The sequence below is a fragment of the Falco peregrinus genome, chromosome 4 (assembly GCF_023634155.1).
Source record: "Falco peregrinus isolate bFalPer1 chromosome 4, bFalPer1.pri, whole genome shotgun sequence".
NCBI lineage: Eukaryota > Metazoa > Chordata > Aves > Falconiformes > Falconidae > Falco > Falco peregrinus.
This window is the reverse complement of record NC_073724.1, coordinates 3,796,143-3,868,231: the sequence shown is the minus strand read 5'-3', so window position 1 is coordinate 3,868,231 and position 72,089 is coordinate 3,796,143. Positions and strand designations below refer to the sequence as shown.

General features: G+C 42.1%; 1 protein-coding gene across 2 annotated transcripts; it reads left to right on the top strand.

The window, feature by feature from the left end:
• Positions 1–28,583: 28,583 nt before the first annotated feature.
• GUCA1C (guanylate cyclase activator 1C) lies at positions 28,584–64,554 on the top strand. 2 transcript variants are annotated; one of them, XM_027786832.2, is made up of 4 exons: positions 28,584–28,921; positions 56,280–56,429; positions 59,149–59,236; positions 63,000–64,554. In XM_027786832.2, exons 1-4 carry the CDS (start codon positions 28,718–28,720, stop codon positions 63,128–63,130), a joined length of 573 nt encoding a protein of 190 aa, XP_027642633.1. In that variant the 5' UTR covers positions 28,584–28,717; the 3' UTR covers positions 63,131–64,554. The 2 variants fall into 2 exon arrangements, with proteins under 2 accessions (XP_027642633.1, XP_005237515.1); XM_005237458.3 differs by lacking the exon at positions 28,584–28,921 and adding an exon at positions 34,583–34,851.
• Positions 64,555–72,089: the final 7,535 nt, after the last annotated feature.

The following is a 72,089-nucleotide window of genomic DNA, read 5'->3' as shown; positions in this document are numbered from 1 at the left end:
AGATGCTTGGACACATCTCAAGTCTTGCAAAAGCTGCCAGCCAGAAGTATGATCACACGAGGATGGTCAGTATTTATGTGGATTTTTTGAAATCTGTTTCTAACAGTAAAACTGAAATCACTTCAACTGCAGGAAAGTGCATTGCCCCCATCTCTTATGATGTTCTTTACAGGGTTGGTAATATTCTTTTTTTTTTTTTCCCTTCAGCTCATCTAGTATTTTTGATCCATTTTCCTTTCCTCTGTACAGATTTACAGACAAGTTCCTTAATATCAAACACCAAATTTTCTTTTCATATTTCTTTCTTTTCTAGAACAAACCATGCCTCTCTACATGGTTGATAAATTTACCAGAAATTACCACTAAACTAAGTTACAAGTCAAGGTCTTTGTGATTCAGCATTTCTCCTTTAGTCTGCCAAATGCACACCTCTTCTTTTCTCAGCAGTGTTGCCTTAAAAATTCTTCTGGCAATGTTTCTTCTCAGCATGTCAACCAACTGGATTATTCTTTTCTTCATCGGATTCTCTTTATTTTCTGAAGCTTGTCTGTTCCAGCATTGGTTATGCTTGTTTATCTTCTTTATCTTGGTATGGAATTGCCTGAAGGCATAATCCCTATGTTCTATTTAGCCCAGTGCTTGCAGTTCTTAATCCTGTGCGTTTATGCTAAATTTAGTTTTCCCAAAAGAAATATGAGACAAGGATTTAGTACAGTTACAAGTTTAGAACATATAGACAATATGAATTCATTTATGGGTCATAAATGGGGTAAATGAAGGTTTGGAGAGTCACCATGTGCAGGAGCAAAATCACAGTCTCAATGACATATCAATATGATCCTGAAGCCACTTTACTTAAATTTCTGCAAACTTATACATAAACTAATATTCATACACATGTCACAACTTAATTCTATTGGTTACATACACTGTTCACATGCTGCTATACAGATACTAATTGGTTAAAAGCATACAAGCGGTTAGTCCCATTATTAAAATTGTTGACATGCTTGCGGTCATCAGTTCCCAGCTCAGCTCCTGGTTTTCTGCCTGCTTAACTGCCAGAGATCCTGTTTTCTTCCTTCCAGGTGTCTTTCTCACACAACCATGCAGCCTTGCTGAGCAGATAAAACTTCATCACATCAAGCTGCTAAAGCAAAAGCGCCTTTTGATAGGCCAGGTGTCCCTTTTCTTCCAAATACATTGCCATAACCACGCACCAGCTATCGCAGAAATGCTAAAAATTTACTTTGGAATTAATTTGATACATTGTGTTACTGCCTTACTGGCTATTTGTTTCTTATAACATCTCTCATTTCTCTGAACCGTTAGGGTGTCACCTGTGGGCAATCTCTAAGCAGCTCCTAGAGCTGCCCCTCCAGAGGGCAGAAGGACTGCAGGCATCGGAGCCGTCTCTGCCAAACTGAAAAGCTTTCAGCTATGCAGCTTTTCCTTTTTGTTCTTCAGACAGCTTTTTTGTCCCATATTCTACTGCACCTTCTGTTTCTTTGATTGAAATCCCTTGCCAAATGCTTCTGAAAAATCTAAATATAACTACATCCTCTGAATTTGCCTTTATCTTGGTGGTAACACCTTCAGAGGACTCTGCAGGTAAGATAAATGTTCTTTCCACTGTCCAAATGAATATGGAATAACACTTCAGTTGTGCATGAATCCTATGGAATTTTGAAAAATGTACACATTTTATTGTGGCAGCTTTATAGCACCTCTTCATACTGCAGCCTTTTCAAGAAAAGCATCATTGCTGTCACTAGAGTCCATTTTTTCAAAATTTTCACTCAAACTACAGAATCTTTTGAGGATTTTCAGGTGAAGAGGGGTTAAGCTCTTTTCAGCTGCTTCTTGAACTTAAGTCACCTATCAAAGAATAATAAATGATTTCCTAAAATGTAGTGATAGCACAATGCAGAAAAGGGGTGCATAACATATGCTTTACAAAGTGCAGTACAAATCTTTATTCTTAAAAAAAAAGAAAGAAAGAATAGTCATTGTTACACATTGTTTAAATGATACTAACACATTTTCTGGGAAGGAAGTATAAATGCTCTCATATTTTTGAAAATTTATATTCTTTTTCATGCATAAACATAATTCAGGTATTTATAGAAAATGTAGGAAAATTTCATGTAAAAAAATTCAGCTGAACGTAGCTGAAAGCTGTTGCAGAAGTATCACATATGGCTTGCCCTGTTCCTGTTCTCCTTCAGCATTTTCTTCTAGCACTTCTGGGAACAGAATAGGTGCTGAGATGGGCCCTTGGGCTCCACCAGGTCACCGACTTATCTGGTGTATTTCGGCCTCACAGTTAAGAAATTGATAGGTCCATGTATTCCACCAAGGAGGTCCAAACGTAATTTTATGCTGACTGCTCTTAAAAAGCCTACATTCCTTGTGCAAAGAATTTTATGTAATTAATTTCTACACCTAACGTGTTTTATATGTGTTGAAAATGTATACAGAACAGCTCTTAAAGAATCACATAACTTAAAAGTTGAGCTAGTGTTGTCTATGATAATTTATCATGCAAACTGCCCATATTAAAACATACAACTATTCCCATTTTTATAATTAATTTATTTTCTAATAAATTTGATTTCTAGTCATCTTGCATTCTTCTGGAGAGTCAACACCCAACCTCAAGACCTTTGAGAAGCAGAAAATGAAGGCTCATATCCTATTCTCATTTCTTGAGTTTCTGAAACACAGAAAACACAGAGCTCGGGGGTTCGGCAATGCCTGTTGATGCTACCTTGAGTTGCCAACAGCTGGTAGGGATGATACGTGCGTAGTCCATGTGTTGCCCTGTGCAGGGGTGGGGGGAGCTGATATGATGTCACCTGAACGTGCCCAGGAGACATCATCTCAGAAAGAGCAGGCGTCTGTAGGTGAAGTGACCTTTTTGCTCCACAGGCTGGTAAGGGTAGTTAGAAGTCATTCTGAAAGGGGGGTGCAGCTGATTTCTGTAGTTCTTTCTTTGTGCCGCCACATCAGGGGGCACACAGAATCTGAGCGTTAACTTAAAATGTCATTGGCTAACCTTTCGAACAGTCATTCGGCCAGCCTTTACCATTTAATGACAGGCATATATAATTGCCTAAATTTCATGCACCTTTTCCCTAGAGGGCTTTTTCATTAAGGCCACAAACAGCTCTTGGTTCTGCAGGCAGCAGAGCCCCAGGAACAAATGCATTTCATTGTCTGGTTTCATGCTTTGTGACAAACACCTACAAAACACTGCTCGAATAAGAATAAAAATACCCCTTGTGCACAGTCAGCTTTTGGCTTTACATCACACAACACAGAAGCTTGCCCCCAGAAAAAAGTCACGTTTTGTCTTACAGAGACAGTCTACCTGATTGGAAACCCATTTAGCATTAGCAAGGAAGAAGAAAAGGTCAAACTTTACACTTATTCATGAGTTAGACTGTAAAATCAAACACAGACGACTTTTAAATGGACCAGCCGAAGCAGCAGGAGCAGTTTCAGCATAGCTGGCCTCTTCCTTTCTCTGAGGAACAAGCGAGTGCTCACAAAAGAGTGCACCAAAGCTGATTTTCCCTGAGGGATCAGTTCTGTCATTGCTGTGCCCAGGCACCTGCAGGAAAAAAAGGCCACATGCAAAAACCAGGCTCTGAAAGGTGCTGTCCTTCAGGCCAGACACTTCCCTCCTCAAGGAAAACTAGATCACCTTGATGGCAAACATACCCTCCCTTTTGAACTACCGGGAGCATCCCCAATTAAAAGACTGTGCAAAAAGTGCATCAAAAACTGCATCAAAAGTGATTTGCCGGATGATTTGGAGTAAAATAGCCCTGTTCCTTCTGCGTGATGACGAAGGCACCAATCCGGTGGGAGTGTGTGTGCAGGTGGGAATCGCACCCATGTCCCCCCAGCAGCCTCCTCCGCTGCCCTCTGAGTTGGGTTTTTAGGCAGGTGCCCGTGGGCTCCCTAGTGACCAGCTGCTGGGCCACCCTGGTAGCAACCTGCTCCTCACTAAAGCTCTGCAGATGTAAATACCGTGAGTTAGGGCAAGGCAGACCTCCAGGAGAGGTTTGCTGTGTAGCAGAGGCTGCTGTGAGGGGACACTGAGTTCTGAATCCGGCTGCTTTAGACACATTGCAGAGCAAGTTTCTTGAGGGAGGCATCGTTCTCAGTATTTTTAGAAGGGTTTTTGCCCCCAAAGATCTAGCCTTTGAAAGCTCTTGGGGCATGTAGTAAATTATTTTGTAAATGTTATTATTATTATTGTTGTTGTTATTATTATTAATATTATATCGTTATTACTACTACTATTGCTACTATTATTATTACTTAGTAGTAGTAGTATTAGTAGGATATTATTATTTCTTTTCCGACAACATGAGAAACCTTATTTTCAGGTTCTGAGGCACTTTTAAAGTAAGTAAGGAATCAAATATTTTTTCCCAGGAATTCTGCATTTGTGTGCAGAGTCCACAGTGTTATCAAAACACAAGGTTTCCCTTTGCCATTTGACAGCCAGAGCCACGCGAAAGTGGGGATACGGTTAAAAGAAAAAATCTGTTTGGTTAAATAACAAGGAAGGCTCAAAAAAGGAGATCATGCAATGAGCAGCCTCAGATGCAAGGCAGTTACAGAAACTTGCGTGCACCTTAAGTGACATTTGTACGGCTGTACAGGGAAAATGAACACATTCAAGGTTAAGCTGGTTTGCGTGGGGTTTAATGCAGAAAGGATAGCATTGTTTAGCGTTACGATGGGTAGTAGCTTCCCTGGAACAACCTCCAGGTACGTACGTACCCCTCTGCTGTTGTTACACACCTATTTTCATCCAACTCTCCATTTGTTTGATTCCCATTTACCGCACGCCGAAATACCACTATAAGGTAAGCTGTTGCTGGTGATTTTTTATGATGGTGGTGATTCAGGCAACCTTTAATATTTTTCTCCCAGGCATACAGAAGTCGGTGTATCTATTAAGAAGTTTCTCTCCTAAGATCTTTGCCCTGCGTGGTGTTTTTAAAATCGTAAATATGCTGATTAATTTTTACCATACTTGGCTTCTCGCCGAAAAGTTTCCTTGTAATTATAGACCCTGACTACATGTTTCATCATCTTCGTTTTGAAACCAGAGCAGCAGTTCAGAGCAAGGCGATGGGGTTTTTTATTGCCCTTGAGATTGGCTGTGTGAAATACCAGGTTCAGGAGCAGGCGCTTGGTATATACAGTGTAGTTAGCCAGCGCTTTGGAAAAGGATGTTTGTATGCTGAACCACAAATATTTCCACTCATCTTTTAGCTCATGAATGATGATGAAGCTCATCTTCTCTGCTGGTAATTTTATTACGGTGATTGGATCAACTCAGGATTAATGCTTCTTGGATTTGGCAATAGCCTCTTACACCGTGATATTGCAGGTCAAGCCTTTGACAAGAGAACTAATTACATTGCTCCTGTGAAGGTTTGTTTATTTAATTTTTTCTTCATTAGAATAGCTCCCAAGCCATTTTTCAGACAGTTAGCTCACAGTACTTTGCTACAATTTTTTATTCAGAACAAAAAAGTAAGTTTTTTTGCATTAGATTGTTCTCACATTCCCTCAAGAATCAAAAAGACAGAACCACTTTTATTTCAGACGCCTGAAAATTCCACACACACCCCTCCCCCCCATACATCCTCAGAGATTCAGGGAAGAGGGGGAAGTTAAATAAATGCTTTGCCTAGGACAGAGACCAGGCCTCTAGCACTACAGATTTCATTCCCAAAGGAAAGGGATCAGAATGTTAATGTATATACAATTGGGAAGATAACATTGTGGTGTTACAGCTCCTATAATTCAACTTGCCCAACATTTCTGTGTTGTGCTAGAAGAAACAGAATGTCAGAGAGCAGTAAATAAAGCTGTATGTTAATAAGAATCTAAATTATAAGGCACGGCATGAGTAATGCTTGTAGTTAAACTGGCTGGGATAAAAACTTATTGGCGCTGTCAGTCTTCATGCTTCAGGATATACATCGATCGCACAAAAAGGCCAGGAAAAAATTTATCCCCTCGTAGCCCATTTTTCCTCCTTTCACTGCAAATTTGTCGAGTACGAGCATGTTGGTTGTTTGCATCCTGGTTTATTTGCTTTTCCCTGTTGTTTACTCCAGGTGAAGATTACATGAAATATTGGTTTAACCTGATAAAATAATTCCTGGTCATATCTGCAGCAAGCAGTAGTGAGGAATTATGTGGCCACATGTGCAATGATTAGCATTTTATTTGTTTTCTGATTTCCTGAAAAAGAGGTGTGTCAGATCTCTGTCTTCCAAAGATTAACCTGTCATTAAACTAAGTGCTATCAACAAGATAAAGGGTTGTCAGCCCATAAGCTGTTAATTGAAAACCTGGGGTTTTTTCTATGACAGTCGATCAGAGAAAAGTAAAAGCATCCAGTTTTACCCACATTTTTCTACAAAAACAGCACGTGGGATGTTGCACAAGAAATTGATGCTTTAGAGGCTACTTTCTTGAAAATTTGACCCTAAAACCAGAACATGAACCGGGATGCTGTAGCATGGGGGCACGTTCCCCAGAAATGCTATTTAACAATGTATCTTATGTTCTCGTGACAGTGATGGCAGTGGTTTGTAAGACAATTTAATTATATCTTTCTAGGCAGATGACTCTTTGTGCTGCCAAGCAGGCATGAGGCAGCTCTCCTGCCCGCCATCCTGCTCCGCTGCGGCAGAGCTGCAGTACGCAGCCCAGAAAGGTCGGTGCAGCATCACCTCCATGCACCTTGGGTACAGGGTGTAAGTGCCATCTGGAACATCCCACAACAAACTCAGGACCTTTTTTTTAAAAAAAGAAACATATTCTGCAGTGTAGCACAAAAGGAGTTGTCCCAGGGAACGATTTCAGACTGTGAGGGCATTCGGCATACATGTTGTTAAGCTAAAAATACCCCCAGACTAGCTGTTTTGTATAGATTCGTATATAATTTTGCAGGTGCCCCTTCCCAATCTAAAGGAAAACACCTGTTTTGTGAACCATGGATGTTGTTACAATTGATGCGAATTTTATCTGTGTAAGGAATTTCTTTAAAGCACCAAAGCTGTTGTATGAGAACAAATTGTATCAAAATTGAACACAGGGGTGATCCTAAATATCCTGCTGCTTAAAAATCATTTCTAAAACTGGTGTCTTACAATATTGTACTATTATTGAGGATTGAAAGCAGTTGTAGATAAATGTGAATTTGCCAAGTTTCTTGTAAACCATGATGAGAGACCGTGCACAGCAGGAAAAGCAGCATAAAAGACCGTGCTGTGGCAGGAAAGGTAGCATGGATGAGCTCTAGCATGGATGGGCTTTCAGTGTCTTAGAGCCAGTAATACTCTTAACCTGGTGACTGAGCACTCTAAATCTCTGGGTTAATTTGCCTTAATTACTTGTGGATCATCTGTCTTAAAGTGCTGACTTGTTCTTGAAAACATAATGTTGGTGATGCAGTGAAAGTCAGCCTACAAACCTGTTAGAGAAGTTCAATTAATACTTCCTTTCAATTAGTTACGCAAATATAAGCAAGCTAGAATAATATCAAACACTCTACATAGCAGGTTTATCTTTCCCTCTCTCTCCCTGTCTCCCTCTCTGGGAGGGAAAAAAAACCCACAACCAACCACAGAAAGAAAGAAAGAAAGAAAGAAAGAAAAAGAAAGAAAGAAAGAAACCACACTGATACAGTATATATAGGAAGTGAAGATATCTATTACATATTAACTTTCAGAAATGGAAATGTGATAGCCAGAGGCTAATTTGCAAAATTATAAAGAAATACAGGAAACATAATTTTCTGAAGACAGTCTGAATTGGACACCTCAGAACCAAGAGGGTACACCGTAAGCAGAAGATAAATCAGGCAGAGCTCGGAAGGTATGAGCAGGTTGTTTTCATGAATTTGTTGTAGCACTTCACTGCAGCACAGAATGGGCTTTTAACAGTACAAAGGGTATAAAAAAAGTTCCTAACGACATTTTTAATTGAAGAAATCCACACCAATTTATGACACCTTTGATGGAGAAAGAGAGGGACTTTCAAATTAAGGAGCAGTTTCTTGGGTAGCAGTGTGGATGGATAGCAGGCTCGCATTAGGAATTAGCAGTCAAAGAGCAGAGTATTCCGGAGCTGATTGAAAGCAAAATCATTTCCATCCACTAAACTAATTGTCAGTAAAATTTTGAGTGCTTATAGCACACAACTCTTTCTCATAAGGGACACAGTGTCTGGCACTAAGCGAGGCGCTAAAGGTGTGTGTCATTTACTACCAGACCTTGGAATATGTCCATCCCGGGCTGGAAGCTGCTCAGGTTGTGGTCCTTTTGCTCAAGAGGAACCACAGTTGTGTCACTTTCAGCTACGCTGTGTTCCGTGGGTTTCCTGCAAATAAATACCTGTCTATGTGCAAATAAAGTCATTTTAAAGAGGTGGCATGTGTGGTAGAACTGGAATATAAGTTACTATCATCTGGCCTGAGTTTACAGGTCTCACCAAGTCAGGATATGCAGCTGGCATTGCCTGCTAGGTTTCCTCCCTGTAGCAGAGGGGCTGTGCTGCTCGTGTGCAAAGAGAAGTTGAGCCCATGCACTGCACTTAATGCTGCTAAGCCATTGCATCTAGTGAGGACATTTTTCTGTGTTACACTGAAAGTTTTATTGTATTGATCAAGAATTCACCATGATACAAGTTCTACCCATTCTGTAGCATTCCTGTATCATTTGATCCTAATCTGTCTTTAATTACTGCTTAGATACTATTCTGGTTGTCCTATAAATGGTGGATAGCTATAAACTCCCTACAAATAGTTATTCTTGAAACAATAACATTTCAAAATTGCTGCACAATTCTCCCCAGGTATGTCACCTGCTATGATGCTTCTCTTTTCTGATCCTTTATGAGCTTCTTTTAGCCCTTATGACACTGTCTCAATTTGCTTGGAATGTATATACATATGTCTTAGACTATGACTTGCCTAAGCCACAGCTGCATGATCACAGCTGACAATCTAGTCTCAGATTGTTGGTGAGCAATTAGGTCGGCTGATAATTACCTCATGTACCTTTGATTGCTGTTCGATTATGCTGTTCTGTGCTAGAAAATTAGCATAAGATTTTGTGCCTTGCCCTCCCTTAGCAGCTTCTGTTACCCTCACACTGGCAGTTTTCAACCTGCTTTTGTTCATCTTAACCCCACTCTCTTTGCTTAGCTATCTGCACGCAGGCTTTTGTGCATTTTTCTGTTTCAAGCCATGCCAACTTGGCATTTTGGCAGCATAAAAGAAGGTAGTAATTTTCATTAGTACTGGGCTCAGGCACTTTGTCAAAACTAGCCTGGGTCATCTTAAGGTGCTGGATATCTGGTGATTTGACATGCACTGAAGATCAGCCATTTGATCTGTCAGATGGAATAATGTAGGATAGGTTTGATGGATAGTTTGCAGAACAGGTATTATCCCCATTTCAGGGATAGCTGCAATGTCCAATAATCATACCTTATACCATGCTTTACCTCATTTTTATGTTCTCAGATAGGTAGTTCATTATTTTTAATGCTTCTCATCATGCCTGAATGGTGACAATAATAGTTTCAGTACCAGTTTCTATTTGTAGGAATGTGATGCTAAAGACTGGAGTAAGTTACATCTCTCTTGACCCTTTCTTTCCCTGAAAACCATGACATTGCTTCCTTTTCCACGTGTCTTTCATCATCTGATGGGCCGTGTCATTAGCTACACCAGCACACTTCAGGGAAATGGCACAGCTAAGGTTGGTCTAAACCAACCTGAGAACCCACTGTGGCCAAACCACATGAACAAGAGCACTCAGTGATGTTCCTCCTGCTGTCCATTAACAGCACCCTGCACTTCAGGAGCTCTCTCTTTTGTTACAGCTCTAATTCTTGGGGGGGGGGGGGGGGGGGGGGGTCCCCTTTAAGCTAGAAGCTTGCCTGTCTCCTTTTGTGAGCTTAATAATTCTTGACTTTCTATGACTTCTATACCAGACATCTAGACCTGTGATTAACTTTTTTGGCTGCTCTGATTTGATTGTAGGTGGTAATAAACTTGCTCTTACTGCAAAGAAAGTTGCAGTACTGTACATGAACGGACACTTCATAAAACCATCGTTCCAGGGCATCTGTACCGATAACTGACAGTGCGCACAGATGGAAGATAATCAATGCCAATTACCCTGGGAAAAAGCCTCTACTATTCTCAGACGGTAACTCTATCACCTCTATAACGAAGGCCTGCTACTAGCTCTGCTACAAATCCCTGCTCTTTCGAAATATATAACAGTTCTTAAAGTATATACTCTAAGGTAAGGCTTGGTATAATAAACCTAATATCCAAGAGCAAGTGGGAAATTACGTGCTGGCTTTTCAGCAGGCAGTAAACAGGGCTGTTGAAGCGGGTGTGGGCTATATATAATTGACGGGAATTGAAGGCTTGTACAGATCTACTCCTCTGGTCCAACAGCGGATTCGGTTTCTGTCTCCGACAGCCAGCCTGCACCCAGCTGAGTGCCTTCCCGGCCAAACCAGTCTGGCTTCTACTTCTTCCTTTGGGACCTGGCATGTAGCAGGGCAGAATGAGGTGAGAGGCTGACCTGCTGCTGCCTTGGGCTGTTTGGTTTAAGCTCTTTCACTCAGCTTTTCAACAGCCGTTCCTAACAGTGTTCTCCCACTAGCATCAGCTCAACCACTTCTCTTAAAGGTCTGCGTATCTGCTTACTACGTTCTTTAGTAACAGTCAGGATACAGACACATTTAAGATAATTAAATCAATCAAAGAGCCTGCGGAAAGCTTAAGCTTCTTCACCAACTGTAGCAAAACGCTTTGTGTCCACACACTTTTGTTTGTTCTATATTGTGTCCAGCAGCTGAGCACCCACCAGCCGCTCGCTCACACTCCCACCCACCTCCAGCCCCCAGGAGATGGGGGAGAGAATGGAAAGAGCAAAAGTGAGAAAAATTCGTGGTTCAAGATGAATCCAGTTTCATAATCCGTTTCATAATAATGATGAGCTGGCGTCTGAAAATGTGTTGGTTTGACATGGGAAACAACCAGCAGGGAAATATTTATAGCTCGTCTCTGCCAGTTTGAACCCATTAACATCGGTGGACATAATTCTGATGAAAACGAAAGCAAAGGTAAAGTAGGATGTGCTGCACCTGATGGAACAATAGCATCTGACTCTTGTTAGCTATACCCGTGCTTTGATCAAAGTTAGGTAGAGCAGCACATAGAAAAGCTGACTTTATTGTGACATTTATAAACTTTGCTTCAAGATTGAGGACTGACTTTATCATGAGGAAAGTTAAGAACAGGCTTTATGGAAGACAAGGAAAAAAATTGCTCTGAGCTTTAATTTGCATTTATGAGATTTTATTGCTTTTGAATAGTTTTAAACTAAACTATTTATGTATAACAGGACTAAAACCTTATTTTGCTAGTATGTCATGTGGAACTGCAGCTAACTAATCTGAATGCCATCTCTCTATTACAGATTATTTACCTGGAAGAAAAGCCACCCTGAGGAGCCTTTTGTTCTGCTTCCACTCAACACAGAGCAGTATGATTCTTCCGTGTACGCTCTTTGAAAACAATGATTGCTACGGTATTTTAACCAGTAAGCAGGTGCATCCTTACTAAGGGTAGACGTGTTAAGAAGTCGTTTAAAGATACCATTTTCAAATCATTTGACTGATGTTCAAGGCCAAGTCTGTAGGCTTACTTGAGAGCAGTGAGAAAGTGATGATGTGTAAACGTGTATTTGATGGGGAGGAAAAGGGAAGTAGCTTGCTGCCTCTAAACCAGACAGGTGAGAAGAGTAACCATGCCATCTGGAATAGCTGCAGCCAATGATACAAAGCATAATGCAAAGCATAACATAGACCATTCTATATAAAAGAGTGAGTTAAATACTGGGGCTAATGACTTGCTCAGGTTTCAGTGATGAGACCTTCCCTGGAGAATGATGTCTGGTGTCATGTATTTACGCTTTATTTTTGGTGACTGCATAGCCATTAAAACTATTTCATTGATTTTATACAGTGAAGCGACTGCTAAAAACATCCTGGTTTCAAGAAATGTTTCAGACTGGAGGCTGTTTTCAATCAACAGGTACACTGGGAGATTGGGACCGTGTTCAGTATGATATTTAATTTACAAAATATATGTATCAGAGTGTGAGTATTATCTGAGGATGACATGACCAGGAGCATCCTCCTGAGACAGCCTCCCACCTCCTCATCCCAGAGTCAACTGTGTCATATAACACTGCAGCAGCAGACCAGCAGCCTTGCCTTTACTAAAAGTAACAGAAAATGTTCTTTGCTAGCAACCTCTTCCTAGATTTGAGAGTGACTTTGAGTCTTATGTATGAAATTTTGCCTTCCATACCCATTGAAATTCTCCTTTATTCTTTTAAAGATTTAAATCATAATTCCAGTCATTTTTGAGGAATTAATTTTAATGCAACATTTTTCCGTAAATAAATGTCTCTAGATGTAAATTATAGCTATAGAATTCATGTTTATTTTTGTTCTTCCTCATTTCCTGGTACTTTATTCGATAAATATAGGGTTAATACAACAAATCTGACATTCTTGATGAAAACACAGCCTCAATTATTTTCAGAAAGACTTTAAAAGCAACGATAAAACACCTATTCCCTAAACTGCTCTAAGTTCCTAAATTCTCCAAATTCCTCTAGGAGGCGGCTGTTCACCCAGTGTATCACAGTCAAGGACTTGCCCAAGGTCTCAGATCCCTTAATCATGCTAGCTTAGCTTCAGCTGTACATTTTTAGCATGTAGTTAGACCAATATAATTACTACTTTATGCAGCTGTGAGAAAATATATGTACCATTGTAGCTGCTCATCTCCAGCGTGCCAAACAGAACACTGTTGCAAGGCTTGGAGCAACATCTGCTCTCATAAATTTGCTATAATAAGACTCCCTAGGCTGGAGCTGTTGGATGCCTGACCCTAGTCCTGTCAGGCTGGTTAAATGCAATGTAGCATTCAGACAACTGTCCTGGCTCTGTTGGATGAATGAGTTTAAAGACATGTAGAGTGCTGCCGCGCAGCAGTAAGATAAATGGAAAAGGTACTTCAGGAACACTAATGTAGGCATTAAAATAATGCTACAGCAGAATAAGGCAGTGTCTGGACAAATATGTTTTCTGTGGTACCTCGATCGTTTATATTTATGTGGTATCTTGGACTGTTGCTGTGTGCAGTATCCATTTCTGCACTTAACAGTATGTATCAAAACTGGGAATTGTTGCTTTGAATTTTCTCATGCACTTCTCTTAAAATGCAGTGAAAGGAAACCCACTGAATAAAGCTTTATTATTAGCAGAGTTCCCGAAGTAATTTAATGTTTGTGGAGAGGGTAACAGTCAGAATATTGGCTTGTCAGTACTAAAATACAAGATCATTTATTCATACAAAATATCCAACAGTTTTTAAAAAATCCTAAACACCTAACACTAGCTGTTTCTTAAGGGATTTAGTTTATTTCCCACCTTCTTTTTTTCTTCACAAAAGTGCATATTCACCTTTTACTTGTTTGGTTTTGCACGTGTAAGCTAATAAAGTTCTAAGGTTTCACTGCACCAACCACTTATTTGCTCTTTAGTAAAATTTACAACTCTAATTGACTTGTCTTCCTAGTACAAAAGTACCTGCCTTCTGTTGGATGAAAGAATAGGTTGAAGGCTGCCTTCTGTTCATCCCTGTCTGGTATTATTGAGCTCTAGCTGGCAAAACACTTACGTTTAGCAGTATTTCCCTGGCTTACACTTGTGCGTATCGCACTCCGGATGTCAGGGAGACCATGCTTTTCCAGGAAACATATACTCTTGTTCCCAAAGCAAAAGCAGATGTTTAATACCTGAGCTGCTTTCACTCCACTTCTTCCAAACTCTTCCTGAGAGGCATTAGTACTGTCACAATTTGGAAAGGCTCAGACCTACTTGACCTGCAAGGCTCTGCAAAGCTCTGGCATGCTCAAGAGCTTGTTTGAGATACCCTGACCAGTAAGAAAGGGCAAGGAAAGTATCGGGATGGTGACAGATGAGGAACACCCAAAACCAGCTCAACTTGACATCCCCCATCAGATTTTATGGGAAAGAGTTCTTTCTCCTTTTGGGTTGGACATCACTCTGCTGTGCCTTGGATGGACCTTCCACCCTCAGCACCAGGCTGAAACAGCAGAAAAAGAGCAACTAAGGCAGTGGGACATCTCCGTGGGCTAAGGAAAGCCACAGCTCATGTGGAAACCCCAAAGCTCTGCCACCCTGATGCTCTCTTACTCACCGGTGCTGCAGGCAGGTGGGGAAGGAAGACTGAAGAGGGGCCATCCAAAGCCCCAGGCAGTGTCCCATGGCCCCTCACCACGTGATGGGAGCTGCAGCTGTGAGCACCCCCAGTTTCAGCAGTGGTTCGGTGGTGCCTAGTCTGGGTCACCAGCCCCATATGCAAAGCAGATGCCACCCAGGCACTGCAAAGCACCTCATTAGCACCACATGCAAGCCCTTCTGCCAGCCCTTTCCTTCCACTTGGCTCTTACGACTCTAAATGCGCTTCTTCTGCTCCCTGACCAAAGAGGCTGGCGCAGGTGCCCCTGTCCTGGTTTCAGCTGGGACAGAGTTAATTTTCTCCCTAGTATCTGGTGCTGTGCTGTGGTTTGGATTTGGGGTGAGAACGACGCTGATAACACACTGATGGTTTTGGCTGTTGCTGGGTGATGTTTACACCAAGTCAAGGACTCTTGGGCCCTGCCAGCGAGAGAGCTGGGGGGAGCACAAGAAATTGGGAGAGGACACAGCCAGGACAGCTGACCTGAACTAGCCAGAGGGATGTTCCATAGCGTATGGCGTCATGCTGAGTATATAAGCTGGGGGAAGAAGGAGGAAGCAGGGGACGTTCAGCGTTACGGTGTTTGTCTTCCCAAGTAACTGCAACGTGTGCTGGAGCCCAGCTGTCCCGGGGATGGCTGAGCCCCTGCCTGCCCTTGGGGAGCAGCGAATGAATCCCTTGGTTTGCTTTGCTCACATGGACGGCTTTTACTTTACTTACAAATTGTTCTTATCTCAACCCACGAGTTTCCCATTCCTTTCCGACTCCCCTCCCCATCCCCCTGGGTGAGGGGCAGTGAGCTGCATGGGGCTCAGTTACTGGCCAGGGTTAAACCACGACAGCGCCTTACTCCCTGCTTTCAGGACCAAGTGCACTTTAGGGTTGTGTAGCTGGGCTGGAGAAAACTGGAGCTCCCAGTCTGCAGCCCTGGAGCCAGCACCTTCTGTCCAGTGGAGGTTTCACCCGCTTCCACACCTTGACTCAAAAATAAGGATGGTGTGGTCTCCCCGATTCCAGGTTTTAGTTTGACACTCCCCATGGCAGCGTGGTACCTCTGGCTTGCTTTGAGCTGACTCTGTTCTCTGCTTATTTAGCATGCTGAAGGAGTCTGCACTGTTAGGTGGGAAGCTGATGCAGTGACAGCATTCGTGGGATCTTCCCTGTGCGCGTGGAGGAGGACAGTGGAAATGCCACCCTCTCGTTTAAGGTAAGCTTTTCTACGGTGAACATCTGAGCAGTCCTGCTGTGCTCATCCTGTGGGCAGGCAGGTCAGAACCCAATTTAAGTCTGTGCTTCAGAGCCTTATGCAGAAATATAAAAGTTTGAGCACTGCGCAAAGTACCCAGAACATGATAAACATCTGATCGAGTTTTCACCGGTCTAGGATTTGTACCCTGACATTTTTACCCTAAGCAGAGAGTTTCAGGTGCACGTAGATCTCCTGGAGCGTGCTCTTGTCAGACTGTGCTTGGGTGAGAGTTACTACCTGGAGGACTTGGGTTCTGCGTGATTTTTGTTCACATTGGGGCAATGCTATTGAGCTGCGTGAGCCGTGATTTTAATAAGGAAGGGAACGGGGAGATTCCTCCCTTGGCAAGTTGAATTCCCATTGTACAACATTTATATAACTCTGATCCTGGTTTCAGCACTTCAGCAGGATGAAGGTGGCAGGTATTTGGCTCTTTTCCTGTCACATCACCAAGTGCAGCAGTGGATTTAGCAGGGTGAAATAAGGATTTTCCCTCTCTTACTACCTCTTATGTCTCCCTCTGAAGCCAGGAATAGCCCCACTCTCTGCGGGTGCTCAGGGCTGTTTTTCAGGGAGTGAAAGACTGTTCCTTCCTCTGGACAGTGAATTGAATTAAAAGTGAAGCTGCGAGTAGTTTGACCTTGGATGAGGGAGGAAATCTTTGGTTTAGTGCTGAACTCAGTGGTCAGGAAACAGCATAAGTTGAATACGTAAGTTTTTGGCAAATGTATTTCTATCAGACTTGGAGGAGGAATGGGGAGTTGGGAGTATAACTTTGAAATGCTGCTTTTAGAATTTAAATTAGTTGCATTGTGGCAGCAGTGCTATTGAAACTCTTTTTGCAACTCTTTAATTTTTTACTGCATTTTTAATTTGCCTCGTCGTGCACTATGTGTTTCACATAGGGAGTAAAACACCAAACCGAGTCACTTGCAGATTTGCCTTCTGAGACTGTCTGCTCTGTGGTAAAAAGCAACGTGTTATGTCAGGTTCTGAAGACTGAAGCAAAAAGAGTTTTAGATGTTTTCAGGCCATTTATCTCCTGAAACAAAATGGAGTGATGTGCCGAGCAAATGACAGAATTAGGGACATATTCCATGCTCCTCTTAACACTGGTCATTAAAAGCAAGACACTCTAGGTCAGGTATAAAGAGCATCTGGTCCCACAGTAGGCTTCTGCTCGCCAGGAGTCTCTTACATTAAACAGCCACTGGACAAAGCATATCTTAGCAGAGTCTTCTTAAAAGAAGAAAGAAAAAAATATAGGCAGGAACTAAGATTAAGCAGACTAAACTTAACCAGGCTTCTTATTTAAAGATTATCAACTTGTGCAGTGAAAAAGAGATATGAAGACGTTTGTTGGCAAAATGACGACATTTCTGTTCCAGTGAGTAGTTGCTGTGGCCAGCAACATCATGAAGAATGTTAATATAATTGCTCCAAGTCATTTTCTGAGAGGAGAAAAATAATTCCTAAATTAGAGGAAGTGTTGAAATCACTGCAAAACCTTTTTATAACTTTGACAGAGGAAAAACTGCTGTGTTTTGTTTGTTTATTCTTTGATGCGGCAGATGCAGTTTGCAAATGAGCAGGAGCACGCTGCGGCTGAACTGTCAGATCTCAGTTCATGCACTAAATGCTCTCTTCACGTGCGTCTTATAAGTGTGATACTGCAGCCTTATCATTATCATGGGCCTGAAACAGAGCAGCTGTCCAATAAAATTGCCAGAATTGCCAGCGGTTCCCTAAGGTGGCTTGTTTGCTGATAGGGAGAAATGCCTTAGACCCAGCCTGCCGACACCGTTCTATGGGAAAGCACGGCTGCCGTAAGGCCAGGAGCACCGGCACCTGAAATGCCGCCAGTGCCAGCCTTTACACTCAGACTTTTTGCAGGTAAAATTAAGCTTGTAAGAAGCCAGCCTCCCTTACTCTCTAAGTGCAGTGGCACGGTAGTTGAATGTGTAAGGTAGGGTCTGGCAGGAGCCTGCAGTAATTTCCAGGTGAGTTAGGCCTCTGTCTGTGACTGGGCTTGCCCTTCGTTTATTGAAATGGCGTCCGTGATGGATTTGCATCCATCTTCAGGCATTCAGTAATTCAGGCAGAGTTATTAGGCAATGCAGACTAGGCAACATGAATACTTTCTCTGAAAGACAACCGTCCTTCATCCTTTCTCTTCCTACTTCTACTGAACTCACAACCACCGCACGCAGTGACACAAGTAAATACACTGTACGGCACTCGATGGAAGCTGTCGCATCCCCGCAGCAGCAGACAGCCCTGGGGCATCCCTTCCAAGGACAAAGCGAGTGGAGCGGGAGGGGACTTCACCCCTCAGATGCCAAGTGACTAAGCCAGGTGTCAGGTCGGCACTGCTGACCCCGGCATGGTTTTGCTGCAGCTCTGAGACAAATCCCTCTCTGTGCTCAGCTTCCTAGCTGAAATACAAGGAAGTGGTTTGCAAAACATGGCCATTTTCCATCACTGATGTAAAATTAAAATAAATTAAAAAAAAAAAAAATCAAGCTCACTGTTCCGCTGCTGGCACTATGTGGATGACACATTGGTGGCATCGGATAGCACAGGCACGGAGTGAAGACACGTTGGATAGTATAAATGGTTGTCCTGCTGTCCAGTCCTTTAATTTTAAACACCAAATTACACACTATGGCTGCCAGATGGTTTAGTATCATCTTATACAGCTGGCTGAATAAACAGAATTAATCTTCATAAAACTGAGAAGTTTTCTGCTACTTAAAAGCGTACTAAATTGGAAACTGCCCACTACGTAAATTTTCTGCTAGTTCTTCTAGCAGAATGGTGTGCACTGAAGTCTTGTAAGCACATTTCTTGTGTATGATTTTAATCTTTCTGCATAAAAGCTCTGACCAAGCAACAAGAAATTAAAGCCTTGCTGTGTTTAAAAGCACAGTTTCATTTGTTACAGACAGTTTATTTGCCTCCACTGTACCGGGGGAGAGCTTCGCCTCCAGCCATGGTCCTTTGTAATAATGCCCCAAGTGACCAGGAGGTGACTTTCCTGGCCTTGGTGCTTTAGAAATCTTCATCACTGACATGTATTTGATTTGATTGTCATTGAACTTCTTGGAGTTCTGCTGTGGTTTCTTGCCAGATGTAAGCTATCAAGACAGCAGGTTACCTGCATGCCCATGGAGGATGTAAACATCTGCTTTTACAGTATGGGAACCTACAGCTGCCTGATTGCATTCACTTAGAATAAAAGTATCTTCCACCGGAAAAGGTCCATACAGGTGTAATTAAAAAAAAAAAACAAAAAAACAAACAGAAAAATCAACCCAACAAACAAAACAAAACAATAAAAAGATGCTTTCTAAATAGGGGGAAATATCCTGCTTTCTTAAGTGCTTCTGACATACAGATGCAGGTACCGTTCCCATTTCATTGGAAACCACAGTGACACCAACCAACACACAGAGACATGAAGACGTTACAGAACTGGTATCAAGGTGCGCATGGATGCAGTTTTCCCAATGAGCTTGGAAGGGAAGTGATTTCCCTCTCCTGTTTTTCAGTGCAGGCAGTGTCTGCTTTTGTCTCCATCTCGGCCACACTGAAGTTTCCTTGAAGCAGTGCAGGGGGTGCAGGTGTCGATGCGCTGGGGGCTCTGCGCAGCCTCTGTCACGGGCGGGTGGGCTGCCCCGTGCTGGACACAGCCAGTCCCAGCCGCCGGGCACAGCTGAGCCCCGCAGCCAAGATGATGGTGTCTTGGGAAAAGTGTCTGCAAGAAAGAACAAAATACTGCACAGTGAGGAGGGGAAGAGTGTGAGACACAGCCCTGCAGCCATCAAAGTCAGAGCAGGAGGAGGAGAGGAGGATGTTCTCCAGGTGTCTGAGCAGAGATTCCTCTGCAGCCCCTGGAGGAGACCACACTGGAGCAGCTGGACATGCCCTGAAGGAGCTGCGTCCAATGGAGAGCCCACGCTGGAGCAGGTTTATCCTGAAGAACTGCAGCCCGTGGGAAGGGGCCACCCTGAGAAGGGGAAAAGAATGTGGAGGAAGGAGAGGCAGGGAGGAGCTGCTGTGGACTGATGGCAGCCCCCATTCTCCATCCCCTTCGCTGCTCAGGGGGAGGAGGGAGGGGGTCAGGAATGAGAGGATGAAGTTGAGCATGGAAAAAAGAGGGGCTGTGGGGAATGTGGTGGCTTTATTTGCCTGTCTGTCTTTCTCAGCATGATACTCTATTTTAATTGGGAACTAACTGAATTCTAATTTAATTTAAATGAAGGTAATTTTCTCCAAGTCAAGTGTTTTGCTCATGACAGTAATTGGTAAGTGATCTCCCCATCTCTATCTCAACCTGAGTTTTTTCATCTTATTTTCTCCCCCATCCTGCTGAGGAGGCAGAATAAGAGAGCGGTCGGGTGGGCACCTGGCAGCCAGCCACGGTCAACCCACCATGGTCGTTTACAACAGACACTGGTATGCTTTAGGAGTCACTCTTGGTACGTACAGCTATTCAGGCTGATTATACACGTTACATGTGCTTAGTTGCTATGTTTTGTCTGTGGAAAAAGTGTCTCACACTTATTTCTAAAGCTTTGCAGCTGCACGGCACACTCGGAGGACGGGGCTACAGGGCTGTTCAGAGAAGCTGCAGCTCACCCTGCCCTGCTAAACAGCTGCTTTCCCCCAGCTTCTACATATTGCTATTCAATGTAGAAAGGGAAGAGCTTCCAGACACCTTTAAGGTGAAAGGCAAAGCAGGTATTTTCATGCAAAGGTTCAATCGCTTCCCCATCAAGGACCCAAGAGACACATCGATCTGTTTTCAGGTACCTTTTTGTATTTTGTCCTAAGCTGTTGTGCAGCTTCAGGAATGTTCATTACCTATGCATGTTTACTGGGGGCTTCTGTTACTGGAAGATGCCAGCAGCTGGGTGTCCAAAGTGCACATTCACATCCTCTGAGGTCTGTCACAGGAACAAACTCCAGGTTTTCAAACTTTCTCTGGAAATGATCTACAGAATTGAACAGCCTGCTATGGTTCTGCCGGTGAGCTTCATTTTAGATCAAAGGATTTGAAACCTATATCAGTATCACAGGGCAGGTTTATCGGTTGTCCTGGCCTTTATTATTTTTAGATACCCCAATGTCACCTTTAAGGCGTAGGAGGAGAACTCAGCTGTGAAAATGCTGTTATTCACCAGCTGACAGCAAAGAGTTTGCTCACCTAGGGCTTCCATACCCTCCTGAACTTCACTGGTGTCCTCTCCTTTCTCTATTTGCTTTCGTTAGTTGTTGTTCCTTTACAGACTTCTCTTGACTCCTTTTACACACACACATAATGCTCACCTCCAGAATGTAAATACTATTTTTACTTCTAAGTAAGAACAACCAGAGATTCCTCCTGAATAATTAAAGAAGTCAGAATCATGCTACACCCAGGTAAAAAAAAAATATTAATTAAATTCGTCTCTGTTCCAGGATGATGTGCCACTAGATAGGTGTAATTATTCTTTGTGGATGCTGCTTTCCAAGGAAAAGAGAATTTTTTTATTTGTATTTTTGAATTTATTAATTGAAGTACGTTTAATACTCTGGGGAACCGCCTTAAATTACGTGAGGTAGGTAAAAAGGTTAAGCCTAATTCAGAAAACCTGAGCAGAGCTTTAGCTTTCAGCTATTGTTGCAAAATACGGTGGCCATCAAGACTATCAAAAGATAAATGCAGAAAGAATTTAGTTCACTGAAATGTTTTTTTTTTTTGTGAAATTTTGGGGGCATTGTGAGTAGACTAATTTCTTTGATAACAGACTGGGAAATTGGTCTCAAACTCATTAGTGTAAAGCCAGGGTAGTTCTTAGAGTAAATCTTCAGAGTTAGAGGAATTGCTCTATGAGGTGTATCTTGTGTATTAGGCAAATCTCACCAACACGGTGGTTTTTAGGCACCGAGAGAGAAGCAATATTATTCTATTAAAGGTCAGCTTTCCAGGCTTGTGCAAACTGCACTTGCTGTCAAGAAGAGTTCACATGTTTCACTGCGATGTGCTTGTCAAGGATGAGGTCTGGTTTATTAAGTAAATGAACCTGGAGTACTTAAGAATATTTTTCGCTTTTTGTACCCATTATGGAAAAGAATTTGGCAAAAGCTTCATGCTCGCTGTTGCACGTTGAATGTGTGATTTTTAAGGAATGAGAATTTTTTTCTGTCAACCCATATCTTCCTGGGACCCTCTACCAGTTCAGTGGAGATTGTATTGTCTAGAAAAGGGAAGTCTGGAACAGGTCCGAGACTTTCTTAAAATGCCATCTCATGAGACTGGAAGATCGGTTGAGGTCTCAATATCCACCTAAGTGTAATGGCTGAGAGGAACCTACTTGTTTTCACAATCGGAATATGTGACCTCCACTTCTTAAGCTAGAGGGAATGCTTCTTTTCATGAAATCAAACCTTCAAATGGCTTTGGAACTTCGATCGCTTCTTTGTTTCTTTTCAAATTTTGCTGGCAAATCTGAATCCAATTTTTCAGCACTTAGAGTTCAAGCAGTTTACCCTTAACAGTGAATGCTGATGTGCTGGCCTATTGCATGACAATGAAAATACTTTAAAAATGAAAAAAAGAAATCTGTAATACATCAGCAAAACTGTCTGCAAACAGTGATCTGTACTTTCTAAACTCTACCAGATTTCCCGTGCCTTTATTTTAATTGCATGTGCTGATTAAGCACGTACATGCCTCTCCTAAAAGTCCCAAGGCTGTGCCGCCTTACTCAGAGTGCAGATTCTGTGTGGAGAGTAAAGTCTCCAGCACGTATTTTTGTCAGTTTTTCAGGCCGAAACGCAGAGGAATACTCTTTGTCAGTACTCAGGGGGAAAAAAAACCACCACTTGAATAAATGTTGTGCCTACTGATACTTTTTCATATCTTAAAATCTGTCAAGAGCTACAGCAGTCAGGAATGATCTTTGCGGTTGCCGTGGCAGTGTGAGACGACTTTGCAGCACAGTCAGTGCTGCATAGCACAGTGGTGATGAAAATCCTCTGGAGGAATATGAACTACAAAAGGTCAAAAGATTTTCCCACATCTTTTTTTTTTAATTTAATTCCATGCTGGTTTTATTTTTGTGTATTGCCTCTCAGCATGTAATACCAAATGCCGATAGTAGGATAAAAAGATATCACTTTCCTTTTTGTTTTCTTTGTCCTATTCCATTCGCAGATCTTGCTCTCAACTATTTGGGTCCTTTTGACAGAAGAATAGGAGGGAGAAAACACAAGTTTTTTTCAGTCTTACCTCAATAATGTAAAAACTGGCATTGCAGCCATCAAAGGTTTGGATAAAATGTTTTGGACACACTATAAAGTTATTTATATATATTCTTATATATACTTTTATATATATATTATATATATACACATATCACCTGAGTCCATACTGAGTCCATTGCTGTGCCCAGACATGAGCCACGGATGTACCTTACAGGCCACTGTTTGCACATCTTCTGTTATGGGTAATTAACCACGATGGTTTATTAACTAGTCGTTTTCTACATGCAGAGCAACGTGTACAGTAGTTATTATAAATATATTTTAAAGGGAGTGCAGGGCAGGGTTGCCTTTAGTCAGGACAGGAAACAAAACAGTCTCTTTAGATTTGAAAGACTATTTCATTCCATTAATAAATAAATAAATAGAGAGGAAAAATTCTGTCCCTCGCTTCTGCATCTGCAAAGCACTCTAGCAAACTGCAGCAAAGCTGCAAGCTGCAAACACAGGCGTCCAAGGAAAACTGAGCAGCCTGAGGGGGAGGATGGCAGAGTTACTGAAGTGCCTTCCCAGGGTACCTTACATTTAATTTCAAGTATTTCTAGTTATTGAACAAAAGAAGACAAGCATGGCCTGTCCTGGGCTTCCAGAGTTAGGTGCATGACCGGAGGTAAGCGGAGCTGCATCCAGATGGCTCAGGCGGCCGCCCAGGGATGGTGTGTGGGCAACGTGGGGAGCAGCTGGCCAGGGGTCCCGGACCTGCACCCCCTGCCCAGCCAGCCCCGCTGCCCCGCCGGCCCCTGCTGCTCCGGGCGCTGCCAGTCCCGGTGCCGTGCACGCTGCACCCACCCCGCCGCGCAGGTAATCCCAGGCTCTGCCCCAGCAGGGATTTACAGATTAGACGCGATTACTGCTATCAAACCAAAATATGACTGACTGAGATTTCTTTTCAAGGCTAGCGGTGCTAAGCATGTTCTGCATGTTCTTCAATTTAAGTTTGTGTAATCACTTGACAAGTATGAATTGCTAAATTGTCTCATTAGTATCTTTTGGTGAATTTTATGATCTTTACTATCCTGCTGAAGGAGGAATAACTTGTATTTATCCTATCTCTTTTTTCCAGTTAGGGTGGGAGGAAGGGGATGGTTGCCTTTTGTTTAGTTTTTCTTAAAGATAAAATAGTGTCTGGGTTGTGTAAGAGTCCCAGAAAGACAATGATGTCACTTTAATACTTTATAAAGGGCTTTAGAAGCATTAGAATATTACTTAAGTAACTTTACTAATAATTTAGAAACCACCCACAAATCTAATTTTAAAAGCTACCTAATAAAGTTTATGAGAACCACAGCAAATTAATTATTAATAATAAAAACAACAGAAGAGGAAGAATTACAGGTTAACTGCCACCTAGTCATCTCCTCCGTGTAGGGTATCACAACTCTGATTTTTGTTCTCTTATTAGCTTATATCAGTTTTGTCCCTGTGTGCATTATGATGGCAGAAGACAGATTTCTGCGTATGTATTGGTTCGTCACTTTAAAAAAAACAGCTATAGGACATAACACAATAATAAGCCACTGATTAGTGGGTATTCAGAGCTGCATATTTTTACATAGAAGCACACTGAGAAGATTACAGCCAAACTAAAGCCAAGAGTCCTAATAAGGAAGCACTAAGCCTGTGTGAAAAAAAAAAAAAAGATGGAAAGATGCAAATAGAAGCTGTACAGAAAAAACACTTTACATCAGCGCTTTTATGATCAATGCGCAAATTACAAGTAAATGGGGTTTACCTGCATTGGACCCAGTCATCCACCTAAGACAGGACCTTAGAAACAGCATCATTTTTTCAAAAATGATTGCACTTCATTCCGTCTGTCTGGCCACCAGCTGGATAAAGATAAGCCAATTAAACACTCTTTGGGTCATGCCTGGCATGTAAAAATAGCCAGGCTTCACTAGTCAGGTCACAAGCACCTGTGGTCCACTCGCCTGTCTCTGGCAAAAGCCAGGAGCACGTGCCCAGCGAGCGGGTACCCCTCCACCACCCTCTCCGCTTCCAGCAGCCTATGGCCACTCCATCAAGTAACAAGTTTAATAAGTGGGTTTGATGGGATTTTCCTCCATGAAATTGTCTAATTCCTTGTGGAACTCGCACTTACTTCTAGCCTCCATACCACCTTGTGGCAATCAGTTCCACAGTACAATTACACAAACACTCTTCTTTCTTTTTTAAAGAAATCGGAGTGATCCTTTCTCAAATTATTTTGCAGGAATATTTCAAAGACCTCCAGAAAGGCTCTCCTGAGGTTAAAGGAAAACAAGACTTTTCAGTTCTGCGACCTGCGATTTCTATGGCAGCAGTTAAGATCATTGCCTGTCACCGTAGCAAAGGGGTCAGATAAAAATTCTAAATGGTGTTGTCTTCCTGCATCCTTAAAGGCCAAGCATCTCATTCCCGTGGACTGCAGAGGCTGATGGTGCTCATATATAACGCTGAGAGAGATGCAGTGAGAACTCTGCTATGGGGAAAGAGCTGGGGTCAGAGTTTAGTCCCTTGAAGCTCCTCCATAAAACAGCTGTACATTTCTCTGCCCTGGTATCATTGTCCTCATTGTCTGTAACTTTTATGTTCCAAATGTTTCACCGCATTTCTCCCTATAATTCATAGCATCACGCACAGCAAGCTTGACATTTCCTAGACACAGTTTATTAGAGCCTCAGGGGCTTTTGTTTCATACCCTGTGTCAGTAGCCTGTAGTCATTGCCATCACACACGATGGTCTAAGCGCAGGTGCCATCTGCTGCAGTGCTGGGAGGCTCCAGGTGACCTGGTTGTTGTTTGGGGTTTGGTTTTTTCCCAATCACATCCAGAGGATACTAAGCACACGCTCTATGTTTGATACAGGCGCTACTCAGGCAATAGGTTTCTGTGTATAACTGTTGATACCAGATTTAAGTCTTTGGAATTAAAATCTGGGTTTCACTCTCAATGCGTAAACTCAGCTGCTTCTTTCCAGGCCTCACACTTCTTTTATGGCAGAATTATACCGCTTTTTTTTTCATCCTTTCTTGAAGTGCCTTACGTTCTCAAAGTCCTGCCAGGCTGTTCGCTATGTGCTTCTTCTCCTCGTTGAGCTGCTTCCCACCCCCTTGCTGCCACATTGCCTGCAGACCTACCACACAAGTTCTCCACTACTTCTGCATTCTCCCTTGTTCTACCTCTGGGCTTTGTAGGGTCACACACGCGCAGGGATATAATCCCAAGCTAACCTGCATGTTCAGATATGACAAGTCGGAGAAATTTGTCCTTTAACTAAAGAAGTACCTTTTCCTCAGAGTGAAAGTGAGGATAGTATTAAATTGCTAAAAAGAACAGTGTTGCGAGCACAGCCCTTCTAATCTGTGCGTGCTCCATTGCTATAATCCCCCAGGAAAGCTATCTTAACGGCAACATGGCCTGTACAAGAACTCCTTTAAAAGCAGTTAGCTCTCCCGCTTGCAATTAATTCTAGCTTCCACGTTTCCATTTTATTTTGGGCTATTGCTTCTTCAAGTCTTCTGGGTGTTCCCTCTTGGTTTTTAACTATGACCTTTGCTGATAAGCAAGTCGTGCTTCTTCATAGCCTTATTTTGTCAAATGCTGCAGTGTAAAAGTTAAGGGGCTTTTTTTCAGATTCATCAAATAGATAGTTTAGAACAGCTTGATGATTATCTTGAAGAGTTAAATAAAATGTGGATTTCTCTGGTGTTTTAACCTTGTCTTCCATAAGGACAAACACAACAGAGGGAGGAGATCCTTCCATGCCGTATGAAAGAAATATGCATATTTTCAAGGACTGAGATGCTTGGTCTTTGATACTCACACTTATGCTGTTCCTTTTTTCAGAAGGACATTTGAAAATGAAAATGTACAAAAAATGATTGCAGGCTCCTGTATTTGCAAAAAAACCTAATTGTCTGGCTTCCAAAACCTATGGTTGACATCCTTGATTTTTTTTTCCTTTGAATACTGCTGTTATTTCTGGGAAAAAATGGAAGTGTGAGTAACATTTGAATTTTAAAACACTTCCTCTTTTTTATTGAACAAGCAATTTGGTAGGTATGAACTTTGAAAATTCTGTGTCGGCATTTCCAATTACTAGCTATTGAAAATTTGGATTTGATGATGCATGATGAAAGACTGAAGATTGCTACTTCAAGCTACCTTTCTTTTGCTTGCTGTTCTTGGTTCTTTACAAATGCAGCATTCTTTGCCTGCTAGTGATATTTTGAAGTGGAGTACTTCCAAATACCACTTCACATGTTTCAGATTTATTCTTGCTTTATTCAGTATTTTACATAGGTAATCCCTGCTGCTCCCCGGTATCAAAGCCCCTGATCCTGTCACTGACAGCATGTTAGCAGACAGCTCATATTGCTCCGGGGAGACTGCTGAAAGCAGTGCGAGGGAAGACGAGAGATTAGAAAAATCATGTTTTAATGATAGCTACAGTCCACGTTGCTGTTGAAGTCCTCCAGGCACCCAGGTATGCTTTCTCCCCCTTCCCTCCCTCCTCAGCAGTGTTGCCCTGACGGGCTGCAGGCTCTGGTTTATGTAACGTAGTTATAAATAGGCACCGAAAGCCTGTTCCAGACGGCCCAGCTTGCTCTGTCCCTGCCACCTTTTGCAGCAAAGGCTTGTACCTACTTCTGAGAAATATTTCGCAACTCTGACCTTACATGATTAGTGCGTCCCAGCTCTTTATTTGTCCAAAGAATTAAAGAGAGGTCAAAATACTGGATGACTACCTGAACCCGTATGCTGTGACACAGAGCCTGCCCAAAGCCTTCTGCTGCAGGGGCAGCTGTCCCCGGTTTGGGTACACCGTCCTCCCCGGGCACACCCAAGAGGTGCACCACTGCATCCCTCCTGTCACCCAAAAACCAGGTTTCGTGACAAGCCCAACAGTAGCATCCCATTTCTTTGCGGTTTTGAGACCAAATTTGTCTCTCATGGCTATTGATACTGCTTCTGCGACTGAACCAGCCTGAACCCTGGCCCAGAGGACATTTTAGCTCGAGCAGCTGTTCTTACAGCTGCTCCCAAGTGCAACCACAAACACTCTGGCTGGCCCAAGGGAAGGGAAAGCATGGGATGGAATGAGCAGTGGCAGCAGGGGAGCAGGTTTTGGGATGACGTCGGCTTACGCAAGACTTAGATGCTTGTCAAAGTGCTGTCTAAAGACACTGGCAAGTTTTTTGTGCTTAGTGTATAGCTGCTTTAATTTTTTTTCAGGTTATCCAAGTCAAATCATGCTGCGGTTTTGGCCCGTAAGGTAAGATCTGGACCACAGTTTGTATAGAAGTGATAAAAATGAAAAGTCCACTGTTACAAGGCAGCTGCACAAAACGCGCCCAAGTATTAAAATGGGACTGAAGGTTTAGTTAAAACCTTGTGAATTATTAAAATAAATGCTTAGAAACTACTCTCAAAGTCCCGGTGTGTTGCTTATTCAATATTCATCCGGTTTGCACAGCTTTAGCACTGCAGACGCCGACACCAGACGAGAATCGGCATAATCGGTCCTTGTGCCCCTACTAAGGCTTTGCAGACATGATTGTGCATAAAGATGGTAATCAGCTGATAAAACCACGGCGCACTAAAACTGGGCACCAGTAATCTTGCTAGGGTGCTATATTTACTTAGTCTATATTGGTAGCAATCTGTAAGAGGTTTAAAGTGGCTCTCAAAGGCAGAGTTGGTGTTTGAATGTTCATTCTTGGGCAGGAAGAATTTGTATGAATAAATACTGAGAAAGGTTACTTGGTATGTTTGATGCTATGGGTGCTGCCGGCTCAGCAGATGACATAAATGCTATGGAAATTCACCACTGGTACACAAAATTTATGAAGGAGTGCCCATCTGGACAACTCTGTCTGCATGAATTTAAACATGTCCTGGATCTACATGGACTTACTCCAGAAGCTAACAACTACGTTGAACAAGTATTTCACACGTTTGACATGAATAAGGTAAGAATTCATCCTTACCTTCCCGGTTTTCTTACAGCTGTATTCCTTCAGCGCCATGTCTCAGAGGGCTGGCAGTGCTGAATGTTCAGAGGTGATGGAAGTTATTCACAGGTGATTCAACAGAAAACTATGGGCAAATAAAAATGAGTGGCAGGCAAACAATTCCGAATGCTCTGTTCCCGGTACATTTGCCATTTTGAAGACTGCATACAATCATTCTAATACATGTTGAAGGGTTTCTTGTCTTTGAAACCCAGATTTTTATTATTATTTACACTTTGTGTGAATATTTGGAAGTTTTATTTATATAAGTGTGCTTGGAAAACTATTTTTAAAGCAGTAAGTGTTCGGCTGGATTCATAGATACTAATGCTTTAAGACACAACATGATTCCTTCTGTTGTTGGATCCATTCCAAGCACCTTCTGTGGTTTAGTTTGGTATCAGTCAATCTCCCCTTTCCAAAGATGCATCTGTCCGGTTTTGATCCATCATCCCAATTTTAATGTCTAACATCCTAGGTCATCCCAAAGGCATCCAGCAGCTGCTAGTTGCGTTGCTGTCTTATGTTCCTCCAACTGGGTGTTTGTACAGGTTCCTTCTAGCCATGAGACCCATCCAAGAAGACTGTGCCTTGTTATTTTCCCCTTAGGACAAAATAACACTTTCTATCAAATGTTACAAAAGAAGCAGAGAGTCATTTGTAATTCCTACAAAAGTGTTTGTCCTTGACTGAAATAAGGTTTAGGCTGAACTGTCAATACTACACAAGCAAAGGCTGCTTCCAGCTAATAGAACAGATGGGCCCATCATGGTATAAAAACTTATTTTAAAAAAGAAAACAAAAACCACCATTAGTGTTCTCTACTCACACCATTGATCTCAATGAATTCAGGGATGTAATGACAAATGTCTTATTACATTACATGAATTACTTCTGTGGCGGGTTAAAACTGGTCCAAATTGTAGCCAGAACTACTCCAGACAGTTTCAATTTCCAGAAATGGCCTTTCTGTTCTTTATTATGAAATGAATTATATTTGTTTCGAAAAATGCTGAGAGTATAAGGTACCTTGTGTGGGTTTACATCCAATTTTTAATCTCCTGTATGGTGCCCAGTAGACTAAGAATTCCCAGAGTTGGTATCTTTTGTTACACCTTTTTCTTGCTATGTGTATTTCCAGCCCCACACCTGCTTCTGCTTGTGCTTTTGGTATCATGTAATTCTTTCTTACCTAATTGTCAGTTAAGATTTCCTATAAACCCAGGCTCATCGCATGCTCTTTTCTCCACACACACACACACACCCCCAATCAATTAGATGGTTAAATATACTGGAATTAGACCAAGTAGCATCAGCTAATTCAATAGATGTGATAATTACAGATGATGAGCAAACCTCTAGTCCATAAATATGGCACATGGCTGGCAGAAATTGTCAACTTACCGTGTTCTTTTCAATTAATAAATTGATGCACTATGTTCCCCGGTGAAGCCCTACTGGTGCTAATTTTGTTGGGTAACAGGCATGGACAGTGTCTGAGCTCATTTAAGAGCCTTTTCAGGTCAGCTTCAACGTGTACTGCAAAAAGCCCTTGACATTTCAGTGCTCTTGAAAAATATTTGGAAATATTTCCAAAATTTATTTTAGACAAATACTTTCAAAGCAGGTAGTGACTTGAGGACATTGCAGGAAGTTGAGCCTGCAGCTGCTTTTAGTTACTTTTCAAAAAAAAGGGGAACATGAAATAAATACATCCAGAAAATCAGGCTTCTGCCAAGACACTAGCATAGCAGTGCAGGACTGACCATGGGTGTGGGGAAACTGAATGTCATGACATAGCTGAGGGTGTGGAGAGGGAAGAAGAAAGTCCCCTTCAGATCACTTTGTGCCAACAGAAATGCTGAGGAGTACTCACCACTGCTGCTGAGCTTGGACTATATATTTGAAAATATCTCTTGCGCTCGGTAAATGGTGCATCCAGTACAGGCAGAGGGTACAAAATAAATTAGATACAAACTTTCAGGGTGCAGTTGTTCTTTACCACCTTACCCCATTCAGCTTTCTCTCCTATTTGTAGTCTTTGTAATACTGTCTGTAATCAAACCCACATTTTCTTCGCTTGTTTATATTGCTTATAGTATTGAGAATGTGCACATAGATGCTGCCCTTTGCTTTTTATATACTTCAACTATTGCAATCCAACGTGTTACAGCTGCGAAGAATACTTTCCTATAGCTAGATTATATAAAGTACTTTTCTGTGAGGGAAAAATAATTTGCACATGTAGCTAGTCACTCTGTATGAAGACAAGCCCTTGGTGAACCTGGAACCTGTCTAAACATGGGAAAAGCTCCAAACCAGAAAGGTGGGGAGTTGTTTAGTTGGGTTTTTTTTTTTTGTTGGGTTTTTTTTGTTTTTTTTTTTTTTTCGTTTTCAGAGGGTGTCTTTTGGTTTTTTACAAGTTACTAATTGCAGGAGCCCCCTCCCGGTACAAATAGCTTAGCAGCCAGGGAGAAGCTTGCTCAAGTTATCTGATGAATATTAAGACATACTCCTTAAACCTGTCAGGTTATTCCCACATCAGAGTTTGACTATTACTTGATCCTATCCATCAGTCTCTGCCCCCCTTCTCCTGTTTCCACGTGACTTTTTAATCAATCGTCATATTTCAACGAAATTTCAAAAAGCAGGCATTTCATCTCATTGGTTCCTAAAGTTTTCATAGAAATTGGCAGCTGGGTCACAGGGACACACGCCGAGTGGCAGCCCCGCTCATGCAGAATTCAGCTTTTTATTCCTTGTCAGGGCAGCAGCTGGCAGCTGGCAGAACACCCAGGCATGGGTTCCCTCCTGCCCCGTGAGGATGCTGGCTGGAGCTGGGGTACCAGGGGCCAGAGATTCAGGGGACAAAAGACAAAGCCTGTACAAATTTAGGCTTTCTGTTTTGCTGTTCCCAGAAGAGCTTGTTTAATTAATGTTCCATGTTAGAAAGGAAAAGATGTTTCAATGTTTCATCCGTTTGGAAGCCTTCCCCCCATTTTAATGAAATTAAGCAGCGATTTGGCCTTCAGGGCTTCATAAAATCCGCTATAAAACTGCTTATGCTAGGCTTATAACTTCATTATTTAATAATGAGCTCCTGCTAAAGATCTGATACTCATTTCCAGTTCTGCAAGATGTTGTAACAACCCTTCATCAGCTACTGTAATCTGAGGCGCAGATTTTACTGTATGTTTTCTTAATTGAGCTGTTGCAGCAATAGGCCCAGGGACAGTTATGTATGAGGCAGAACTGGAATGGCACATTTAGGGTAGTCGTATATGTGGGGCTGTACAGTCTGTACCCTTCTTCAGCTGGAAAGAATATGAAGAATATGGCAACTACTACCGGATAAAAGGCTGGCAAGTTTTTTTCATAGTCCAATCTATTTGTATCATGCAGTGTCTGGAAAGGCTTAAATGCTTAGAGAAATGGATCAAGTGAACCAGGATGTTTTACCTGAATGTTTTACTTTTTTTAATAAGGGGGGGGGGGGGGGGGGGGGGGGAATATCTATTTTTGATGAAATAGCAACAGCATAATTTTTAATGAAATGACAAGAGTATAAAACAGTATAACTACAAGATTCAGGCACGACACAGAGCATCTAGGTAAGCTGTAGCTCAGTTTTATTTTTCTCTTGCCTCGAAGTCTTGTCATGAGAGCCTCACTGAAAAGCCTGCGGCAAACCGGACCGGGACCTCTCAAGCCACAGGGCAGGACTTCAGAAGCTTCCCCTCTGGGATTCACACCACGCCTGCTTACTTTAATAGGATGCACATATTTATCTGTTGCAACTTATGTTTCCAGTGAGGCCATTCTATGGGCCCTCAGGCTGGCTCAGGGAGCCAGCTTACTTACAGGAGAAGAAGAAGGAGCTGTTGGCGTAGCAGCTGGCCAAGAGTAATGCTTTGGGGGGCTTTAGGGCTTGGCATCGGCTTCCTCAGCAACGTATCCTCATGCGGTTCTTGATCATTCTGACTGTATCAGCACTTCTCTAACAAGAGCATGACTTAGGCGTAGTACAGTCAAAATGCATTCGTCTTCTGGGTTCTGATCTCCATACAGAAATCCAGCTCGGGACTCCTTTCCATGCTTAGCAGAGCCAAAGGATCTTATTTCAAGATGAGTCAGCTCTTCACAAGTCAGATGAAACCCACTACACCACCCTCCCTTACACTTCAGTGGAATAACTGGTTTGGTCAGCAGAAACTATTTAACTCTTTCTTAACAGAATAAGCAGATGCTTTTTACTGGTTTCGAAAGAAACTACACATGATACAAGGTTCTGAAGTGCCATAACATTTAGACATGCAAGAAATCATTATCGTTCAGACTGTCCTGCCCTCTGCAGTGCAATTATATTTCAAAGTTGAAAATTGCAAAGTTAGTTGGGGGGGGAGGGTTGTTTGTTGTTTTTTTTCCCTGAGGTCTATATGTTATTTTTCTTCTGTTAGAGGGTAAGATTTTGTCTACTGTCATGATGGTTAAAATCACTGCCAGGTCTTTGACATGACTGGATGAGGAAAAGAATTTGGGATTTAATCTCTTGCAGCACATATTTGGCATTTAGGAAGTGAGATTCCAAGCAAACACCACACTTTGGTGTGCTGCGAGTGTCTCCCTCAACCTGAAATTGCTGAAGGTGCCTCTGCCAGCTTCCAGTTTCTGTGATACTGAAAGTGCCGGGCTTTAAATATTCAAATTTCTCCCACTGTATTATCTGAAAACCCATCACTAAGACTGTGTGAACAGCACGTGTGTTAAGTGGATTATGCAAATAATGCAATATGATTACTGCTTAGTGCCTCCCCACGCTCTTACTGTTTCAGAATTATATACATAAGGACATGTTCCTAGTTCTTTTTACCTTAAGATTAGACAAAAAGTATTTATCACATGCTTGGTTTAGATGGGATGTTAAGTCAAATTCAGAGTCTGCACTTTTAATTGGAGAGTCACAAAGAGTCTGCCTTCAGTTAAAAAGTCCCCTTCCTGATTTTCTGATTTATATGCTTTCTTCAAGTTCTGCTGTGTGAATTTCACCAGGTTTTGTATTTAAATAACCTGATGTTTCCTGTGAGAGGAAACATTTATCAGAACATTTTTTTTCAATGCTAACGTTATGATGCTGTCTGGTCTGTTTATGTATCTTCCTTCAGCTGGAAGAATGCACACCAGCATCACCATATGCGTCATTAGTATCTCGCAGGATTTACGATTCTCCTCGTTTCCCAAGGTGCTGAATGCAAAGCCCTCCAAACAAAGCACAGCAACACCATTTCATAGTTTGGGACGCACACAAAGTCACCTTAGCCAGTGCATTTTTAGTGCGAGGCACTGTAAGTTTAGGAAGAGTCCCAGGGCTGCGAACCTGACCAAGGATCTTGCCCAAAATGAGCACAAATGCCACGCTTTGTTTTCAAGTGAGCCATGGCAGAGGCATGTTGAGCCCTGGGAACACAACAAGGTTGCCCTGGCCAGGGGGAAGGATCCACCACCTATTGACAAGCCTGCTTGCGTTCAAATAGGTCACGAAGCACCATCCCATGGAGTTTCTATTTTCACCTAATCCAGATCCACATGGATCTTTAAGAGGTTTACAACAGTTTCATAGCTCCCAGTTTGTGGTTCACTTCTTGCTGGAGGTGAGCCAGGGAACGCGGGAGCACCAGAGAGCAAGGGTGGACGGTGCGATGGGAGCAGGGGAATCAGCTGATGATTTTGCTGCAACAGAAAACAGCCAGTGGTACAGGAAATTTATGGACCACTGTCCCTCCGGGCAACTTAGTCTCTACGAGTTTAAGACGATACTGGGTTTACATGGTATGAACCCTCAGGCAAACACGTATATTGAGCGGGTGTTTCACACCTTTGATAAGAATCAGGTAAGAAATTTTCTTCTATTTTCATCCTGAAATGTATCTGTTAGCATGGACAGTAGAGGACTTTGGCCTAGTGATATCACATAAGAAGCAGTAGGTAACTGGGAACTGGTTTTTTCCCCTCATTAATTTCCAGCAGCTTTACCTAAACTGAGAAAAACAGATTTACTGAGTCACTTACAATGTCATTTAGGTTGTTTAAGAGAAGGGCTCTTCAAAACCTACTAAACACGTTTGATTCTTTGTAGGTGGGCCTGGATAAGAGCCTTAAACCCCTTATATTCCTGCCTTTCACTACTGGAAGATTGTGTGAATATTTTTATCCTCGCTCTCTTTTTTAGAAATTAGTTTCCCCACCATTTCCAAAGCAAAGTCTGTTCAAATCTATTGAGCTGCATTTTTTTTATAGTTACAATGAATCTATTTTTTTTCTTTATTTTATTAATACAATTTTTATTCTTGTTTGGAAAGTTTGTAAAAGAGTAATATAGCTGTTTCACTTCCCTACCCACCTCTTAAAGAAAGCAACTTTTAAAGCTGAGCAGTAAAAGGAAGGTAGACTTGATTTATTGTATAGATCAGAAATCTGAAGACTGTTACTTCCAAAAGACAAATGGAAAGAATCAAGAAATGCAGCAGAAAAAGTACAGTCAAAACCCAGGAAGAGCCAGGAATAAGGTAAATTAGATATCAGCTTTCCAGAAGAGGGAAGAAGTAAGTGAAATATAAAAATGAAAAATAAAAAAAAATCCACCCAAATTTCAGCAAAAGTATAAAGGGTTGGAAAAAAAATGTTCAAAGAGTGGAAGGAGGAAATAGCGTTTCATCCCTTCTTGGTGCACTAATTGAAACCCTGGCGGAACTGAAATGCAAGCTGCGCAGGGACAAGCGTTGAAAAGGCAGCTAACATCTTAGCGAGAGATTCCTTCTCCATCCGAAATGGGGCCGATACTTGGACAAAACCAACATGCGGGAATAAGCGCGGTCACTTGCTCAGCTGCAGGAAGAGGGAGAAGAGGCTGGCCATGGTCCCTGCCAGATCCAGCCCCTCGCGGTGGCCCTCCGCAGGGGCTGCCTCTCTGCTGGCCCAGAGAAGCACCTGGACAGGGATCACCAGGTGTAAATATTGCCGTGCAATTCAGCAACTGCAACACACCCCTGCCTGGCCCGCCAGAGCCCTAGGAGATGCACATTGCTCAGTGTCTGCTGGCTTTGGGAAAGACTTCAGGCGCCAAGAAGGAGAACATCTCCAACCAAAATAGCGGTACCTAATTAGAGAAGGCAGCCTCCCCTTTTAATTAAATGTTTACTGCTGCCTCTCTCTATTGGCTTGGCTTTCCTCTCTCCAAAATGCTTTACTCAGTGGATTTTACTGCTGGGGTGGCGGGGAGGGGAAGGGAAGGATGCTTTCATATCCAAAGTTCTTCCAAATAGCTGCGCTGCGTAGGCAGATAAAAAGAGGAAGCTAGGATTTAGAGTTGTTTAAGGATCTATATGTAACATTATTAACTGGAAAAATCCAATTTGTTTAAGCTGAAATCCTTCATGAAAACAGCTTGTGGCATCAAAATGTCATTGGCGTGGGGGTTCATTCAGAGATGCTATCCTTAACACAAAACCTCTGGGGACTTTTGTAACAATTTATTAACTTAAATTATTTTCAATAAATCTAAACCCCCTTCCTCCCCAGACTACCAGCATGCAAAAGTTTAGGGATTTCTTTCCTTTTTATTTCTCCCCGTTGGAGCCAGGGTTATTTCAGTGGCCACTCAGATTTTCCCTGGGTGAGAGGACTCCTTCACTTCGTTTCTAATAAGACCACTTAAAAATAACACTTTAACAGTCCTTACGCTGCCTCTCCATCCTTACGCAGCTGTTGTTAGCCCCACTGCACTTCCCCGATGCCCACAAAGCAAGGAGCAGCCCCAGCGCTTGCCAGCCCCGAGTGCAGGAGAATCAGTGAGTTGTGCAATAGCTACAAAAAGGAAGGATTCCTGACTTCTTCTCCTGACAGGGGCTACATCTCTTTGGCAATAGAGACCTTGATGAAAATAACACCTTCCAGAGCGGGGCCTCATTGTGTTAAGTATTTAACCCAAAACAGAAACCATAAAGTATCTCAGAGCGCTTCCCACAATCGTTAAAATGAAAACAACCGCGCTACAAATGGCTCTGTGGGAAGGATAAGGCTTATTTCATTATGCACGGTCTGCTGGTTATTCACAGATACCGGTGCGCTGTAGCATGTGTGGCTAACAACACCCACAAAATCGCGTCTGTAAATGGTTGGTTTAATGACCAAAAAAAAAAAAATTAAAAAAAAAAAAACAAAAAGCCTAGGCTAGACTGTGCACAACTGCGATAAGCGCAATTGCTTATCTTGTCGCCAGGGCACGTATCACTCTGCTACACTCATAATCTCCATGTCAGGAATAATGAAGCAGTAGTACAAAAAGGAATGAACAAGACATAATGGGCCTCTATAGATGGATTTTGAAATGGTCACTGCCCTTCTGTTTTGGTTTTAAATCCACACGCAAACCCAAGGAGTTCATTGTTTGCAGAAATACAGCAGCAGGCATGCAAGGAATGTGACAGTGAACTAACAAAGTTGTGCCAGTGCTTGATCAATGTTTTCAATGACAGAATAATTAAGCAATCGTGTGCATATTCCCACACATTTTGCTGTCTATGCATGGTTAAAATGCCATGGAAAGTAGCGATAACCTCTCTTTTCCTCATCCCCATGACTGATTTAGCAAGAATTTGGTAAATCCTCTCCTCTCAGGCAAAGATTAGAGGTCGTTCCTACTAGAAACTTGCCTTATCGGGGCAAAAGCCTTCTGGTTAATGAAGGAGAGGGAAACAATCCTTAAAAGCAGGGTATATTCTGATAAAGATACAGGAGAAGGAAAGGCTAGTTTGGTCCTCCTCCTTGTGACATGCATAGGAAAGCAGCACTGAGCAGATGAACACTCTTCAAATATTTAGAAAAATGTAGGGTGGGCCGTAGGGAGAAGATGGTGACGCTTGGGACCTTGAAAAAAAATACAAAAAAAATAAAGACCTCATGAGGTAAATTTTCTGACCAGGATAGGCTGTTGCAGCTCTGCCTAGAGGTTAAGCTCCTCTTTCTACAATTGCGTAATTTGTCCAGATGACTCTCTCATTTGGGCAGCCTCAGTAGTCCCTCTGCAAATACCTCACCCAGCTCTGCCTGGGCTGGAAAGGATGTGGGAATGCCCCAGTGGTGCTTTCTCTGGTCCTGCCCCACAGCTCAGCACTGGCAGGATCCGGCATCTGGCAGCAGTGGAACACAGGGAAGAAAGGGGATGGAAGAAGAGAACAATGGGGCAATGTCCAGAAGCATGAGCTGAGTAACCCAGGAGGCAAAAATGGCATTTTTCAGAGCAAACAGCAGGTAGAAATTACCAAGGAAGGAAAAAGGGAGTGGGGCTGGAGTGAGCCAGAGTGGATTCAAAAATCAAGAGGAAAAGGCAAAAAAGTTAGCTAGCAAAGATGACACCAATTTAGATAAAAATCTGCAGATGCGCTTTTTATGCAAATACATTTACAAGTTGGCATTTGCCACTTCAGGCACCAGCAGTTGTCTTTTTCTTGTCTTAAGCGTTCAGCTGAATCTATCAGAGTGGAAAGATGCCTGTGACCTCCTTGTTTCACAACACAGGGATTTAGTATCCGCTGCCTACAGCCACGTTACTGCTGCTTTCACAATGCCCACGGGAAAGGGGATGTCATGTTTGTTATTTTACTTTTCTGTCATTTTTCATATCAAGGTAATTCCCGATCACCCTGCTGTGAAGTCGGTTTGTTTTTGTTTTGGTTTGGTTGGGGGTTTTTTTGTTGGGGTTTTTTTTTTTAAAAGGAGCAATCTCTATTTTTTAACTCTGTCAAAAGACTCCCTTTTTTCACTTGTAAAGAAATCTAAATTACATCATCTCTTCTAAAACTGATGAGATTTTATACCATTTTCACAGCAGGACTAATTAATCTGGGTTTTTTTTCTCCTGTTTCCCTATGGAGACAGTTTTGCTTTACCTGCAGTGTGCATTCTCTATGTGCCCCATGTTCTTGCATTTTAGCAACAGTTTGTCCTTGAACCAGTAATCGTCATTGTTACGGGACTGTCATGTCCAGAGCAAATACACAGTCCCACTGTTGCCCGTTTGTAGCTTTTTCTTAATCCCCAGAATATTGTACAGGCTCCAGAAAACTTCTTGCTTAATGTAGATCTCAATAGATGCTGTAATTTTATCTTCATCTTTTAGCATCAGTTTGCTACAACTTGGAATTGCATCACTGGGATTCCTATAGATAAACTAGGCTCTATGCCCATTGTGTCAGTGCTCTTTGAAATGGCTTTGCTAGATTAATTCCTTCAGCTCCACATTGTTATGCATTTTTCTATTCTTATTTATAAAATTAGAATTTCTCCATTGCCATCAGCTTCTGGAACAGGCGATCTCTGTAGAATTTCTACTGCCTTAGCACACGCTTTGTGAGTTTATTAAGCATGTCAAACTATGCAACGGTAAATATTAGCCTTTTTTTGCCCCACGAAACCTGCCTTGCTTTTTCTGTCAGGTGTAATATCAGCTATTATATATTGTTCCAGTCCCCTACTAGGGGTGAGGGATGCTATGAGACTCAACTATAAATCAGATCACTTATTCCCCAGGCATTTTTGCTGTCGTTTACAGGTATCTTGCTTATTGCTATTAAACTAATGGGATCCTGAAAACAGGGAATAATTTAAAATCATTCCAAGTTTAATTTAACATTCTTTTGTAAGTTTTTTACTAGAATGTACAAAATCTGACTAAAATCTGACTTCTAAGGCCTCATCTTGAAGTCACTGCAGCAGTGTCTCTCATGTGACTCCGTCACCATGGGTACATTTCCCAAAAACTTGCTGTCTGGAAGCAAGTAGCTTGCATAGAGGAAGTGTGTGGGTTTTCAGGGGGAGAAAATGGGAGGGAGAGCAAAGGGATCAGTAGATGTGAGCAATTCCCAAGCTCCCTACGCCTAAGTGGGATCCTGTGAACAGTGTTTGCAGAAGGTCATGTGAAGAGATGCGAGAGCTGTCATTGTCCAAGTGGAAGAGATGAAAGATTTAAAGTGCAGTATTTGTCTGAGTTCTGGTCATGAGCAAGAATCTGAACCTGAGAGATATAAATGTGAATAGAAAAAAGAGAGGTTTTCTGCATAATAACATGCACGCCAAAGAATCATTGCCAGGTGATGGCCCTGCCCCAGAGATGCCCTGTTATTACAGCAAATTTATAAGAGAAAGCCCATCTGGGGAGCTTTCTGCATGAATTGCAAGAAACTCCTGGGTCTGCGAGGGCTGGATCCACAGCCCTTGTTAACAATTTTTATGCACATTAAATGAGTGTTTGATATCTCTGATCTGAACCAGGTAAACCTTCTTTTCTTTATTTGTTTTATCTCATACTATTGTTTTCTTTGCGAGTTGCAGCCTCTTCTTTGCCTGCTTCTGTGAACAGGGTTGTTGTTACGGTGCACGAGGGGTGAAGAAGTGGGACTGGGCTTTGAGGGCTTTGAGTAGCGCTCTTGTTAGTACTTTCCAGCGGCACTTGAAAACATCAAGAAACAATTCTGAAAATGAGATGTCATTTGCAGTTCAGTGGTTATTCTTTCATCCTTTGCTTATCCTGTACTTGTATATATGCATATGAAAATATTGGTGTGCTCAAATACAACGTTAGTACTTTTTACCAAAATGCTAGAAGAGGGGAAAATATGGTCTGCACTTAACCAATGATGAAATGCAGCAGAGAGAAACAGATTTGCACAAAGTACTGTATTGAACCTGCAGCAGAGGGGAAAAGGTAACCCAGGTGAGGAGTGCACACACAGTGCCCGAGTTACAAGACCAAACAGACTACCCAATGAAAAGGTCAAGCAGCTTCTCCAGCCTGTATTTCTAATTTACCCTCCCTGCTGCTGCAAGAACTGCTTGTGATGGCAATCAGCTCTGCATAATGTAGCTGGCTCCCAGACAGACAATATATATTTTCCTTAGGTGTACAGACCAAGCCAAAGCCATGGCCATCTGGTACTTGTGCATAGCACCTTTCAGGAGGTGTAGAAGACCTTAGACCATGTGGTTGTGGAGGTAATGGGCAATAGGCATCAGGGGATCTAACAGCTGGTAGGCAAGTGCGGGCTGTTTTCCAGGTCTGCCTTGGGCACTGCCTCGTGCTGTAAGGTCCTGGAGCTGGCCACCCTGAGCCCTCCACTCACAGCAACGCTGGAGTGTCCCAGGGCACTGCTTGTCAGCACAGAACTGTGCAACCTTCAGATCTGTGAGACCGTCAGCCTTCGGATTAACGCAAAAGTGAGGAGAGTGGAACAAAAGCAGGTTTTAGAAGGAGCATTTGCTCACCTTCCGTTGCTGTGGCGGTGGCTAAACACACTTAAAAGAAAATGGGAACCCTCTACTAACCGTTGCTTGTCTATCTGGTGTTTCAGACTTGCGTCACCCTGCTCTGCAGGCTGTCACCGCTGTCACGTATGAAGTGGTCAAGCTGCCAGATAGCAAAGCAACTTTTCCCTTAAGAAGCAGTGTGCAGATGCTGGGGGGGACTTAAAGCATGTGTTGTAAACACAGAGGGACAGTATGTATAGTGTGGAGGACAGAGAGGCAGGAGGAGCTGCACCAGGATGGTCAGCTGGAGAACATGCTTTCCTTTCAGCATGGCTTTCAGGATCACCATCCTGAAAGATCTCAGCTGCTTCATCTGTGTGACTGAACTCCCACTTTCAACAGGAACCTCCTTGCTGCATCTTTCTGAACTTCACCTTATCATTGTCTACATCCTCATCTTCCTCAGGTGAACAAAGATCAATCAAGGCTAGAGGATGGTAAAACAGGGTAATGACCAGGAATCCAGTCTTGCAGAAAAAAGGCTTCATTGCCCATAGTATTGCGAACCATCACACCTTTCCGGAACACATCCTTGGGGGGACAGCAGGGTATGGCTCTATAGTCAATACAAGAGGAAGCCTTTCTCCCTCCTGTCTTCTCCCCCGTCTATTTTATAATACCCGAGGCCCCAGAGGGCAGACCAACGAGGGGTGCCCTGCTTGGTTACAGCAAACTGGGCAGCTTGGAACAGCAGTCCCTGCACAACAGAAGGCCACGTGCATCCAGCACCAGCACCCCACCACCTGCCAAATGGGGCTGGGCCACTCAAGTAGAGAAAACCTACGCATTTGCCAGACTTCACAGCTAAGGACTTCTCCAGATGCATGGCCATTGACAGAGATTGTGATCCTTGAATGCCTCTTGGAGGGTCTTAGCATAGCAGCTCTTCCAGTCCTTATAGATATCCTTTTCTCCCATTTGTTTCATACCTAGGTTTGCTGAAAATTTCAGCTCTCTATGGAATGTGGAGTTGAGCTGTGACTACAGCAAGGACATCCCAACCTGTAGATTAGCTTCCAAGCTGAAAGAAAAACGAGGCAAAAACAACTCAGAAAAACAAAGTAGAGGAATGGGTATTAACCAACGCAGCAGCTAGCAATCAAGCTAGACGGCAGCAAAGGTCAGAAAGCCATGCTGCTCACCAGCTCTGAGCACTTCCAAAGGATGTCAGGTATTGAGAGGATCAGCCTTGCTGGGGAAGGATGTCAGGCAAACGGAACTAAATCCGGCATATTTGAGACCAGCAGAGATGTATATTCAGAACAGAAACGGAAAGGTACAATTTAACATGTAAGATTTGTATCCTGAGCCCACGACAACTTCTCACAGAGTTTTAAAGATTTGTTGTATTTTAATCTCTATTCAGTATAACGATTGCATTTCTGTCACCATGCAGCCTCTGTTTCTTTCCTTAACGTTGTTAGCAGCACTCTGTTTTCCTAAGTTTAATTATGGGGTTTTTTCTTTATTACCAAGACTAACGACCACTATTTTTAAGATATACTTTTAGAAATAACAAGCATCAATCAAACACTTTTAAAGTACAGGGCTATGGTGCTTTTTATGTGGTTGCGGTGGGCATACAGTGGCAACAGACCAGCCCCTCAGGGCAGGAGAAAGGAAGGTTGTATGGTATTGATGAGGCAAAACAATAGGATTTCCTTATTCCACACGCTCACTTTTTGTCTTATACCCTTTCTAGAGCTTTTTTTCTCACTGGGGTTTTTGGCAGTAATGTAGGCTTTGGTCACAGAAAGCACTTTTAGTTAAGTACAGCTGTGTGAGGAGCGGTCAGTGGCTGGCTGGCTGGGAGTATCAAACTGTGGGCTCTGAAATGGCAGCTGCCACTGTACAAATAAGGGGTCATTATCCTTCCATGACATTATGTAGAACATCTAAGCACTGTGCAGCATTAAACATGTGATTTCATCTCCACGCCACAGAATTTAATGGATGCAAGCGCTTGCATGCATAGCACAGGAATAATTTGGCCATTTGAGTTGTTCCTTGCGTTCAGTTTCCTTCAGTACTATAGCATCTTCTCAGGTTTGTAGATCAACATTTTATTTCCTTTGCTGTTGTATTCTTGTCTGGTTGTTGTTTTCTAATAATGGGGCCATTATCCCAGTGAGTGGTGAAGTATACAAAATGTCCTGACAGAAATTATTTCCTTTCTCTCAATAGTACCCTTTATATAGAAGTGCTGTTTAGCTAGACAGCTAGCAAATGTGAACATTCTCCCATGCTTTCCCCAGCTGACTTATATAGAAATATGACCTGTTTCTTTAACTTGTCTAACTCTTTGTGGCCAGAAAATACTATGATTTAATACTGGGGCTTTTACAGCTTAAAATTGTCACGACTTCTATTGCTAAAGCTTATACAGAAAAGCATGTAGTTGGGGGACTGGTTTACAGTTGATCTAAATCTGAAGAAACTCATTCTGGAAAACTTAAGTCATTTAAAAAGATCTTCTACTCTCAGCATAAAATATATTATTCTTATGTAGACTTCTGTTTTCTCACAAATAGGAATCTGCTCAGAAAGCTGTGCTAAAGTGTTAGGCCTGAGATTAATCTGCAATTCTGATTATAGCAGCCTAATGCTCCTTGAGTTAAGTTGGGGTCATCCATGCTTGGAGGTATTCTGTCATCAAATAAGATGATAAAACACTCTTAAAACGTGTGTAGACTTTCTCCTCTGTTTCATGCATGCCCAGGTTGAAACCTCTAGGAGGTAAAGTGTGGAATATTAATCTCGTAAAATGCCAGTGGGTCTTGGGGCAAGGGTGTAATTACAGTTGTGAAATTGTATTTCATCTCCTTGTTGCCTTGCTGCTTCCAGCTGAAGACTGTTACAGACACCCTTCCACTTAGGATTATAGACATCTTCTTCTCCCTAGTATTTCCACATTAAAGAAAACAACTTGCCACTAAACTGGAAACAGTAAAAAGGGAATTAAGGCAGTGTGGTAGGGTTTTTTGACAATTTGTGATAGACTGAAAGCCTAGTCAAATCTTGTTTCATTCAAGTCATCCATACAAATACCAACAGGAATTCAGTTGCAAGCCAAACCTTATAATTCCCTGGATTTCTTTAGGTTGGAGATAATAGAATAGTTCAGCCCCCCACTCATGGAAATGGTCAGTAGATGTATGAGGGGGGCAGGGGGCACAACTTCACAGCATAATTCAATGTCATGGAGCGAATGAGGTTACCTCTGGTCTTGGCAGCAGGCAGATCATGTAAGCTCGGAGCATTGCACTAGCTTACTGTGCCAAAGAGGCGATGCTGCTGTGGCTGTATGGCTGCGTGGACTCAGCTCCTGTGCATGTCTCTGCGCAGCAGAGCACCGTACTGCACAGGATGCACGCCTCCGGCTCAGCAGTCTGCGCCTGCTCCAAGCATAAACGCTGTTCCCAGTCACTGCCCGCTTCTACTGGGGATTAGTGACACAGGCTATGTCCTAAAAGCTTTCTTCTCAGGAACATACCGAATCACAGAATCCCAGACCGGTTGAGGTTCAAGGGACCTCTGGAGACCACCCAGTCCAACCCCTGCTAGAGCAGGGTCTCCCAGAGCAGGTTGCACGGGATCGCACCCAGGTGGGTTTGAATGTCTCCAGAGAAGGAGACCCCACAGCCTCCCTGGGCAGCCTGTCCCAGGGCTCCGTCACCCTCAAGGTAAAGAAGTTCTTCCTCATATTCAGAAGGAACCCCCTGTGCTGCAGTGTGTGCCCATCGCCCCGTGTCCTGTCCCTGGGCACCGCAGAAAGGAGCCCGGCCCCGTCCTCTTGGCACCCGCCCTTAAGGTGTCTGTAGACACTGGAAAGGTCCCCTCTCAGCCTTCTCCTCTCCAGGCTGAGCAGCCCCAGCTCCCTCAGCCTGTCCCCATCAGGGAGATGCTCCATCTCCTCATCATCTTCACAGCATCTGCCCACCCTTCTCCAGCAGTTCCCTGTCTCCCTTGAACTGGGGAGCCCAGCACTGGGCCCAGCACTCATGCTAACCATCTCTGGTGTGTCTCTTGTCCAGACCGCCAGCTATTTCATAATTAAATGACCTTATGCCAAGTATGCAGATATCTTTAATTCTTCCATGTTTCTCAAAAACGAGAATTCTGTCAAGACTTTTCATCCCTTCCTTGACTGCTGTGGGATGGTTTGCTAATAATTAAATAAACAAACAAACCAACCAACCAATTTGCTAGTGGAGTTTGAAAGCTGTTCCTCATCACTCCTAGCTCCAGTGAAAAATAAAGATGCTGAATGTTCAGAACTGTAATTGCCGAGCTAAGTTTCCTTGAGATTATCACAAGGAGTGCAGGAGGTAGCGTTTAGGCAAACGTTTTACTCATGATTCACACATTAATATCACAAGCATTATTTATACAATGGCACTGGCAGTATAATAAGTGGTGGGTTTATCTTTTGCCACAGCTTTCCAAAGAAAATCTTAAAAAAGAATGTTGTGATTATTAAAATACAAGTGCAACAGAGTTCATTTCTTGAAAGTTTCTCTTTATTAGGTCATTTTAGGGAAAAATTATCTCGGTCTTCTTCACCCTTCAGCTGTTTGCAATACAAAAATGAAAAAGCTGCAACCACATACAAGCAAGCTGAATTCCTCCTGCTTTTTTTATTCCTTCTGCATCTCAGTCCATGCATAACTGTCATGCAGTCCTAGTTCGTGCAGACTACTGATGAATTTTAGAAACAGTTATGTTTACTAAAATACTTCAGTAGTTGCCAAGTATACTGATGTATATTTAAGTTTTTTGTGATAATATGTATCCTATTTCAGAGAGATTATATCCTTCAAAATTAGGTTACTCTGATGTTAAAGGAGAGAGCATATCTAGAAAAATAATGTCTGGTTTATCCATAATATACTGGAATTGTTAGTTGCACTTAAACAGAACTAAGGAAACATTCCACAGTTGGCACTGCTACTATTTAACACTTATTCTAAAAAATCTTTCTTTATATTGGAAACCCAGACCATCATCATCCACTTCCACTGGCTTGCAGATAGGTTTTGCCACCACTAAAAATAAAAATTTCACACTGTACGAACTGATTGATTGATCGTGTTCTTATGGCCTGTGAAGGCAAAATTTGCAGAGCCATTTACCACGTGAAGCAATGCACCAAAAGCGGGATGCTGCTATTCTCATTCTCTTATTGCTCATTTTGGCATTAATTGAAACTAGCTCCAGGAATAAGGGTCTGTTGCTTTGTAAGAAAATTGGATTTTAAAAGGTAGGATATACTGTGAAGAATGAAGAAGATTAATAGGTATGTGGCATTGAAGGAAAATTATGCAAGTTCAAGGATTTTCTGTTAACATTTCATAAAGCACCGGCTAGTCCTCAACACAGAACAGCATTTTCTGCTACATTTCTTAGGCAGAGATAAATTTGGTAGATGCGGAAGAATGGACACTCCACAGCAAAGACTTGAAGAAGTCTGTAGATAAAGAGCTACCAGCTGATGTAAATCTTCACCTTTCCAGTTTGTGTTTTTTCATTTAAAATTTAAAGTAGTTCTGTGATAAACTGGGGATCCTCTGACATCGTTGCGCCGCTCAGAACTATAACAAGATTTTAAAAGGAATCCATTTTTAAATTTAAAGAAGTTAAAACAGGCTGTTTAACATAGAACAGCAAATAAATGCAAAAATGTGTTACTGAATAGAACCTTGTTGTGTGATGAAATGACTTTGTAGCAATGTGAACTATATCTCAAGCCACATTTTTTTTTTCTCCTGAAGAATAAGTTTCACTTCACTCCTCACATTTTGCACTGTGCTGACAAGTGTTAGGAGGCAGACCACTCTTCCTTTTTTCCTTATCCTAGCTCCTTCCCCACTGTCCTGCTGGGTCTTTATAGTTCCAATTTTCAGGCAGACTCTTCATCACCTGTGTCCTGGCTATAAATAGATGCTATCCTCTCTGGCTGTAGGGACACGAATGGGATTAGCCAAGTCTATCCTCTCAGGTATTGTAGTAGAAGGAATGCAAATCATCTGGCCATGAAATTCTCTGTGAAAGCAGTGATTGCACCTCATATTCCAAGAAAAGCATGCAGGTGCTCACAGAGAGATGTGCTATTTTTCAGCAATATTTTGATGATTAATGGAACTCACTCTTCATTTGTCTTTCAGTTGTTTCCTCCCTCCAGTTTTTCCCCCTTCTTAAGAACTGTGAGAGACAGAGGATTATTATTGTCATCAATATGAGGCAAATAGTTGCCAGAGATTCTACTGGAGACATTATTTTATCAAAGACAAGCATGGTCCAGCTAGGCAACGATTACCTAGCACTGCGTGATAGCTGCCTTCCATGTTCTTGTGGAGGCTCTTAAAAGATGAAATAAAATGACTGCTAGTCAGCAACGCTTCAAACACTACCTGGAACCTAAATATTAAGGGGTTTCACATCTTGTGGCATTAATTATAATGGCTCAAGGTATCTTTGCTAACTCCGTTTTGTTGGAAAACTTGATCTTCAGTTGGGCTTCCTTTCTCAGGTTGCCTTGTTCCAATGTGTCCTCAGGAGCAGGAATCGCTGCTGTGGTAGGAATTGCCAGGCTGCCCAAGGAGCTGCCTAGACTGTGCATCCTTACACGTTTGCAGGCGTTACCAATGCTGACGCAACAGAATTGGGTGCAATAGTTAATAGTTATCCAAAGCAGGGTGACAGAGGATGATAATTACAGAAATATTTCCCCAAACTCTCCTAACCAATTTTCCTCTTTTGTATCCTGAATATTCCAATAGTTGTGCAAATGCAAGTTCAGCTGTACACACAATGTTAGGGATGTCTTCAGGCTGAAATGGCTCTCTGGGCAGGTACACTTTTCTTAGCTTACTCTAACAAGTCAGCTTAACCAAGGCAGTAAACTCAGAAAAACTGATTTTCTTTTCATGATAGTCATAGCTATTACATTGTAGAGTCAGCAATAAAAGCCTGTGTGTCAAAAAATAAATCAGCTTCCAAACAAGGGCTAGAAGAAAAGAAGAATCAAGATATCTCTTAGCCAGAAAGAATTCTCTCAGACCTACAGCTCTTACTTCCTGAAATATTTGGGCTTTTTGGAGCTGACACGTACATGTACATATCTGCTTCCCATTAGTTTTGGACACAATCCAACAAAAGCAACAAGAACAAGAAAGCCTAAACATTTGTTTCTCCTTAATCTGGAGTAATGTTGCATAAAACTATCTCAAATGTAAAGTAACTAGTCTGATTACTGTAAATAAAGAGGAGGTTAAATAATGCCTTGCTGGGTTCAAAGCAGTGTAGTTACATCATGCTTAAGCATGCTTAAGTGATTTTGAAAGGTACTGTACCCTTATAAAAAATTCCATGGAATAGAAACTATGTTCTATTAATATTTTACCTGGTTCCATTAAATACTACTCTGTTTATTTATAGACTTTCTTAAAGAATGTCTTTGTTCTACTTTTTACCTGCTTCCAGAATTTTTTTACATCCAATTTTATAGATTGATTCCAAAAGGGAATCTATTAACTTGTCAGGACCTCCCACAATTATTGGTGTAATTTCACAATCTTAATTTTGTTTTCCAGTGGTTCAGCACAGGACTTACTGCTGTAATATTACTAACATGCTGCAATAATGTGTCATTGCCAGCTAAAAGCCTAAATTAACATTATCAGTAAAATCATCACTTGCTTGTCATCAGCACCATCAAATCCTTGACTATGGGATTTGATGGCATGAGTTATGATCTAGAAGTTTTACACCAGAGATAATTCCCCAGCAGTGGCACAGTACCATCAAGTGCGGAAGGCTGAATCTGTAATGGGATATTACAATGAGTTCTGTCTCAGATTTCTATCACAGCATTGCACAGGTCAGTGGCTGATGTATTTTTTGCATTTCATAAAAGTTAATCTGGATGTCCAAGAAATTTTCTCTTTATAAACAAAACTTCAAAACATTCATGTAGGCAAGTGCTATTAAGCAGTAACCCCGCTGAATTTCCCTCGCGTTGCAGTCTGGATGCTCGGCGGGGTCGGGTGAAGCTATGCGGTGGGGCGGTGGGACAGTGCACACTGCGGGCTGCCCCCACCTCACTGCAGAGCCCCCGCCGCCCCCACGGTCACCGCCTGTCCAGACTCGCTGCTGCGTCACGGAGACCTGCCGTGCTTGGGCAGCAGGTCCAGCACACTGCAGAGCGTGCCAGGCCCAAAGGCAGGATTTGTGCACGGTGCAGGTGCCTCGGCAGCGGGCTGTCCGGAGCCCGCTTTCACACCGGGACCCAGCAGCCCAAAGCCGGGGGTTGGGAGAGCCCAGCCCGGTCCTGCAGCAAGCTGCGGTGCCAGGGTGCAGAAGAGACCTAAAGAAAATGAATCACTGCATTGGATACAGAGAAACCAGCAGGGAAAAGTCCCAACGATAAAAGTTAAGCACTTAGAGGTTTGATCAAGTGATTCTTTGGCTTAACGGTTTTTTTCATTTTTTCCATGTTTTTTTTTTAATTTAACACTGATTAAGTTTGTAGCACATACATTTTTACTGAATGTCCTGCAGAAGCAAATGTAGCAAAACTCAACGTGTGTCAGTACAGAAAGGGAGGAATACGAAAAAATGATGAAGTTTAATTTTATTTCAAAACAATCTTCATTGTCTGCACAGTCTCCCTTTGAGTTGTGCTGCCTGAGCTCCTACACTCCCTGGCTGTTTTTAGAACAAAAGAAAGGGTTTAGGCTTGTTTCCTCTGCAGTTACTCAGAGACCGATATTGCACATCAAACTGAAGCAACTACACTTTCCTAACGACACCTGTAGGGCTGTTTGAAATTTTCATTTAGGTGTAAACAAATTAGCATGTACTCTGCAGCTTTCACTGAGCTTAAAAAGCACTTGGAGCGTATTACCACCATCACCAGCTAACGCTGTAATTTCGTCACATTATGTGAATAGCCAAGATTAACTCTGTACAATTAATCATAATTACTTTTAAATACTACTTGTTATATTATGATAAAGGGGAAAGTAATTTTAATGAGAAGCAGTTCAAGAATCTGCCTCACTTACTTAAAGAAATTTTAACTAGTTTTTTAAAGTTCAAATGTCTTTTTTTTCTATGTATTTCCTTATTAATTATAAGTGCAGCAGTTAGAAGCTACTCCAGGTTCGTATTTTCTTCTTTTTTCCCTTTATCATGTAATTGTTGCTTTGAAACATCCAGAAATATGCAATCGTGATTCACACATTTGTTGCTAACAATGATGTTGGTGAACCATGCTTTGGAAATAACAATTGCAGAAAAAATACAGCAGAAATTGGATGATCTGGTTTAGCTAGCTTGGCCACAAGCTCATGTTGTGACAATAAATTGGTAATCGCTTTCTGGTGACAAAACATGATCTACCAAGTCCCATTTCTTACAGAAATAAAAAATGCCTACGAGGTAAAGAAGGTAGAGAGTATTAACTTTTCCCTTCCCTGAGGTCCTTGATCCGATAATACCGAGTTGCTTACGGAATGATGCTATATGTGTTTAACTTTTAGGAGCCCTCTTGCATAGATCCCTTGAGACATTAATTTCTAAAAATATTATCTAGGAGCACCCGAGACAATCTGCCAAATAGAGCATCTTTGCCACTAGAAGACTTATAGGTCTTCAAATTTCTTTTCCTGGAGGCTTGTCCTGCTACATTCTTGGGCTTTCAAACAAGAAAAATATGCTTGAATTGTCAGCAAGAAATTTGCTGGAAAATGTGTTATGTGGTCATGGCTGCTTATTTTTAGTTTCCTCTCTCTTGCCTACTGCTTTAAGTTGGGAAAGACGCTCTGAAAAGCACAGGCAAAGGCTCAAAATGAGGGGTGCGGAAAGCTGCCCCCCGATCCGGGCGATGGTGGCAGAGGGCTGGGTCCCTGCGCACATGCTTCCCCTCGGCACAGCCCCCGGCACCGCTGCAGGCTGAGCACCGGACCCCGCCGCTGCCCTGCTGACACCCCCGCCCGCCTGCTTCCCCCGTAATCCCGAAAGAAAATCACAAGTGACGGCAGAGAGTTGAGGGGTAGTTGTCCATTTTAAAGAAATAAAAATTGGGTTTCATCTTAACATTTTGGTTAAGGTTTTACCAGCGTGGCCTATGAGTCTGAGAGCCAGGACACACAGCTGGCTCTGCACTTCCAGCTCCTCTAAGGCAAAGGTTCTGGTATTTTCCAAATCCCCAAATCTCACAGGTCCTCCTCATGTGGACAACGCAGAACCTTGTCTAATGGTCTGGTCAGTACAGTCTGGTCTCTTTATATAACGGTGGGTGTGCAACTCTCACAAAACCACTTAACGATCTGCAGCTACTAATTCCCTGCTCGTTCTTACCAAATCGCTTTTGCTGGCCAAGAGGCCCCCCCAGCCACGGCAAATGCCGGCTCTGCTTCCTTAGGGAAGCGGTGACTCTGGCCATAGCCTGCAGGGATGTCAAAGGAGCAGAGTCACCCTGGTAGCTCCATATTTCAATAATGCGTATGCAACCTCTGAGGGGCACCTGAGAGCCTTCAGAAGCAGAAAAGAAAGCAAGGGAATGTGGGAAGATGAAACGGAGTGAAATGAATCCTCCTTTAGGCCACTGAGGGCAGAGAAAGCAGCACTATATTTGAAAGGGGATCTAGAGAGAAAGAGGGAAGCACATCGGATTAGCTATAAATGTCACGGTTACTCTGAGCTGTTGTAATCTGCTGTTTGACTTGTGCTTCCCCTCCCTGCCTCCTGAGGTTTAAGTAGTAGTATTTTGGAAGACAGCAGGTGGGGAGGGAAGGTGGTTTAATGTCCTAAGCCCTAGGTTCGAAATACCTCGACCATCTCTATTTGCACCCTTGTTAATCCTGGTAAAGCCTGCTGAGCTATTCTCCTGGTGGCAGGTTGAGTTGAGAGGTTTTTTTCAGGAGCAGATTTTGGACACAAGACACTGCTTATTGTCTATAGACTCTTGGTGGAGCCTTCAGTGCCCCAGGGCGATGAGCTCCTTCACCGTAGGGTTTTGCAGGGACAGAGGTTGTCCCTCCCCACCAGCATGGCCGTGCTGGGAGCTGGGTGGCTGTCCCAGTAGCATGGCACCAGCACTACTGGGAAATCACTCCCAGGGAAGAGCTGGGCAGCCAAAACGCCAAGTTCAAATCCTTCTGGCCGCATCTGAATTACCGTGCCATTTAAGATCAGCTGTGCTGACAAGTCAATTATTTTTAAGCTGTATTCAAACAGTTTGAAGCTGCGAGAGTTTTTTAAGGCTTCTGAAGATTAGCAAGACTATTCTTGGCACCGAAGGGTAATGCCCTCCCACAGCTCCCCGCTGGGGGTACTGGTGGCTGTTGTGTAACGCCACGGTCCCTCCCTGCCCAGTTTGCCCCCACAGGGGACACATCCCCATCCCCACTGAACAGCCAGCAGCCGCCAGCAACTGGGCATCGGCTGACACTCTGAAGCAGAAACTTCTCCTAAAAAAAATAATTTGCTTTCTCCTCAGGAGAGCCAGTAACAAACAACTGAAATGAGACCTGGGCTGTGGGCAGGGGTGGGCAGGGCTGGCAGTGCCCTCAGGACACCAGCATCATCCAGCATCATCATTACCATCAGCAAATTCCAGTTTTGGAGCTGCCTTTTGTTTTTGTTTTGTGAATCAAACTGTACAGGGCAGCTTAAAAAAAAATCACTCATCAGTGAAAGCAAAACACATTATATAAACCACAGCATCAACAGGCACAGGCACACAACCACAATGCATCCTTCAGCATCTAGTTCATCTGGTGAGGCCGTTAAGAGACTAAAAAGAATAATATATATTTTATTTAATTAAGTCTACTAGGTTAAGTAGAAAGTTCAGAAAACTTTGGGGCATGTAAACAAAGTTTTGAGCTTTTTGGGGTTTTTTTTTTGGGGGGGGTCTCTCCAGCCTGCTCCTTAGAACTGTATTAGGGGATTTCTGCCCCCTGTTTCACACCGCATGCAGAGGGTACCCAGTGAGCTTGCCCCAGCTGGCTCTGCCCATTCGGGCAGGGAAGGGAGCAGGACTTCACCCACCCACCCTGCAGATGCCCACGGTATCCCAGTAATGTGGTGCAGCCAAGGAAGGGAGGGCCAGCACCATACAGCCATGGAAAATAAGCCTCCACACACGAAATGCATCCGTCACTCAGATCTGGCTAGTATCCTAAGTTGCCAAATAATTAGACTTCGCCAGCATTAATTCCATTTATTAAAAATATTAGAAATTTTCCCTTTGGAACAACAGAGTAAAGCACCTGAAGTAAATTATTAGTATCTTCCATTACCAATAATCAGCTTATTATGGTTTGAGGTTGTTGTTTTGGTTAGGTTGTTTTGGTTTTGTTTTGTTTTTTTATTTTATTTCATTATCATTTGTTATTTTTATGTTAGCCCTTTGCTTGTGAATTACTGGCTTCCCAACGAGCCACAGAGACTTTACTGTGTGCACTGCACGGAGTTTAGTTTTACAGAGTGCAGAGACACGTGAGGACCTACCCAGATACTGGTATTGTGGATGGTTATAGAGCAGCAGGTGGGTAAATCACCACGGCAGTATTCTTTTAATAACATCATAACACATTTATTGTATTATCTATTGTACTCACAGAACCACAGGACGATCTTCATAGGTAGCTGTTATGATTTCTTAAATTATTTAATGTACTATTCTGAGGGTCTTGGATGCTACTGTAAAAAGCGCAGTATTTTTCTTTGTCTGGGAAAGCTCTGTATATGAGTAACAAGACCGCCATCGCCTTCTACATCACATAAGCATTTTCTTTTCTACCTACAATGTACGTTTTTTGGTGTGGAAAGGAAAACCAGTACATTTCTCATCAATGCTTTTGTGCAACACTTCTGGTTCCGCATTGTATAGCTAAATGTGTCTGTTTTATCAGCATTGCTACTCCTGGTGCACCGGCTGCTGAGGTTAACACGTTGCCAGTGGTCTTTGCATGTCTACAGAATGTGGCCAGGGCTATCCTGGCAACTACAATTTATCTCAGGTGTTTTTCAGAGGGGAGGTTTTTGACCTTGGCCTTCAGTCCCTTCCTGCTCAGGATGGGCCAAACAATCCACTAGAGCAGAACTACATACCCAAACATATTAAAGTGATTATTACATTGTCTAAACCTCTGATATTTTGTCAGAGCAATCACAGTGACACTGAGACATAGGAAGAAAGCAAGCAAAATACTATTTTCCAAAATCCAAAGGGAAAAGTAAGGGAAAAAGAAGAAAATTAATCTGATCACGGACATCCAGCAAGCCTAAAATTAATCTGTAGTTTCAGCAAGTAGTATGAAGTGCAATAAAAAGGCAGCAATGTGAAATGCATCTCACCACATTCTTAATAGATCTATCAAATGAGATGATGGAAATGTAATCAGAAAAATAAACCTTGCCCTCCAGCAAAATACTCGTTCAGACTCTTCTTGGAATAATACTCGCAAAATTGAAATTCAAGCTGGAGTGCCAAAAAGAAGCATAAAGTTTGTGGTACATGATATGTCATTTTTGGGTAAAGCATCTGCTTTTAATACTGGGCCTAATCTTTTTTGAAAACTATGCAGTTACTGCCAAATTTCATCTAATCCCGAACAGCGGTTGAAGGGCGTCTGCCTTTGCTGTGTTTGCTATGATTGCAATCAGAGCAAACCCAGCAACCACAGCAGAACCTGTGCAGCGGGTCCGGGAAGCGGTGCTGAGGCTGCACCAGGTAGGCATGCACCATTTCTGCGTGCACATTGAATCTGGTGTGTTTGAAGCACTGGATTTACCTCTTGGGTGCTACTCTGACCAAAAAGCCTTGCACAGAAATCCAAACAAGCACTACAAGCGTGGCACTGAGTCACACCGCGCCTTTACGGGACTTTTCCTTTAGTCTAGTACAGTCTTGAGGGCCGATTAATGCCTGCTGATTGCAAAACCTCAGCTGGCAAGATATGTGTTGATATACGACAATAAAAATTAGTAACATGCTAAACCTACTACGTACTTATCCAGCCTTCTCTTCTCAATCACAGACCATCTGAAACTGATGACAGCCCTTCCAAGGTTTTCCATGCAATTGGATTATGACCAATGTAAAGATCACAAGATTAAATTTACCAGTTGTTAATTCTTTCTACATGCACAGGAGAAACAGTTGGAGCAAGCACTCTCCAAATTCAGCAACTGTTTCTTCCATCCTCACCACATTTTCACAGAAACTGAGGAACCTGACCATTGAGGCTTGTCCTTGACAGGCTTCCATCAGTAGCTTCAGAGGAGGAAGCAGAAAATATGAAATTAAATTGATCTGAAATGCTCTTTCCCTAGGACTATCCCCAATCCTTACTATTTAGAAACGAGTTTATGACTTGAAGGCTTTACATCCCATGTGAAATGTATTGGTCAGAGAGACCTGGGGTTTACACGGATAAACCACAGCACCTGGGCTCCATGCCAGGTTATTGGTTACTACGTGTAACACTTAGCACATGATCTCTGGGATGGGTAACACCTGGAACAGCTCTGTTGCACTGAGAACCATCTGCACTTCTGAGTACCCATGTGAATTTAAGCAAACCCGCTGTAGGTATCGCATTAGTACCAAACCAGATATCTCAGGTTCCCCTTTTTCACGTGTCTAGCACAAACCTCTTTCTCTTCTACTCAAAAAAAGGTCAATAACAATTGCTCAGAGCCAACTCGCCCCCCACCCATGCTGCCCCCAGCTTTCAGGGCAGAACAAAACTGTCTGTGCTAACACCCCTTCCTATTGCACTTCCAGTTGAGTGCATCCTTTTCAAACACCACAGGAGGTTTCTATGTTAAAGTGCTTTATAAATCAGTGTGTATGACTGAGAATTCGATGACCTGTTTCTGTGAAATTGCCAGAACAAACAGCAACCCAATGTTAAAATGTGCTTTATTTTTCTCTCTCTCTTAGGATGGATTTATAGACTTCTTGGAGTTCATAGCTGCAATAAACTTGGTCATACGAGGGAAAATTGACCAAAAATTGAAATGGTATTTTAAGCTATATGATGCTGATGGAAACGGATGTATTGACAAAAAAGAACTAATAAGCATATTCACGGTAAGCAAGTTATGACCAATAGCAAGAGTATTTGACACGGTACATTGCCCCTGTGGTTCATCATGTGTTGTAAACGGATTGTCTGCACTTTACCTAATGTTTTACAGCTGTAAAACCAGAATTGTTCTGGCTAGTGACACTGCTGCCATTCGTTTCTCACTTACTGAAATAAAAATATCTAAGTAGTATTTTGCTTTAACCCATAGTTCTACAGATACAATGCTTTACTGAAAGTGAAAAATTGTAAAAAAGGTAGAGAGATTATCGTGATAAACTATACTACAAGGCAGAGCGGAACTGAAGCAGTATAATGAATAAAACAGCTGGTTGCAAGTGTTTGTGCCAGTCTGTTGTGGAAAACTGGCTTCTCAAACAGAACTTGCTGCAAGAAACAATACAGATCTCATCAAAATAATCCAGTATTTTAATTTTTTGAAAGGCTTTTAGATTTGTTTAGTACAAATGCCATCGCCCATATTTTAAAATAAAACTGGGGAAATGTAATTTTACCACTAAATCATGCAGTGCCGTGTGAATACAAATATTGTAGAAAATTTTGCTGAAAATGGATCCATTTGAAACCCATAAAACCAAAGCAGTGCAATTCTTTTTTTTAAATGATCTCTGTATTTTTCAACCTGCTGGTTTAATCCAAAAGGTATTACAGGGCTCCTTGCAAATATGAATGACTTAATACTCTCCCTAAATGTACAGGACTTGTTACAGATCAAGGTTTTGCTGCAGGGAGAATAAAATCTAAATAGGGATTTAATGTCATAATAAACAAGGAACATACTTTTCCTGGCTTCTGTATCACTGCTGGTGCCTGGCTAGTCACTGTTTCAGACTTTCAAGAGCCACTGCCCAATTTAAAAGGAACTGGAGCCAGACGGAGCCATGGGGTCGAACAAATAACGCTGATGCATCACCTTCCAAAGAGCAGCTTTCTAAAGGTAGAAGGAGAGGCTTCATCTCCCAGATTTCTCCTCATTTAAGACTAATGACATCTTTCTTTTGCAGATATTCTCCATCATTTTTCACCCAGAGGTAGTGAGGCAACTGAGTTTTTTCTCGGGATCTACTCAAAAACAGCATTAAAATCCTTTTCATATAAAGATTTCTTTTTCAACTTATCTGGCTTTCAAACCAGTGTAATGATCTGTGTGTTTTCTTCTCTTTTGGAGTACGAGAACTTTAACTTAAACCTGCCTGTGCCATTTAACCTAGGCTAGATTAAAACCAGCAGGCTCTAAACAAAAACAAAAATACAGGCTCACAGTCATTAGGGGCCCTGCTTATACTAAGCATCAGTAAACAAGGGCTTGTCCGAAAAGATATGCCATATCTGAGGCATTAAGTTAAATCACAGAAGTCCTATTAAAACTTCACCTGGCCCTGCAGCTATGCATACTTTGAACCAACAAATGACTATCAACCATCAAAATTCCTTCCAGACAACCATGCACCCTCTCAATGCCTTTTAACAGCCCAGTTATTTTGTTTTATTATTTATGGTGATTCTGTGGTAGTCAGGGATTCAAGCACTTCAGGAACCACTGCTTTACTCAGCACTTACAACCATTGTAACTGTGGCAGAGGCACAACTTTCTTCTGAAGACCGCATCAGGGTCAGGCATATAAAGCACCAAAAGTATCCGAAGAATGGATTGGTAATACAAACAAGTGTGTGTACCTAGTTTTGTAAAATTCTTGCTGCCTTTTGGAACTCGTTTGTGCAAAGTAAGATAAATACAGCGAAGGTCAAGAATTCCACATCAGTGCTGAACAGGTTTAACTTACATTTTATTTAAATGTAATTAATTCTATTGTCATATCAGGAATACTGAAAGAAACAGCTGGCATATACGGTGTATTATCTTGCACAACACAGTTCAGGTCAAGACAATTCAGGTGTAGAAAAACAAATTCTATAGTATGCCCATTATAGAACACATGCATGTATATTTATAATTATATATGCAAGTATTTTCCCAGTCACTTACCAATTGGGATATCGAATTTGAATCTCACTCTATAAACACATGCTTGTTGCACCTGAACCACTGACTATTAACACACAGGCTCCTATTTTATTAACCCAAATGAACACCATAATGCAAAAATGACTGCCTCAGTGAAGGGGACATACTTTTGCAAAAATAATCATTTATACCTTTATTCCAAATATTGGGTCCTTTTGCCACAGAAAAAGTAGAAGAGAGACTTCTGGGTTTCTTAATTTCTTTGGAGGACAAGCAAATTCTGCCAGCTTCCAGGACTGCTGGTCTGACTTAAGTTAAACATATCTTAATAGAAAAGCGATTTAGGCTTTCTCTGCACGTGCTTCCAGCTGTGAAAAACAACACTATATTTAAATCACACAGACGATAGGGCACTCTCCGAAGACACCAAACTCTCTAGGGCCAGATAAAGATGCTGGTGTGGAATCTAAAGTGTATTGCAGAGCAGAGGTGCCACATGATTTCAGAAGACCTTCAGAGATATGTAAATTAGTCTGTAATCTTCAGGCTGTGTTATGTTAATTAAATTTCCAATCTTCATTAGTGAAGATTTACTTGAAACAGCTATTTATTTAGTGATTTTTGAAAGGGTTGGTGATCCAAAGAGTTGCATGGCAATGACTGCAGTTGCCAGAGTATTTTTTTCACAACTTGATGGAAAAAAGTCTGAAAGAACTTTCTGCGTTTTCTGCCTTCAGGCTATCCAGGCTATTAATGGCCACAGCAACATGTCAGCTGAAGACTTCACCAACATGGTATTTCAGAAGATAGATGTGAACAATGACGGTAAGAATCGAGGGGTTGTTGGCATTGGCAGGGAGTTACCTCCCCAAGGAAGCCTGAGATCAAGAGGGGAGTGGAACACGCCACTGAAGAAGTGACTTTTAGATTAAGTGAAAGCTGGAATCTGTTCGTCTTTACTCAGATCACTTCAGCTTTACAGTGAAGTGTAAATTAACGGATTCTATTAAGCTGACACGGGAATTACATGCAGTAGGGGCTAAACCAGAGAGGTCTCGCACTATTTGTGTGCCCTGGTTGCACAGCAAAATGAAAGTTTGATGGGGGGGAGGTTTAGTATATTTGTGTTGGCTTCCTCTAAAATGGATAAGAAAACTAATCAAGATGCATGCTACCATATGCTCTAGCATGTTCTAAAGATCGGACAGCATGTTGGATGTCCCTTCAAGGCTGACTGTTAACACATGCTAAGACACATGCTATCCTTTTTTTCTCAAGATAGCTAGACTAAGCCAATGGGACTTGCATTTGGAAACTAAAACTTTAATTCACTGCTTGAGAGTGTTTTCTAATAGAAAACTCGTCTCATGTAAACGTCTTCCCTTGTACTTCTAATCATGAAGATCCTCCTTCCACTGGCAATGACACTTTACATCAATTACTGCAATCATTGACAAATTAGGAATTTTAGGAAAGCATTGCAGAACAAAACCAGATCCCAGCCAGTATTCTGGGCATTTTTGGTTGATTTTCCTGGTCTGATGTGGTGCATTAAGGTTATTTTTTTGAAAAGCTATTTGCGACATTTCATCAGAGTATAAACAGTGATCTTGTGATGCACGTGAATAATTCATGGAGGATTTTCCCCCCACCTGCTTGGCTCATCTTTTAGGTGAAGGCAAGTTACCAAAAACCTCCAAATAGTCATATTCTAGAATCTAACCCAAATTCTATAATTATTTGTACTTTGGCCCCCTCTTTGACCATATGTTTACTGCAAGTAATAACTCTATCTGAAGCTAGGGCATCAGCTGAAAAAAGTAACTTTTGCGCCTTACATTTTATGAATGAAATGCCAGAACATGAATTATGCAAAACTATCTTCATAATACTCCTATTTCAAACTGCTTTCCATAGTTAAGTTATTTTTTAAATAGCTGCAGGGCAGCAGGACTGGCTCCACCTGAGGCATGGGAAAAATTTTACCAAGTTTACCTTCAACTATGCTACTTTCTTGTAGCTTCCTATTAAAGAAATGGGCAAATAGACAAGGAAGTTGCAATGTCCTTCCTCATATTAAAATACAAGAAATAATCCCATAGTTGTAAGGAGTGATTCTTAAAACAAATCTCCTGATGACTTTGCAATTTATTTTCATTAGCTCAAGGAAATCTGAGACCCAGTGCGGTGTTTGTGTGCCTGCATGCTGGTATTGGTACTTTTAAATATATAACCTGGGGTCAAGAGGAAGGAATTCAAGACCACTTGACCTGCATAAAGAGGAAAATGATGCCGCATGTCCATCTGATGAGCCCTCATCCAGCCAAAGGCAACACAGAGAGAAGGAGATGGGCAGTAAGGGCAGTGCCTGGGATGGGAGCTCAGAGGCAGTGAGCGCACCAGTGGCAACGCAGGAGGATGCAGACGAGCTTAGAGAGGTGGCTTGTTCTGTCTCTGCTCCTGGGATGGTTTATGTAGGGGCTCTGGTGTTGAGAGGGGAGGCACAAACAACCTCAGGGCACTCCACGCCAGCCCCTGGAGAGGGTCTTGCTCCTCTCATTGAAGCCCAAGAGCCAGACCTTCTGCCAAGGGACGTCTTTCCACTTTAATAGTGTGGATATGAGTCTGCTCACCAGTGCAGGGAGGACCCATATTGATACAATTTTTAATATTTATTACTTTAGTATTATTTTATGTGATATAAATATGAATATATTTATTTATTATTTACTTTTTTAAAAAAAGGAGAGGGGGAAAAGAAGTAAGTATGTATAGGGAAAAAAAAAAAAAAGAACTTGAAAAATAGAGGATGTTAGTTAATCCTTACAGTTAACAAAAATTGGCCTTGGGAGCAGGAACAGACCCATAAATATGTCAAGCTGGGGCACAACAAGATAAGCTCAAGCAGAACCAAATGGTTAATGAGACTAAACAGAAAATTACTGGAAGTATGTGTGAACTATGCCAATTAGCACACTAGAACATCCCCCCTGGAGCAAAGAGAGCCCCCTACTACCAAAGCCCCCTCCCCACAGAAAGTGCACAGCCTCCTAAGAACCAGCAGGAATTGTGACTAAAGGTAATTGTAAACAAGTGTTCCAAGTGCGTACCAAGTGCTGCCTTGGGGGCAGAGAGGTGTGCTGGTGGGTGGATTTACCACCCAGCACCATCTCGGCACAGACGTGCAAAAGATGAAATGTGGGCTCTGTGCGGGGATCGGCGCTGGCACGCCGGGTGCAGAACCCAGGTGTGGGATAACAATATGACTGAAGAGGAAGCAGCCTTTACTGCCCAGGGGTAGAAAGTGGGTTTCACATTTTTAAAATTATGGTCATTTTCCTTTTTCACATCAGATGAAGTTTCCAAGGCTGCCATGAACAAAATCCAAATAACAAAAAAAACCTCTGGGGAGTGCTTAAATCTGAAACCAGCCCAAAGCATCGAGCTAAGCACTCACCAGCAGTGCACATGACTTGAACTGCTGCTCCCCGGCACGCTGGAGCCCCAACTCATCCAGCTATTTTCCTCTTTGCCTGGCCTCTTGTCATTTCTCATTTCAGTGAGAAATTATTCATTCTTGTGATTTGAACAAGAAACTTTAAACCGTTCCCAGAGGAAAGACTCAGGCTCTTCGTATTAAACCAAACTCTGTTTCCCCTCTCAGGGAAAAACAGGCAGTAACACTGGAATAACTCCTAACCGAAGAATTAGGTACACCCCCGTGTATCACTGGAATAACTCCTAACTGGAGAATTGGGTACACCCCCATGTATCACTGGAATAACTCCTAACTGGAGAATTGGGTACACCCCCGTGTATCACTGGAATAGCTCCTAACTGAAGAATTGGGTACACCCCTGTGTTATCACTAGAATAACTCCTAACTGGAGAACTGGGTACGTCCCCGTGCACAATGCGAGCAGGCACACAACTAGAACTGGCCTTCACCTTCGCTAACAGGGAAGGGAGCAGGAAAAGAAGAACACTAGCAGGCATTCCTGCTCCTCAATAAAAGAGATTTTATAGTCGTCTTGCAACTTCCAAGGTATTACCTGATTTTGACCTGAGCCCAAAAAATCACATTCTAAATGACCATTTCAGTTGCTTGGAAGAATTTATCTGATCAAACCACTCAAGTGACTTTTTTGTCCATCTTATTATGGCCCTAAATAATCCAAGTAGTCAACACGGGGAGTATGCCTAGTAATCCTCAGCAAATCACACCCTAATCTCTGTTAAAACCAGTTATAAGATAAATTTAAGTTAGCTGAGTGAGGTCCATACATCTAAATTCAGCCTTGATACATTCTTCATACATTTATGTCGCCACAGGTACTGAGTACTCACAGTTGCCTTAGACCAGTGACAGTTGTGTTTGAACCATTTTAACAGAAAAAAGGTGACTCTGAGTTCCAGGATCTGATGCAAAGTGGGGAAAAAAAATTAGCAAATATTCTTCCTGCATCTGCCTGTCAGCAGAGAACAGAAACCTTCCAGAGGGGGTCCATCGGGCACGGCTGGCCTCGCGTTGGCTTGAGAGGGAGTGCTGGGTTTCTGGGTTCCTAAGGAGTATCTGGCTTCCTTTCAGGGGAACTGACTTTAGAAGAATTTATCAATGGCGTGGAAGGAGATGAGGGCCTAATGGAATTGATTACAAAGAATTTTGACCTTTCCAACGTGCTCAAAGTCATACAGAACGGCAGGAGGCACAGCGTCTGAAGGATCCAGCGACAGATGTGGCATCTGTGGCATCAGTTCAAGGAAGATAATAGTTGATATTTTCAGAAAGCTCGATGTCATCAAAGCCTGCCCGGGCAATATTGAGCAACCTGCTCCAGGAGTAACAATTTTCACTCTTGACTCCCTATCTCTTTTTTTTTTTTTTTTTTTTTCTGTATTCTTTCCCTCAGTAATAACTGTGGCAGCCACAGAACACAACCCTTTGCTTATATATAACAGAAAAGCTACTTTGATGCATTACATATAACTTGCTTGGTCTCTATGAACACTGTTCAGACTAATCAATAAAATAATGGAAATATCACAAAATGCAATCTTTAGAGAAAACATGGAGTTAATAAATGTCTTCTTTTAAGCACAGGCTCTTTGACCTGCTATTTAAAGTGTGAACATAAACTTCTAGGTAGGGCTGGGTTCTATCCAGATCAATTAAGAATGAAGCCTGGTTTCCATTAACCTAACATTTGCTCTAATCAGTACTCAAAATTGGAGTAAGTTCTCTGGGAAACACCTCAGCCAGCTTAATATTCCTGAGATGTGCATCCTCTTTAACAATCTGTCTACCGCTCTTGACTTTATTACATGCATAAATTAAAATAACGTGATGGTTTGATGGTTTTGGCAGGGTTCAGCTGCTGTTCTTTCAAATTAACCTTTTATATAGAAGCACCGGAATGAAATTTTGTTATCTTTGTAGGGTAAAATTAGAAGTTCAAAGAATAGCGAAACCCAAATCATTTTGTAAGCACTCTGTTTTGTGTCCTTTGACTCACATGCCCTCCTTTTCAAACCAATTCATTTTCACTGGGCTTTTTGCCACAGCTGCGTGAGGCAAAAGGTAAGAAGTATCACAATTCATCTCTGCTGATGCAACTGCTGGCTTCTGCCAAACAGCCTGTTTAACAGCTGAATTCTTCTGTCTTTCCCTGTCAGAGAGTAGTAATTTAGGTATCTTCGCCCTGCCCAGATACCTGGGCGAAAGCTTTTTAGCAGTTTAGTCTCTTTGAAACTTCTACCTTCTTTCAAACTGCGTTTCAATTGTCTCTGAAGGTGGTAGCTGTTAGGAGGGCAGGGAAGGCATCTGCAGATAGCACAAGCACTTATGCCTCATTTTCTTAGGAAACCAGGCTAAAACCAGCTCAACCTTAGTTTATAAAGAGCAAGGATAATTATATGAGCTGAAACGGAACTGCTGTGAACTGTCTGCAAGGGGAAAATTACAGTTCTCTCTGGTTCTCTTGGGATTGATTCTCTCTCAAGTCTGCAACAAGTTTTATCAAATTACTACATTATATCCTGAGAATAAATCCTCCTTGGCTGACAGTGCCCTGCAGGCATCACACTAATATTTATTATTGTTAGAAGCATCAGCATTATGCAAAATAAAGTGTGCATGGATCAGTGCAGGTTTAACGGAACAATTATTAACATTTCAATATGAAAATGTTTTTCTTGCAAATTCACTTCAAATCTACGTCCATTTGCACATGAAATGTGCTCCATCATCTGCAATTATTATCCCAGCTTCTGGTTTGATCAATGGAATATACTAAGAGTATGCAACATGCATCACTTGACATTATAAACAGTTCTGACATTATAGTTCTGACATTTGAATCTCTTATATACTCTTTTAAAAAAAAAAAAGAGAGAATGATGTATGAGATTGCTGGTGGTTCAGATTTTAAGTTCTTGTATTTATTCATCATTGACACATTAAGATGTCATTGTCAGTATCAGTTTTCTCACAGCCAGACTTCAAAAAGTTACTTTTCTTAATCTAACACTTTTGTATTTAGATCCTGTGGGGGTGGTGTCCTTCAGAACTGACTTTACAAGATTTAAAACAAAACGGTCCAGTCTAAGCAACTTGGGTGTAAGGAAACGGCTGTGTTTTGGATTCTGCTTTTAAACTAGTCAAGTTACGGTCTTTGACAAATTACTACTATCTACATACAGATTCTTCTTTTTTTTTTTCCTTAATAAAGGGATTTTAAAAAGAGTATTTCTCCAAATTTATCTAATTTTTCTGTGTAACTGTAATTATATGAACTGAATTGCCAACTAAGGAGGAGTGTTGTATTAAAAAATTATGTACATAAGGAAGTTGTTTGACATTTTTCATCAGACTAAATTTTAATGGCATAGCTGACACGCTCATTTTCCACACTTTAAAATCATTTAACAGAAACCTGTGCAATTAAGAAGCAAGTATCTCTGCTGGTTTAACGTAAATGCTTTGGCACATCATTGCCAAAAATATTTACCTACAGTAACTCCACATGTGTTTGGAACTGTTCCTGAGATTCTATCTAGTATTTTTGTAAGTGGATTAACATAAATTGCCTGTAACTACTGAAGCACAATTTGACACACAACTGCTTGAGATAAATGCATTATGGCCACAGTTTTCTATCGGTCTCCTAAATTTGTCAGCTGCTCATCAAGCATATCAGTGGAATAAGGTGGCACATGGAAAACTTGTCAAGGGTGACACCCCAAAGTCTTGCTCTGAAACAGCCTGAAGCTGCAGCTCAGCGAGGTGGAGGTAAGTGAAGGTAAATTGCCCTGACTATTGGAATGCTAATTGCTAGCATTAGCTAGGAAAAGCAAGCCCGGTGTCAGGTCACCTTAGGTACCCCCTTAGCAAACACTTAAGTGGTTAATGGGCAGTGCTGAGCCACTGTTCCTCAGGGCTCCTGAAGCCCACAGGAATGCTTCTGCTTCAAAGCCCCGGATGGGAGAGAAAAAACATCAACAGCACATGCTCTCAAGAAGTGTCTTTGTCAACAAGATTGATGCCAGCTGGGAGTGTCTGGAGAAGCTGGGCTGCCTGTATCATCGTCACAGGGAGGTAGGCTTTAATTAAGATAGATGTGTATTGAGAATGCCTCATCATTTTGTCACTGTATTCACCTTGGAAAGAATCACAGGCTTCAAACTCACTCTGTGCAGCTGGGTCAGCTTTGCCAATCAACAGGGTAATTGCTAATTTCTCTTCTAATATAAGCTCTTTTACTGTTAAGAAATCCTTATGATTTTATGTTCTTTTTATTGCATCTAAATAGCTAAAGGTAATCAGTTTGACAGTCCCCTTTTTCAAACAATTCTTAATTGTTCTAAAATTATCTCCTTTTCTGGTAGCTCAATGTGCTTAGAAAATAAATAGGCACTTTTTGTTTTGAGAATCTGGGAATTCAAAGCCACAAGCAAACTGCCTTTTCTTGTAGATATGAAATTGCTTAAGCATCAACAGGCATGATTAAACCTTGTGCTACAGTCGTGCATCCCTGACAAAGTAGGAGGATAGCTTGCCACGGTGTGGAATAGATCTCATAGCTGCATTTAATTTTTGCCCTTATGTAGGATTAGCTGTACCATATAGACCATTACAGCTAAATATTCAACTAAATATTCAAAGCTCGAGTCCCCTGTGTGCAAGGACATACGTCCATTTACTTGGTAAAGATTTTCTGTATGGAAAGATTTCTGGAAGTCTTGCAGGATTACAGAAATTGCTGAAGGTATCAGGGAGGGATTTTTAAACACCATTTTTATAACTTCTGCTAAATACGGTAGAATATTTTAAAAAAGCGGAAATGTATGTAGTTTTAAATTGTACTTTTTGACCTGTCCTTATCGGAAAGCTGAGGCAAACAGCTTAAGTATACAGCTTTAACATGGCAAACTGTAGCTGACTTTAGGTTGCAAGAGCTCTGTCTGAAATAATAACCATAATGATAGGCTGGAACAGGCACTTTTTTCTGGTCCTTACCCAAACTGTCTGCATCACTGGCGTTTCTACATTACTAACCAGTTTACGGTTTTGTTGAGCACTCGCAGAAGCAGCTGAGTTGTCAAGTATCATCTGAGGCACAGAACAGCCACAACATGGACGTGCCCCTGCATAGCCTTTGTCTCATCTCCTTTTCCTCTTTTCTATACTTGGACATTTGGACTTTCCTCTAGAGCATGTCCCTTAGGGCCAGACCTTGTCACACCATGGGGCTGATCTCTCCCTCTTCAGGTTCCTTCCCCTGCTTCTCTTTCCCTGTGGTCTCTTTGGGTGTTCTGTGACTCCCCCCACTATCCACCCTCCCAGTCTCTCTCCAGTATTCTGCATGGGACACGGGTTAACCTATGGGTTTTGTAAACTGCGCAGCTTTAAATGAGACAAGAAGTTCAGGCCTTACTAAAAGCAACTAGACATTCAAACTGGAGCCAGTAGTCTGATGGCTTAGTAACTCAAAAGCCAGTATTCCATTAGAGTAAGCGCAGCAACAACCGCGTAGCAAGCCGTCTTCAATCCTTTTGCAGTTCTACTGCAGAGGAGGCAGAAGTAAAAACGAAGCAGTGATACAGGAAAGCTTTTTAGAACAACTGGTTTTGACAGTTGTTACCTTTGATGGATGAACTTGCTCTGACGTGGCTGCTGTAAGGCAAAAATCGGCGCAGACCTAAGCATAGGATGTCACTTTCCAAGGTGATCCAAGTTAGAGCTTTGTCTCCTGCTCTGTGTCCCAGTTGGGCTGCAGAAGAAGAAGGTTCCCTAAACGTACCAGCTGACAGGACCTCCTTTCCTAACCTTAAGGTCAGAAGTTGTCATGTCACTGGAGAATAAAGCAAGGGTTCACCATAGATAGTATAAAGCGTTTCATCTGGGACTGTCTGAGATTTTGCTTTCCTTGCTGCCCTAATGGAAATGCAAAATTTCTCCATGGATGCACTATCGAAGGAAGATCCCACAGAGGTCATTCATACACGCTGCCCCGTATATGCCTATCTCTTGCACAACGGTACAAACCAAAATTGCCTTCTGAGCTTGCCTAGCATTCAGAAAGAATCAGATTGGCAATTTACAAACAAGGAATTTGAAATAATGATCCTCTGCCCTAGCAGTTTTTTCTCCCCAAGGATAGTGCTGGGATGTTACTGCTGTTCACCTGATTTCTCAAATCCCAAGGGAATTAACCACACAAGACATCTTCTGTTTCTTCACAGAGGATGTTCAACAGCCCAGCAAAACAAATGTACTTTTTGATGTTCCTCTCTAGACTATTTTCATTAGCTGTCCAAGTTAGCAAGGTACCAACGGCTGTGCTGGCATGCGGAATTCTGCATGCTGTGGGAAACTATTTTAGGAAACGCAGCCATTTCTTCCTCACATCGCTAAACACCCTCTGAATGGCAACGGTGCTTGAGCACTGTTTCTCACAACTGAGTTTGAGCAACCGATCTGAAGAGAAAAAGGTTGGTATTCCACTATCCTGTCCCATGAGACATCTAGTCTCCTGGCTTTTTGAATATGCATAGCAATTACAGGTCTTTTAAACTCCACCTTTCCTAGAAAACTCAAAGTACACATGTGGACTTACAGACCAGTTGTGGTCCTATACATGTCAATGATTCCACTGATTGAAAACTAGAACATAATTCATTCATTCTTAACATCTAAAGAATATATCAAATTCTTGATTTATTCAGACTCTTATTAACCCTTTCTGCAGCACAGTATTTCTGTAGACTAATGCAGAAGGGTGCAGGGAATGAATGAAGTATTTTGAAAACACTTAAAAATAATAATAATAATAAAAGAGTAATGTATTACAGCCATGATCATTTTCCTTTTAAAAATCAATGAAATATTCATGGAAAGGGTTGACACAGTTTTGAGTGTATCAAAAGAAACTAAACTCCCATCAGGCTTCAGGCACAGCTTTTCATTCTTAGCATTCATTCACATGTTCCTTCCATCCCTGTCCCCAAAGCAATAAAAATTACGTGTTTTTTTACACTGGCAGCATACCTCTGGCACATCGCTCTAATGGTCCTGGACAATATGGGAACAGTTTGCACTTTTTCTCTTCTTTTTATTTAAATTACAAATATTTGACAAACTGCTTCTATCATGGAGGATTCCAAATCCCCTGAGATTTAAAACACAGCTCACATTTAAAGAGCTTCTAACACTTAGAAGAAAAAGTTGAACATTTGCAATTAAGCACGTTTTTATTGGGTTTTTATTGTTCCTTTATTACACTAATGGTGCTTATATCAAAAGAGGATCTTTATTCCCTTGCCCTCATTTATTTTTTAATTAGGTCAGTGTTCCCTTTGATATCCTGTTCACCAGCTCAGCTCTAATGGTAATGTCAGCTAGCAATCAACTTCTGGTAAGATCATAATAATTTAGTCATCTTCCAAGTAACGTAATGACTTCCAATAACATTCCATAAACAGTGAACATCAAACAGCTCGTAAAACACAAACTGTAACTTCTGATAAGAACTACCTCCAAGCAGAATATTTTTTCAATTTTCCAAGAAAATTTAGGCTTTTCCCTAGAACTTCAAAGTGCACAGGGAAAACACACAAAAATTTGAAGCTTTCTAATTATCGGTCAGTTTTCTTCTAAGTATCTAAGCTGGTGAGGTTCCCAAGCACCCAGGGTAGGAGCTGACTTTCCTTAGTCAGGAGAAAGAGGAAGCTCTTGTAGTGGTAGGTCAGCACATCAGACCTAGCACCTAACGAAGCTGATAGGAATAATCAAGGAAAATAAAGGTGTCGTGCTGCTCCCCAAAATGGGAAACTCCAAAACGATGCATTCTGGCTGCCAGGGTTAGCAAATGCTTCTAGGGATTTATAAATCTTAACCTGGTGCTTCCTGGTGGGTTTGACTGTTGAAAGCACATTTGTGCCTGCTCAGATAGAGGATGCATTCTGCTGTCACCTTCTCTGCCTCCTGCCCAGAAAAGTGCTAAATGCTGCCAGGTCTCTGAAGAGAAGCCAAACGTGCCCAACAGGCAAGAAGCTATTCCCAGCAAAGTGCTGCCCAGCGACTTTAAGACAGCCCAAAGTGATGGTGGACACATAAGAAATGACTGTTCTGCAGGTACAAAAGTTAGGGGGAAAGAGTTCAACAAATAAACCTGTATTGTTGTTTCAGATGGAAGAGAAATCCTCAGAGCAAAACCCTTCTAGCCCCATCCCCAGTATCTCCTGAAAGTGGTGATGGCAAAGTATGTCTGCGGCAAAACAGCCCGCAGCTGCCAGGAGGGAATATTTTATGTGACAAGCAAGCAAATAAGATATGAACGCAGTATGATGGGCTGTTTGTCCATGTCTTTTTTTCCTGCTCCCACTGTTTTCGTCTGCTTGTGGCTGAGGTGGGTTTCCTTATCCACCCACCCACCCACCCCCCCTCAATTCTTCCCACTTTCTCCTACTTGCCAAAAGTACTACTGGAAGCTCAAGGGGAAGCTCAAGGGAGAGGGAGTCAGACCTTGAGAACAAGCAGGAGAGGACAGATAAAAAAGGCTTTCTGGCATCTGGGGAGTAGCTTTTGTGCTGGAGAAAATGGTTTACTCACAGATATGCTACCCCTGCTGCTTATTTTGATTTCTTTCATTTCTGCTTTGCATTGACATTCGAGGCACACTGAGAAGATGAACTGTCCTGTTTACTGGAGAGATAAAATAAAGCATCTTTTCCCATATATCTAAAACAAAGACATCTGGAAATGAGTGTCATGGTGCAAGGAGGACTTGTGACACTATTCCCATGACAAGGCTCTGCTTATCAGACTGAGAGAAGCATTTCACATGTTGTAGTAATTTGCAGTAAAAACTGCCACAGATGGTGTTAGTTAGTGTTTGTGGGGTTTATGGGATTAGTATTTGGCTACAGATCTATCTCCACATGTTTCTGTGATACCAAAAAGAGTGCAGAGAGAGAGAAGCTTGAACAAACACAGATTTTTCTTAAAGGAGGTTTTGTTGACAATCTTACTATAACCTCTGTAGTAGTATGGTGACCAGATACAGTGAGCTATATAAATCCAGTTCTAATTTCCACTCTAAAAGTAATCCTAATCTATATCCGTAAATGATTCCCGATAGCTTTTGTTTTTCCACATGCTGTTGTGTATGGTATTGCCTTTAAAAGATACAAGCAAGAGACTACAACCTCTTGACTAGCAGCTCCTTTGCTCCCTCCCAGCTCCCAGCTCCTTGTTGAGATGATCTCACCCCCCACCTCACAGCATAGGTCTTGTGTTCATCTTACCAGACCTTCTATAAACACCGGTAAATGTCTAAGCAAATAAATGTTAACCTCATGGATCATAAGAGTAAGGCAGAAAAAACATGCAAAGCAATACTTTCTTTTTCTTTCTAAACTATTTGGGTGCATTGTGCCAGAAAGCAAACTGAATCTTTTAGTTTAACTGAGCACGGTGACGCGTGATGTTGTAAATATTGGGTTAAGTGATGAGAAGCACAGGATTCAGCTTGTCAAAGCAGCATGATGAACACACATACAGCTCAGAGTCAGGCAACAAGCACAGGTAGCTGGGGGTGCTGGAGGATGCGTGAAGGACCAGGGTATAACAGTGTAGACTGGGAGCGTGCCCTCAGATCAGGCATTTTTAAGCACAGGGGTCATTAGGCTGTCCTGGCTGGTGTGGAAGGTGTACAGCTGGAGCTAGGCGTACTCTACTATGAATCCATGAGCGTTAGATGCCAGATTGGACAAGCGGATGTAGGCAAGGTGCCCCAGGACACAACGGCTCTGCAGAGAGCCCCGTCCTCTGGACTTGCCACTTTGACCTGTTTTCTTCCCAGATAAATCAGGAAATGAATTGGTCTAAATCTTTTGGGGTTTGGTTTTTTTCAAGTATGGAGATGTAGTTCCTCCTCACTGCCTTCAGAAAAGGGCCTCCAAGCATCCACACTCTGTGCATGTGTTAGTGGTTCAAGGAAGTTTTCAAGGCTTTCTCTGTTCTTCTTGGCCCTGCTCCTATTTGTGTTAACCTTCTCCCAAGCTACCTTCATTCATCACAGGTTTTTTTATTTTCTACCCGTGCACTTGCTACCAAGTCTTTATCCATCCCCTTTGATATTTTTTTTTCTGCAACCCAATCCTTCAGCCAATTTCACAC

Bases quoted from the DNA above. Each gene is read 5' to 3' on its own strand.
- GUCA1C (XM_027786832.2), top strand. From the start codon at position 28,718: ATGTTTGATGCTATGGGTGCTGCCGGCTCAGCAGATGACATAAATGCT. The intron at 28,922-56,279 runs GTAAGAATTCAT...TCTCTCTCTTAG, and splicing joins ACACGTTTGACATGAATAAG to GATGGATTTATAGACTTCTT. The intron at 59,237-62,999 runs GTAAGAATCGAG...GCTTCCTTTCAG, and splicing joins GATAGATGTGAACAATGACG to GGGAACTGACTTTAGAAGAA.